Below are 63,582 nucleotides of genomic sequence, written 5' to 3'. Positions count from 1 at the left end.
ATGGAGAAAAACTAACCACATTTCATAATGATGCAATCAATCACATGGTATTTGAGAGAAACCTTGCGCCGTAAGGGGTGCATCATATCACACTATTTCATTCATCTCATTATGCTTCCTTTCCCACTTGTAACATAACAGGGTTACCTTGGGCGGTGTAGGAACGAAAGGTCCAAACACACTTTGGTAAGAAATTTGACCTAGATTGTAATTTCGGTTGTCTAATCAGTTCTACGTTATCACTTAATCAACTGAACACGGTTCAATATCATCGATTTTCATTTATGTTGGTAGCTACCATATAAGTGAAAACATCATCGATGGTAATCTCATTTCAATTCCATTAACTCATCCAAACCAGTATATTGGACCAAGAAATATTCCAAACCCAATTTAGAGATGGGCCAGGCCGAATCCCTGGTCGAATCCGGATCCGAGTCACATATATGGGCTTTGTTTTCTTTTTCTTTTTTTTTCCTTCTTCTTCTCCTCTGGCCAGCTATCGCTACAACCGCCAGTATTTATGAACTCCGACTAACTAGAACTTCACCAAACTTAGCCATATAATATACCAAAACGAAGATCAAGGAACGAGGATTTAAATTATACCCTTGGTTTCCTCGGCCAGAAAACAGCTTAAAACTGCCAGATCTTTTGCCGTAAAATTAGGGAACTTCATTCCATGCTGCTTCTTACGTCAAAATGTCACCAAAATTTACCATAACCGTACTATAAAACGTGATCTATGAAGGTTTCCTCACCTTGTCGGAAAAGTTGGTAACTTGTTGGAAAACATAAAGGTCATGGGTCCGGTTCAATGGTGGTGATGAAAATCGTCGATCTTGTCGGAGTGGGGTGGCATGTGGTGCTTTGGAGGTCCTTGGTGGACATTGTAGAGGAGAGAAATGGATAGAGTGAGGGAGTTCCGAGGGGATGAGAGAGAGCCAAGAGAGAAATGAGCAAGAGAGGGGTTTGAGAGTGTTAGGTGAGAAAGGTGAGGGTGTTTCCAGAAAATGGGGAAAAAGGGGTGACACGGGTGAGGGAGAGGAGTGGTGTGGGCCCCACTTGTCACACAACTCAAAGTCACCAATGAAGAAACATAAAAATATCTCATGTAACGTGAATTTACCAAAACACCCATCACGTTACTTAGTTTGTAAAATCTTTGTCGTAACTTCAAATTCAGTTCCGCTTGCACCTATGCATTTGTACCGTCGAGTAATTCAAGAATACGGTAAAATAATAGCTCATACGCGTCACGAATTAACGGTAAAAGAAAATCAATAATCTCTTCTAAGAGCAGTTCCACCCCTAAAGACTTTGCGCCAGCACCCAACGCATTTATCCACTCAAGTGAACAGTAATATACCACAATGAACAGTAATAGGACAAAACATCTCCACCCCTAAAAAAATTAGCCTAGTACATTTTATTAAAATATTATTATTTTTTATTATAAAATAATAATTTAATTTTTAATTTCTGACTTCTTCTTCCCTTCTTCTTCTTCTTCTCTTTGGACTCCCTTCTTTTTCTTCTTCCCACTTTCTTCCCTGATTTTCCAACTGTGCGGTCAAGCACAATTTCACCAATTCTTCTTCTTCTTCTATCTGGACTCCCTGTTTCTTATTCTTCTCTCTGGAACCCAACCCACACTTCGAATTGACGCAACCCATAGCTGAAACACCTCTCCATTTTGATTGAAGCTCCAAAGTTGAGTTACGAAGGTAAGTTTATGAGAGTTACGAAGGCCCACAGCTAGAAGAAGATAGCTTCTCGATTGAAGCTTAATTTCGATTGGAGTTTACTGGGGTGGTTCTGCTTTACAAACAGCCTCTCACCAACCTCGCCAAGAAATTCAGCGATTGCTTCCTTCTCCGCATGAGGCAGCGCAACCTTGTCGTCGTCTCCTTGCCCTAGCGCGCCAAGGAGGTGCTCTACACCTAGGGAGTCGAATTCGGGTCGAGGGAGGCATGACGGTATCACCTGGCGTCATGTAGGTCGAGCAAGGGCTCATCACATTCTGAGCCGGCCTAGAGACCAGCTTGGGCTGGGTGCCAGCCTATCTGCTCGGCTGGAGTGGATTGGCTGGGTGTCGGCCTAAAGGTTCCCCGGTGGAACTGCTCTAAGGGCATTTTGGTCAACTCACACTTTTTAAATTTATAAAATCGTAAAATTAGGGATGGGTTGTCTCATTTTGTGCTGGAAAATTTATTGTCCAATAAATTTCAATGAGATGACGAAAATATAGCATTCGTCACATAATATAAGCTAAGACCACATACGTACATGTGACGACAGCAATGCCTCACTTGTTTGTACTAAAGGTAGGAAAAGAAATAAAAAGTATTTATCAAAAACCTCCTAATCGTAAAAGTCATTTGTTCTTCTATCACCCAACCTCATCACTCTCATCCAACATCGCGTTCAGTTGTCCCATTGATTTCGACGACCGCCTCCTGATGAGTGCCACGACGGCTGTTTAAAAAGGAAAAAAAAAGTGCAAATCATAACATATTCCCTTTTAAACTTAAGGGCAAGTTGGAATGAAGATTTAAATTAGGGAAAATTAGAATCCCTTGTACTTTTCTAATACTCTTTAGATTAAACATTGGTTCTATTTTGAAATTTGATTAGGACGCCTAAACAATAGTCATGTTAGCATTTTTATATTTATTTAGATTACATGTAATTATTGTGTGTGTGTGTTTTTTTAAATTTAAAATGTTAATTATTAAATTTCATATATATCCTTTTAGGTTGATATGTTTTTGTACGTGACCTTTTTTTTAGGAAGTCAGTTTCTTCTCCCACGTTTGAGCGGTATGGTTTCTTCTCCCACATTAGAATTATGTGATCCTCATTTTATAAAGTAACGTACCAAATATGTTTTTTTAAAATAAATATAAACGTACCAAAATAATTTATAAATGTACCAAATACATACAAAAAAGAAATATGAACGTATCAAATACGTACCAAGAAGATATATAAATTAACGTACCAAATATGTACCAAGGAGAAATATATGTTTAATCAAGAGGAAATATATGTACCAATTTTTTTTTTAAATAAATGTAAACGTATCAAATACATACAACAAAGAAAACAAACATACCAAATATGTACCAAGAAGATATATTAAGTAATGTATCAAATATGTACCAAGAAGAAATATATGTTTCATGTGTAAATTGAAAGACTTTTTATTAAAATTGAATACTACAATATTTATCTACAATATTTTAGGAGTTTTGAGATATTATCTAAGAAAATTGAAAGGTATATTAAATATAATGGCAAGTCGCATTCATGGGTATTTTGAAAGACTTTTCATTGGAATTAAATTCTACAAGATTTTAGGAGTTTTGATGTATTATCTAGGAATTAAAAGGTATATTTATATAATGGCAAGTTGGGTAATTTAAATTATAAAAAATGGCTACTTCTAATCCATGTGGCATCTAAATTGTAGGAAGATGTTTAATCAAAACTCTAAAAAGCATAAATATTTAATCTCAAAATTTTAAGACCTAAGCATCTGTATCAAAACCCCCCTTTAAATTATTTATTTTTATCACACAAAAAGTGAAGTTTATCCTGGATGGTATATTAGTCAAAGGAGCTTAAATAAAAGGTTTTTTTTTTTTTTTTTTTTGGGGTTTTACCTAAAACTTGCTTAAGGAATTGAGTTTAAATCTAGCAATTTGATATGGGCCCCTGCTGGTGCCAGCAATCCAAGAGGAAAAAATTGTGCAGGCTGGTCTTCCAACCTTGTGCAGCTGTGCCATAATTCACATCAAAAGACTTGCGTGCCTCATACAAACAATGACCGGGCAATCATTCCATAAGATTCTTTCCACGTATGGACTTGATAGTTAATATGCAATTGATAGTTATTGACGCAACTAATGAGATTTTAACATGCACTTAATAGTTAATGACGCAACTAATGAGGTTTTAATATTCACTTGAATTGTTTTGAGAACTTGACTTTCGCATAAGATTCTTTCCACTTATGGACTCTATATATGTGAAAAACATGACTAGTAATAAGTAATAAGTTGATAAGTTCTAATTTTTCAAACGTATATATTTTTGATTCAGACTTTTAGTACCCACGTGTGAGAGTAATATATGTTTATAAAATATTAAGGGGTGATATCCTCTAGATAAACAATATAGTGTTTTGTATTATCATCATACTGTCAATTTGAACCGTTTTTTATAAATCATGTGACGCAAATGTTGATGATTGTATTATTAATTAATGATTGATTAACGAGCTTATTTATAGTGGTGGCACATCATGTGGTCTAAATATATGATCTCCTTAGCATTTTTCTTCATATATATATAAATATAATTTTACTTTATTTAGCTATCTAAATTAACAATCTTACAATATAAATATGAGAGAGAGAGTGTTAAAAATATTCTCCGTACAGCCAAATGATGTTGAAGTAATACAAAAATAGTCAAGACAGAAAATGTCACTTGTCACATTTCTCACGAAACCGTCCTAAGTCTCTCATTATTGTTTGCTTCACAAGATAATGTCGCCACATCCCCAGTTTCCCATTGTCAACTGGAACCGGATCCCCTCATGAGAATAGGGACTAGAGCCAGCTAAACAGTCCATCTAAGCTCTTGAAATTTGATCAAACGGTTACAAACAGTGGACTTCTCTAAAGGTTATAATAATTACAGTCATTGGATCAAATTTCAAGGCCCTATATGGGCTGCTCAGCAGGCTCCGATCCCCATGCTCAAGAGGAGATCCGATTCCTTATCAACTCGTATCCAGCTTGACGTCTGTAAAGTAACCATGCAGTACAAATTCTCCAATCCCAAGTTTTTCAAAAGGGTTATTTTGGTTCTGGTCCCTAATCAACCTAATTATTAGACTAAAATCTTGTTTATTTAAATATTTTGAACAAAGTCCTTAACATTATTTAAAAGATTTAACTCATGACTTTAGATATTTAATTTCCCACAAATTATGAAATTTAAACTAATAATAATATTTTTTTAAATATAATAAATACTTAAAAATAAATATTAGAGTAATATTGTTCTTCACAAACTTATAGCAAGAAAATAATGTACCCACATAATTATTAACAAATTTTTTAAAAAATAACTACTGCTATAGTTTAAAACATAAAATAAATACATATAATTAGCATGGGTACATTTAGCAAAATTAAAAATGGGTACAAATAAATTTTAAAAAATGGGTACAAATACAAATAAAACTTTAAAAAATATGGGCACAAAAAGAAATTAATATATTGGTACAAATTAAAGCTGAAAAGAAAATTGGTACAAATTAAAAAAGGGTTGCAAATTAAAAATGGGTATAAACTAAAAATAAAAATATATGGTAAAAAATTTAGCCATAAATATAAATATACCAAATGTAACATTTCTAACACTGATTATATTTACAAATAAAAAAGATTTTCAAAAGCATAGGTGGGCAGAGATGCCATACGCAACCATGCCTTTACGTATTTTTCTGGGCATTCAATAGTTTGTTTATTAGTAACTACATTATCTTTGTTTACTTGGAACTATTAATGTGTTATAAATAGGGTTTGCAAGATCGAGAAGATTAGCATGCTGAGAAAATATGGACATGCTCGAATTTAGACAAACACGCATTATTTGCTTCTCGTCATATTTTAGGTCTCTATTTACGTGTCTTGTTCAAACAGATTGTGACCCGTTAAAAAGCAAGCGACCTTTCTGGGGTGCTACCAATATTGAACTTATATATATGAATCACGTTTGTATGGTGGGCTTAAAATTTTGATTTTGATACTAATATATTGAACTCATAAGTTCAATATATTAAACTGATGAATGTGATAATAAATTTATGAGTGTGATATCAATATAATGAACTTACACTAGTTATAGCAGTAGTGTTATGAGTATCAAACTTAGGCCGCCCGATTCATATATATAAATTTCAGACTCACGCAAACTACTGTGGATTATTTGGATGGCCTAATCCCTAGCACTCAATATTCTTCATTTGTATGTTGTAAAACAATCAATTTGATGCATGATATGCAAATGAAATTCGAAGTCTACTTGATTGATAATTTGATAATTTAGTATGAGGAAATAAAGTGTTGTCTCATACTGAATAATTAAGGGACTTTGCATGTCCTTATAAGAGTTGGGTTATTCTATTGTCAATTAATTTTATAATGGTATCAAAGCATGTTGGCTCATGTAAATAAAATCCTAATGTGCCCCACTCGCGAGGATGCGGAATGTTGTTCCATACCGAAAAGGTAAGAGAATTTGCATGCTCTTATAAAGAGTTGAATTACTCCCCATATTACAAACTGAATTAGGTGAGAGAATAATTGTTAATATATTTTATGAACCAATGAATTATACTGCGTGGAATTTGGTGACCAGCTAGCTACCTCTTGAAAAGTATTGAATCGTAAATGTCAAACAAAGCTTTGACATTTTGAGTTAATCCAATCTATTTTATTGACTTTAAACGATAGCAACGGAAGGAAATGTAACATTTTCTTAATTATTTGATTGACATCTTCTCTAATGATCAGGAGAGGTCCAGCTAGCTAGCAATATTTGAGAACTATAAACTAAAATAACAAAGGTGGTTTCGGACGATCGATATTAGTGTAGATGTTAGACCTAATTTCAAGGGCAACCATTATTTGTGGTCATATAATTATACTAATAGATTGGTCAGATCAAAAGTCCAAATGCACTAATCATTTTAAACAAGTTATTTATGGTAAGTGCCAAAACCAACCTAATCGTTAGTATGTTTGGCACCGGCCGTCCAATATAAACCAACCAAAGTTGAGCATTTGGGAAGGAACAGGATTAAAAGGACCATTAACTCATTAACAATTAAATTTGGATTTCATGCCAATAGTTTATGCAAGTGATAGTGGCACTGAGTCGAAGTTGTTGAACATAGAATCTCTAGTGTATGATTCTCTCATAGACTTGTGTTTACATGTTCATGCTAAGTGTATATTTATGGTAGAAATATTATATTGCTTCGCATCTTCATGCATGTAGTTATCTTTCTATTATAAACTTTAAATTTTAAAATGGCGTTGTTAGTATAAACTCGATTTTCTTTTTATACAAGCAATAATGATATTCAGAAATGAAAAAAACGAATTGCTTAAGTCCTCAAGTACAACGACAAATACTCTTAGTCGGCTAAGCTATAAGCACCTTGCAATATAAACATAATATAGTACAGGAAAGTGTAAGTGATTAATCAGTTTTCTTTTCATATATAAAAGACAAATGCTTTAAAATGATAACTTATTGAAGTTCCAAAATAAGGATGGATCCATGATTATCAAGGAATTTACTAACTTTGAAATAAAACATAAAGCAATTTAGATAATTCTGCTAAATAATGTCTAGTGGAAGCATAACATCGATGACGATGGGCATTTGTTTCCTTCAATTTTTTTTTTACAAGAAAATTTTGTATTACTAACAATAACAGTTCAATAGACTTACAATTCATCCCGCTGGATCATGCTGGCTGAGCATGCATCTTCCTTCGAAAACGATCGGGTGTATTTTTAGCGTAGGACATCAAGTTAAGACATGTCACATATTTAGTTATTATCCATAAGTTTGAAGTATATATATCCACAAAAACTCTTCTGATCAGTGACCACTTTCATGCATGCTACCAATTAAGGGTGTGATAACGATAATCAATTATATATGTATCTTATTGTTCCGGTGGGATGTGTCATGTTCATTGATTTCCATGTCATGTCATAGTCATAGTCATATTTTTTTAGGAAAACTAATGAAAATAGTTTGAAAACCTTGAGTTTTAATGATAAGGAACAAAATAAAAGGTAAAATGAATAGTATCAGGATTGACTTTTTAGTGTAAAAATATAATTTTTCGTTAAAATGAATAATATCGAGAGCTTTTCATTAAAGTTCCCTACTTTTTTTGGAGGGGCTAACCTGTTAGGACATTTTGTTTGTAATATTGTTTTGCAATGTGATATATAAAATGTTATTTATGGTAAAACCGTGGATCTAATACTCGTCAAATTAGACGTCATAGTTAAGTTGAGAATAATATCATTGCAATTTTGTATTTAATTATAATTTCTGAGATTGATATAATTTTTCACTTTGGTCTTTGAGATTTAAAATCAATAGAAATTGTCCTTGAATTTGTCCACCGTTAATCATTTTGGTCATTCGGTAAAAATGTCCGTTAAATAAAGAAAAAATGACAAAAATATTCTCAAGTTTTGTCAAATCATTTTGGCCTATTGATTATTAATTTGAGTGTATTTTTGTTATTTTGGTCATTGTTTAACCATTGATGGTGTATAAATTTAGAAACCACTTCTACCAATTTTCAATCTCAATGACTAAAGTAAGGAGTTATGTCAATCTCATAGACCATTTGGACTAAAAAGCCTTACGGTAATTAAAGAGTGAGGATAGTATACTTATGCCTTTGTTTGGTATTGTGTTTTGTAAGAGTGTGTTTGTGAATACTTTTGGAAAGTTTAAGAACACTTTGTGACTGCATTTGACATAATATTAGTTAGACGTGTATATGGGTCATATAAGTGTTTTATGGAGATATAAGTGTTTTATGGAGAATTACATGTCAAATACTAAGAAATACTTCTGAGTAAATTTTCTATAAAACTTTTAATGTATTATATAACGCAAACACTTTTAGCAAAACACTTATGAACATAAATAATTCTTACACAATCAATTCCAACAATCTCCCAATCTTAAAAACTCAAAGAGTTCATCAAGACTTTCAGTTTGTACATGCTTATATGTAGCACTCAACTCTTATAAATTATTTGGTCTTGTCGAATGAGATGCCGTCAGCGGCTAGACTACATGACCCATGACTTTCATATATTCATGCCTCTGTTATTTGGTCCAAAGTTGAAAGGGAGCTTGAAAAAAGTAAAGCAAATTATAATTTTCATAGGAACTAAAAACTCAGTCCAATGTCAGCAATGATCAACTAGGAAACCCCTTGAATAATTCAGTTAAAAAAGCTCCAAAAACCTCAAACCATGTCAAGTTCTAAACGTCATCGATTATCCCATGTTACCAAAAATAGTCGAGTATCTAATAAGAGTTTAATTACTTGAACAAACACCCAACCTGTAAGAAAATATGATTAATTAAGATTCAAATTAGTGAGTAAGAATCTATTTTCTAACCAAATTGTATTACTTGTTCAACAAGCGTTATAATTTGACCAAATTAATAACGTCTCGTCGTCAGGTCATCTGACAATTTAGTTCGCATCAAAGTCCTAGCAAGGCAGCCAAGTCAGCAATGAGGAATCAGAGAACGTTAGTGAGTCTTTCTGGTTCACTTTTTTTGGTACGCTTTTTTGGAAAAGGATGCTCGTTAGATTCTTTTTCTGGGCATCATAACGATCTTGTGATTGTTATCGTTCATTTTATATCGTGCGATCAGAAATTATTTCAAAATTTAAAATTTAAAATTAAATATAAATAGTATCTAACGAAAACTAACCACACAATATACAATAAACGATCACGATTACGGAATCTCTATAATCCTCAAGAAAATTATTATTTTCCCGCTTTTTTGGACACTATTTTTTCTTCTGGTGGTGGGATTTTACAGAAGTCGACGAGATGTAAAGGACGTGGCGCACGGGCCTCGCATTTCCATGCACCATATTAGAAAGACAGCACCTTTGTCCTCTCACTCATGGAAATAAGCATATTCCTCAGAATGTACCATTTTTATGCCTTCTTTATTTATTTTTCAACAAGATATTAAAATATTCAAAGTGGCAAAACACTTTTTGTTCTTGTGAGTTTGTGAGGCGGAGCTTGATTCTTCAGTTGGAGCATTATTTGGAATATTAAACAAGTAATTAGATGCAAATGATTGGAGGTTTATGGTATAATATTATGCAAGGAAATGGCCAAATTGGAATGATCAAGTGAAACTAATTGTATAGTTAAAGATGTTACGGGCGGGGAATTATGTTTCGTTGCATAATTTGTTATAATTTATCATATGTACGTATTGTCAACAATATCAATTTTATTTCTGCACGTAAATTAATAAGCACAATGACGTACTCAGCGTGTAAAGCTATTCAAATCACATTTGTTGATTACATTATTAACTTACCTATTTGACGTCGCCTATCAATTTAGCCAACTTGTATAAAAGATATCCGTATCTAGAGAGTCAGAGACTATCGGCTTTGCAAGTGAGAGTTACATTATTTCCTTGTAGGTTTTTTTTTAATTCGTTCACGCTCATAAACATAAAAAAGACAAAAGTTTATACAAAGTTACAAATTTAACAAAAGAAATTTCAACGGCAGATTCTTCTTTGATATCTCATATGTGAATCATGTGATCATATCAATAATGGACTCAATAATTAAGATGTTCATAACAAAAAAGAAGAAGATAATTATATTTATTTAGAAAAAGAGAAAATTAAGGTTATTTTATGCGCCCTTTCCATAAGTGATGCCTAAATAAGAATGACGGCTCTCATAGGTGGCGCCCACTTTTTTCAATAATTTTTTTAGTGAAAGTATTTTTATTTATTTTCATATGATTTTAATCACCTAGATCCATGTCTTTTTTTTTTTTTTGTTCTTAATTAATTTTAAAAATAATTTAATCTCATTTTCGCTCTCTATAAATACATTTACCATGGGAAAGATACTTTGACGAAGCTAAACAGGTCACATGGTAACCATCCGTCAGTCAATTGGTTTAATTTTAGATAAGTAATAAATATTTATTGAACGTTAACATTACATAATAAGTATTATCGATCAATCAATTAATTGGTTTACTTTTAAAATAAGTGATAAACATATATTAAATCGGTTACGCCATTGAAACTACGCATTGAATGCAAGAGAAAATCGAGGTTACTTACCGCACGCGGCAGCTGATTTTAAAAACCCAGGCCTCGGCCAGGATTTGATGTAGTGCATTTGAATTCAATAAAATATCGAGCTTTTGTCTAAAAAAAAAAAAAAACTGAGGCTATAAAGAATATCCGATACGATCCCCAAAAGCCCCGACCTTCTCTCTCTATAAGAACGACGCTTCTCTCTCTCCCCGTCCGTTATTCTGCTCTTCGATAAGCTGACATGAAACTGGAGTTCAATAATCATCACCATCCAGAGGATCAAGAGACCGATAGCGATAGCGAGATGTGCAGAACTATCGAAGTCGTCGCTGGAAGCGGAGGCTTCCAGCTATCTCCGGCAAAGCGAACCCCCGAAGACGACGTCTGCGCCGACGACCTCTTCATTCCCCCGCTCAACTTCTCCTTGGTCGATAACGGCATTTTCAGGTCGGGTTTCCCGGAGTCCGCCAACTTCTCCTTTATCCAAACCCTAGGCCTCCGCTCCATCATGTAAGCAAATTCATTTCCTGCTGTATATATTACATATATATGCGTAAGTGTTTGATTAATTTCATTTCCCAAAAAAAGTGTGATTAATTTGAAGTGTTTGATATTTTATATTTAATGACTGTGTTTATGAAATTTAAACTCTGAATTTATTCGGATAAAGCGGAGTCCAACGTTTTAGACCGAATTTTTATATGCAATTTAAGTGTTTTGATATTTTCTTTATTTCATAACAATTTCGTTGAAATTTGAACGCTGAACTTACTCCAATAAAGCAGAGTCACCCCTCGACCAAATTTTCATGTCTTGTTATAGTGTTTAATTTTTTCTATCTGAATTATGTATTCCTAATGTGATTATGTACACATGTATGTAGATGTTTGTGTCCAGAGCCGTATCCAGAGGCGAATATGGACTTTCTAAAATCCAATGGGATTAAGATCTTCCAATTTGGGATTGATGGCTACAAGGTGTGTCTATTTTTCTGCTCAATTCGATTGGATTGGAGGTCGTCCCCTCAAGCTTAAATTTAATTTTCTGCTTATAATTTTTTATCTGTAATTTTCTGCTTATATTGATCATTATAAATTGACTGCCTTTAATCTAAACAATATCAATAATGTTTCGTAGGCTAGAATTCACACACACATTATATATTCATGAGTTACTGAATAAATCAATCAAGTAGTGCATATATCACAAATGTGGTCACTTGGCGACCAGGGATTCAAAATTTTATGTGTGGAAGTGTCTCTCACATATATAGGTAATTTGAATTCATAGCATGAGGGATTGAAGTAATTTTCATAAAAAGTGAAAGACCCTAAACCAATAGAAAGATCTAAAAATATTGCACAAATCCAAAAAGCCGAATATGAGGTAAAGGGTAAGCAAGAAATATTATTAAATATAAGTTAAAGCAAAAGAAAAATTAATAGAATAAGGAAGGGAAGTGAAGCATGCACCGCAATAAGAGAGATGGAGAGAAAAATGAGGCCTGGCCTGGAATGGAAAAGAATTTGATTTAGAACACACTTGAAAGAAGAAAAAAAGTTAGGATGGCCCCAGGGACCATTGGTCCATTAGTGGCTCCGCCACTGTTACAACCAAGGAATGCATGGTAACCAACTTTAAATTTGATATTAAGGATGGAAAAATTATGGATGTGCTTTTAATGTTTTAATTTCAACTCTTGGTTTTAATTTCAACTTTTGGTTTCAATTCCAACAGTAAGTAATCATAAATTCTTGATCACCAGGTGATTAATAGAACGAGACTTGTATGTATATTCATCATGTTTTACTAATACACGATTATCCTCATCAAGATGCTTTGTTGGTTGAGTCATAATGGCTCATTTATTATGGACGTCTTTCTTCTTCTTGTTTTTGTGTGACAAGTTCATTAATTATAAAATTTTGTGTGGGGTATTGTTTGTTGGTTTTGGTTTTGGATGGGATGACAGTTATTTTGTCTTGGCTAGAGGGCCACGAGTTTCTGTCACATATACTGAAACAATGTTTCATGGCTCCTGCCTTGTGTTTATGGGATGCCGCCCCATGATATGTTCAGCAGTTTGTGTCTCTTTACCAAAGTTATTACACCAAATCATGGGGCGGCATCTTATTTTTAATCTTTGCGACATGATGAAACAGATTTATGATTAGTTTTCCATCGACACATCCTTGTTTTACATCTTGAATTACTTTGATTGCTTGGATGTTGAATCAAGTTCCTCATTACCGTGAATTCATATCCAGCAAACTGACATCAATTGAATTGTGAATTCAGGAGCCTTTTGTAAATATCCCGGACGATACAATCCGTGAAGCACTAAAAGTTGTCCTTGGTACTGCACGAACTTAACAATATTTCACTTAGTTTCTTACTTAACCAGACCTGCAGCACTGCGGCTTACACTAGTTTACTTGTATGCAAATGCAGATGTAAGGAATCACCCTGTCTTAATTCATTGCAAACGAGGCAAGGTATGTACAATATACACTGTTGAATTCTTATATTCATTCCCTGATTTTGAGTAATCCATGGTATCGCCGGTTCCAGATGGTTGCTAACTCTGAGTGTATTTTTTCAGCATCGAACGGGTTGTCTGGTGGGGTGCTTGAGAAAATTGCAGAGATGGTGCCTCACGTCTGTTTTTGACGAATACCAGCGGTTTGCAGCTGCGAAAGCTAGAGTTGCGGATCAGAGGTTTATGGAGATGTTTGATGTTTCTAGCATGAAACATCTGCCGATAACGTTTTCTTGTTCCAAGAAGTAGAATCAGCCAGTATTATTGAATGGCTTTTGCTTCTTCATTTAGTCGAAGAAGAGAATCAATCGTAGGTCTTCTCCTAGCTACTTTGGAATAAATAAAATAGGGAAAGGTGATGAGTTCCTGGTATGCATTTCGGCGGAAAAGGAATTATTTCTTCTTTTTTCCTTGATTCATAATTTAAGCATCCTTATATAAAATATCACTTTGTGTTCTTTGAGACTCAACCTTCTCCTCATCTTTTCCTCTGCTGTGTCTTCTGGTATATTTATTCAACAACTATGGTGGCAGATGTATCCGGATTTCTTCTCGAAAATCTGTAGTTAGGTCGATTTATGTTTAGATAGATGACGAAAACATCTTGCCAATGCGTGTTCATGTTCAGTTATGCAGCTACTTACAATTGATTGATCCTTTGCTTTGAAGTTGTGATTAGTAAAAGCATTTGTAGAAATTACAGTACAGATGCTAATAATTTATCGATAGGATGTGCAAAGATGTATGTAATTCAAGTAGAGTAGTAACATCGACGATCCAAATAATGAAGTGACTCGGAGAATCAGAACATATATTTTGAAACAAATGACGAAGGAGCTGAAGAAGAACAAGAGAGGGAAGATATAATGATTTATGTGGTTGTTGATAGGAAAGAAATAAGTTGCAAAGAAAATCCAATCGGGCAGATAAAATTAACAAAAGATCTATAACCACGCTGATCTCGCCTCATTAGGCAGATCTGCAGCCAAACATGAGGCAGATCTTCAGCCAAACAGGTGACATCCACCACAAAAAATTAGTCAACCAACATATCTTATGAAACAATATGTTTTGAAACCTACGAGTAAGCTTTTGAATGTTATATACCAAGGTCATCAAGGTGCTCAAATAATAGGGGTGGTTTGTTCCGGTTCTAAAGGGCGTTGGGCTAGTTGAGCAGTGGGTAAGGGCCAAGAAGACTAGGCGGACGACTAGGCAGGGACTAGACGGTTTTTATTTTTAATTTTAATTAAATTTATTATATAACACACATATAAGTCTCTATTTAAAATTAAAAAAAATATACACACACATAATTGTATTGAGAAACATAAATTAAAAGAGAAATGATATATAAATTATAAAGTAATAGAACATGAGGAAAACATGGGCAACAATCACCATAATGAATGCAGTAATGCTCACCTAAGGTCCTCATCTTGAGGATATGTGAGGTCTTCTTTTATTTGAACCCTTAGATTAGTGTGACGACAGGTCAATTAGTAACCTTAAATTATCTTTGTTACACCCTAACAAAACAATAATCCCGATTAAAAGAGAAAAAAAACGTTAATGCGTGAAACCCTTCCATCTTCTTCCCCTACCCGTCTCTCTCTCTCTCTCTCTCTCTCTCTCTCTCTCTGTGTCCCCCTCCCTATGCTTCTGAACTTTTTCCATGAGCAGCAATGCAGCACACGTCCCCAAATTATAATTTGGGTTTGACAATGAGTATGAGAGGGCTTTCTAAGAAGAATTCTCCATCTCTCACATGTTTTAGATTTCGCACTACCATTGCTGATAGCATGGCAAAGCTACAAAGGAGCAAGGAGGGGTGCCTCCTCTCACCGGAAATAGCCGGTTCTAGTTATGCGACATGGCGCTGTGCTGTTGTACGTTATAATTATTTTTTAAAAGATACTAGGCCAAACAACGTCGTTTGGGCTTGGGATTTTAAAAAAAGTAATAAACAAAACGGCAAAGCTACAAAGGAGCAAGGAGGGGTGCCTCCTCTCACCGGAAATAGCCGGTTCTAGTTATGTGACATGGCGCTGTGCTGTTGTACGTTATAATTATTTTTTAAAAGATACTAGGCCAAACACGTCGTTTGGGCTTGGGATTTTAAAAAAAGTAATAAACAAAACGGCACAGTTTATGGGAGGGTGCGTTTCCAATTAGAGATTCATATGTGGGATTGGAAGGACCACCTGATGAAAATTTTAACGCGGAAAGAATTTGATATTGTTTTTTGCAGAAATGATTTGTATAGGAGGAGATTCTTACTTGTACATCAAGTATATACACTGTATAAATATAAGCCTTTGTGTTATGAATAAAATCATTTACAATATATTTTCTTTATTAGGGGTTACATGTGTTAATTAAAAGAGAAATTCTAAGCCGAGTTTTTAGGGTGAAGAAATTTAGTGGAAGCTAACAATGCATTACAAGATAGTTGTGGTGTCACGCCTAAAGATATATAATTAAGGGCTAATCACAACGATTTTTTACATGGGTACTATACCATGGTTGATCTTCATGACCTCGGACTTATGGTGACCTTAGATTTTTTACATAAGTACTATACCCTATTTTTCTGATATGAAACCTCGTCGCCAGCGATTGGAACTTATTTGTATTGATAAATTATGAACTATATTGATATAGTTTATTATGTAAAATGATTTGATTGTCTACAAATTTTACACTTTTAACTTTTAAATGTCCCCCCACTCCCTAACAAATCATGACTTTGCCACTAGCTGATGGGGTCCGAATGAATGGCGTTGTAGACATTTATCAAAATCCCTAAATTTGTTAGAACTAGGTTACCATTGAAAATTGTTGGAACTGCTATAACGGCATGTGCATGATTTCTTTTGAATCTTTGAATCTTGTTCTATTTTTGGTAGGTGTACTAATAATTTGAAAATCAATCAAAGTGAATTCTTTCTTTTTCGAAGTGTTTGTTCCTAACATCTAGGCAATTTCCCAAAATCTTGCTTTTGTTCCTCTGTCCTTTTTCATATACAAGAATGAAAAAAAAAAAAAAAAAAAACTCAGACTAGGACCGGGGGCGGGTTGGTTTTTTTTTGGGGGGGGGTGTTGTATTTTGTTAGGGTGTAACAAAAATAACTTAAGGTTATTGATTAATTCATCGTCAGATTAATTTAGGGGTTCAAATGAAAAAGGATCTCACAAGTCCTTATTTGAGGACCTTAAGTAAGTAACACTTATAAATGATAACGAATGTTCATTAATGTATTCGGCAAGTATCTTACAATCTATTGAAAACATAAAAATGCAAAATGGAAGAGTATTTTTGTTCTAAGTGAGAGATTGCAACCTATAACCGTTTTCTTAAATAAATAAAAGCAAAAATAGTCACAAAACCACCCAACCCGCCTAGCTCACTTATGCCAACTTAGACGTGCTAGGCCTAGGTGGGGCATAGGTGAGTCTACGTGGTCTTTCTTATTTTTTAAACACCTAGAAATTAATTAAAGTGGTAAGAGCCGTCTAGCACCTAAGTGGTTTTAGGCGATGCTTTTTTGAGCACTGGGTATGGTCCCATTAACAGCACCAAAAAGGACCTTTGAGTCTCCTTAAATGAATCCCCTTGAGTCTTCGTCTACAGTCTTAAGAACAATGATTATTTCAAGCCACTTATTTTGCAAAAACAAGTGAACGATCGAGTAAACTCTTGGAACTAGAAATTACTTTAATGTTATCGAAAGTGCTTTTAGATTGTCAAAACTATTATTTAAGTGTGAATGAAATAAATAAAATCGCTTTAATGTTGAAGGAAACTGAAAAGAAGGTCAAGTTGCTGTTATTTTTTAATGTTAAAGGTGCAAAAATCAAGTTTAATGACATAAATTAGCAAAAACTTTTACTTTGTATGAAAGTTTTGTGGTGTCGATCTTTCTTAGATTCTGAATGCTTTCAGGTTTCCAACCATGATTAATTTAAAACAATACTTTTTGAGGTTCTACCTTCTTCTTCTACTTGATACTTATTGGATTCTTGTTCCACTTGCACAAGTTGGAGCCTTGTTTGGATGTTCCAAATTACTATGTTCATAAAGGGACATTGTTGTGGACTACATCGTCATGATCTGGTTGAAAATATTTTATATTTTAAAATTCTCAAGAATGATACTTTGCTTGTTTCGAAAGTAGCTTCTCATTCGTTTGACTGTTGAAACGTATTGTTTCTATGATGTTTTTCTACAAACTGTTTGCTAGAGATAACGACAAGGATTGAATGTTAAGGACAATCGTTTATGTGCATGTATAAAAAAATAAACACGAAACATGATAAACTTAACAATTTTTCGTGTTTTAGAGTGTTCACATCATTAACTCATTAGGGAAAGGAGAATATCATGGAGCACCTTTTCTGTCCATGTCCCATAAAGTAGTTTGAGCTGCCATTCCCAGATTCGATTTAGCCGAAAGCACTTGATTTTAATTTGGCACATCCTGGAATCATCGACGCAAATGAAAAGGTCTTCATGGTGTTAATTAAACTAGATTAACCATAAACCAAATGTAAACCATGAATCCATGATACTTTTTCCCATCTTGAAAGCACCCTTTCTTGTTTACTCCTCTGGCTTATCTTTTTAATAATTAATCGTCCCTTATTTCTGCTTTTGCTCATCACCTGCTCAGCATGTCGGCATGGCATGCCTTGTGGCCTCAACTTCTTTCATCTCTCTATGTACAGATTTTGAAGTCATATTATTTACTTAGAAGTGATGACTTAGTTACTTTCTACAAATAAGTGATGACTTTAGTTTGTAAGGACACTTTTAGTGTTGAACTGGTCATGAATATATCTCTGTAACCCTTTATTCAATCAATGGAATATAGTGTTTTTTTTTTTCTTCTCAAAAAAATCTCATTAGGGTTAAAAAAACCAATTTTAAGTTCTATCCTCCCAGCTCCCACCATCTTCCATCATTTTCAATTCCTCATTTCTCCATATACTTTATGAAAACGACAAATGAAAAACAAAAGATTATAAAACTGGGCTCTAAAACGAGAAACCATTGTGGTAGACGTATTTACAATGATTGAATGCTAAACTATACATATGATAATATCGTATTTTACGGTGTTTGTGTCATATAAAATTATACTAAATTCAACTCCGAATTGTTAATATTTAAGAAGGATATCATTAGATGGAATGCAATTTCCCTCCATGTACCAAAATCTAGATAGAGCTGCAATTCCAGGCTTCAATTAAGTCAAAAGCACTTATTTTCCAATGGCACATCCTTATACCATTGTCACAAACGGAAAGGTCTTTACCCTAATCTAGTTCAACGATAAACCAAGTGTAAATCATGATACTTTTTCCCATCCTGAAAGCACCTGTATTGTTTTACATTTTTGCTTGTGATTTTAATGATCTCTTGTTCTTGCTTTAAATTAAAAACATTTATAGCTTGAGTTCACCATGTCGGCATGGCTGCTGCCTTATCCCCTCAGCCTCTTTTATCCCTATTCCCACTGAATGTAGAGTCCTTTTTCTACGGTCAAAACTTAAATTGATAAATTTATAGACTCTGCTGACAATTTAGTTAAGCACAGTTGGCTTTGAATGCTACTGCTGCTAATGGATCTGCACATCAGATCTAGATATACAGTCTTAAGTCTTAACTGCTTGTGTTCCCTTAAGCAGTACTGTTCTATATAAAGTTTCTTCTTCGGTGTGGCTAACTGTAAATTTTAAATCCCTTAAGCAGTACTGTTCTATATAAAGCTTATACTTGTCAATATGTTGTTGATACGTTCTCTACAAACGCTTATATTGTTGATGTTGGTTATATACAACTACACATGTTTATTTATTTACTAACAAAACAGGTAAAGAAACAGAAAAATAACAAATCTTCCAAGTCATATTATACATAATAAAATAGTGATCACATTGGTTACTTTCTGCATCGATTTCCGCATTAATAGTAAATAAAACCTTGAAATTTAGTTCAAGCAAAAAATTTGTTCACACGCCCATAATTACTTTAAGCAAACAACTCTTTTTCCAACAGCTTCTAGTAAAAGTACTTAATCACTCTCAAGCAGTACTTATAACTGGACCCAAACCAAAACTGGCCTTAATTTCCACTGCTTTCATGGCTTCAAATCTTGGTTCCTTGGGCTCGAACTTGACCCCAGCATAGAGCTTCATGTAGTCTTCGAACACGAACTTCGGGTACACTTGATTCTTCTCTTCTGCTTCTTTCTCCACTAGGGTTGGTGCTGGGTAGATCACCGCATCACTGCCTGGGTTGTAGAATGAAGCTATGGACATTCTGGTGCCATCTGTTTGGGCAATCACCCTGTGTTCCACACTCTTGTACTTTCCGTTGGTGATCACCTATAGGAGTTCAAAAAAAAATGTATGTTTGTATATGTAAGTATTCAAATTGGGGGTTAAGTAACATTAAGTTGGAATATGATTGGGTTATAATCAGTCCTTTTCTAGTGCGGTTAACTCTGAATAACCGTAAAATTGGAAAATTTTAAAAAGTGCAGTCAAGATCGAAGTTGTTGAGTTAATAGGGTTAAATTTTAATTACCTCAAGTTGGTCACCAAGATTGATAACAATGGAGTGGCGCATGGGAGGCACATCAACCCACTCTCCGTCCTTGAGGAGCTGGAGGCCACTGACCTTGTCATCCTGGAAGAGCAAGATGAGGCCGCCGGCATCGGTGTGGGCCCGGAGACCCTTGATCAGGTCTGGGTTAGGACATGGAGGGTAGTTGCTCACCTTGGTGCCGAAAGTTGGTCCCTTTGTTCCATAAAATGCCTTCTTAAGGTACCCTTGTTCCAGTCCAAGATTCTCACACAACAAGTCCAGCAGCTGCTCTGCTAATTTTTCCAATTTCAATGCAAACTCCTTCATCACATTCCTGCATACATAAGTTTTCATCACAATTCCGCGTCAGATATCACATAATATGCCTAAAACTCGAAAACCAACTATTTTCAGGTAATAATTTTCACACTCTTGTTTTCTCCTTCTGCAATAACCTTTTTGTTTCTGTCTCATTTGATTTATGCAATCATGAGACTAGAAAAATACGAAGAGTGCATGGGAGAAAAGGAGAGCGCAAAAATCACTTCTTTATGTTACTGTGCGATTGCCATACCTGTACTCATCCTTGAGATCTGGTACTTCAGAGATGTTCGATTGAGGAAGATGGCGCAAGTGGAAAGTGCTTTCCCAATCCATATCTTTGACTTCTGTCTGAACACCCTCAAGGCCTTTGCTGGCCACCAGCTCCTTGAACCTTTGCTCCAAACACTGCTTGTAGTGCTCTTTTGTCAGCCTCTCCACTGTGTCCAGAAACTCAGTTGGAATCCCATGACTCACCAGCTGCAATATTTATCAAAACCCAAAAGGTAATTATAATGTGAAATATTTAAGAGAGAGAAAGATGAACTGAACATAGAAATTAGGAAGATAATTAAGCATCTTAATTATAATCACCTCAAAGAAACCCCAGTTCTCACAGGCATCTTTGATCTTTTCCATTGTAGCTTTTCTTCCCTCACCATTGAGGCTCTCCAAGTTGATAACTGGGAAGTTCTCCATCTCTCTCTCTCTCTCTCTCTCTCAACTCTTTCTCTCTCTACAAGTGTTTGGCTAATTTGTTCTTGTGGAGTGGAGTTTGGTGCTTGTGCTATTTATAGAGATAGCAATGACCCGAAACGTAAAAAATAAAACTTCTTGTAGTTAAACATGCAAACTATTTGTACAGTAGTGAAGGGTAACTTGAGGAATTATAATAAAGAAATTAATATTCTAAAAGGAAAAAAACAAATCCAAATAGCATAATCATGTGGCCCCACTATCTACTATGTTTGGATCGATCCATGGGCTAAAATTAATTTGCATTGTTCTACTTAATATTCTCTTTGCACTACCTAAAATGAAAAAGAAAAAGAGAAAACCTTCTCTATATATCTTCTCGAGTCTTTGGTTGGTAATATGGACCACAACGGCACCATCCATGGTTGCTGGCTTGCTCAGATCTTTCCAATTTTTTAGCGCTTTGACCAAATAATTGGGGTTTGGCTTACCCCACGGTTCAATTTGCATGCATGCTGAGGACCCCGCACTATCACTTTCTATCTGTTTGGAGTGCCTTCAAAATGATTTGGAAGGAAGGTGCCTAGCTCTTGCTTTTGCATTTTTTCAAAATTATTTCAAGTTTGATTTATACAGTGGTGGAAATATATTGTGTCCTTGCATGATGGCGTGGGTTCGAACCCCATCAGTGGCTAATTTAACATTTAACTTATTAACGCTATCGTTTCACTAAAAAAAAAAAAAATTAAATAAAAAATAATAGTCATTTTGTTTTTTGTTTTCACTTTTTTAAAAATTGAAAACTGAAATTTTGTTTGGTAACTAATTTTAGCGTTCTGTATTTATAAAAAAATAAAAATAAAACTAAAAACTACTTTCTTGAGTTTTCAAAATCTGGTCTTGAGTTTATAGTATTTGGTTTTTGATTTTCCTTTTTTATTTGAAAACTAAAAATAGTTATAAAATAAGATTTTAGTCAGTTTAAAAATGAAAACCAAAAAGAAAAAACTAAAAACGAAATGGTTATCAAACAACCCCTTACTTATTAATACATGGATTTATTTATGTGTGTATTTGTGGATCAACTTTCAATGTATATCAGAACTCGGTTATGTAGCCTTATTACTTCACTTAAATAATAACATGCAAATTAGTTTTTTTATTTACTAATATACTTAGAAATATCACAAGTTAATTATATGTCGTATACAATGGCGGAATCACAAATTATTCAACAAATGGGCTAAGTTAAAATAATTAAAATTTCAAGCATGAACTCTTAAAATCCAAATAATAAACACGTAAACTCGCAGCTGTACAAATAACTAAAAATAAAGTGGCCAAGAACTTACTAATTGATAAGATTAATCAATAAACTTGCAGACTAAGAGTCAAAGATATATCTATGTCTGAGTGCCTCTTTGTATTTGGCAAGAGGTGTAGGCTATTGTTTTTTAGACTTCAAATGTCTAGTCAGGTCTGTAACTCTATATTGAATTAACAAACAGCTTTCATAAGTTATGAGTGAGTGTATTGAGTAGTGAAAGGTTAATTACAATATACAAACAGCCACGTATTGCAGTAATGACAATGAAGTTTTCAATTTAATACTATAAGTTTTTATTGTTGGTTAAAGTAGTTAGTTTTTAAGCATTTAAAATACTTTTATTATTTTATATTCTCTAAAAGAAAACTAATTAGGATTCAAACTTTACATTAGTTGCGTAGGTAAGAACCATAAAAAAATCAAATCATATAATAGCCGAACTAATTAGTATTTTTAAGGGAACTTTAATGAAAAACTCCTTACTTTAACGAAAAATCACATTTTTATACTAAAAAGTCAATCATGGTACTATTCACTTTACCATTTATTTTGTCTTTATCATTAAAACTTAAAGTTTTCAAACCGTTTTCATTAGTTTTCCTTATGTTTAATATTAAAAACCTCCCTAGCCATGTACATGGCTCCACTAGTGGTCGTATACTATTTTTTGTTGTCAAATTTAGAAAGAAAAAAATGCTTATAAAATAATGTTGTTTTATCATATACTCTTAGTATAATATGTGAAATTATGCATTGCGTGTCTTGTGCTCCTATTTAATTACCATTTTATCATTTGTCCTCAATTGGAGATATAATGGAGTTGTTAATAAAACAGAATGGACAATGAGATGTTTACAAATGATACATGTGGTTCTAAATCAAAGCCAAAGACTTCTCTACCCAAATTAACGAACAAGACTTAACTAATTAACCAAATCTACTGACGGACGTCATGCATGCACGTGGGCGGCTTCCATGCTTAATCTAGCATCAAAATCTAATACATTTTTCTTAGATTGTGTAATTAAATAAGAATAACAGTATGCCAGTCTAATATCCTGCACTAACTATGAAATATGCAGTATAATATCTTTCGGATAAGTTTAGGAAATAACTTAGGTTCATCCGCAGCCGCTCGTTGATGAGAAAATATATTAATGTTGAATTGTCGATTACGCCTTTCAGTTTGTTCTTAACTAGTAAACCACGACGTGATCGATGACTTGCTTTTTTGGACGAATCTTGCGGAGAAAACCACTAGATTTAGTTCACATTATTCGTCAATAGAATATTGACGTCGAAAGCTTTTGGCTCATCATTGAACTAAGAATATTGATGAGTTTGATGTAAAGATGAATCAAGGTGCAAATTAAACACCGATTCATTTTTGTTAGTAAAAGTGGCATAACTAGTGGCGAATTACAATTATCCATTCCTTTTGGGCGTAGAGGATAGTTGAGAATTGCATCCTATCCATGGCCACGATCAAGCAGATTCACAACTTAAAAGTATCAAACCTAGGACATCTCATTTTTTTCTTTTAGGAAGCTGTTATTCAAACTTCTCCACTGAACCATTTATTGTGGTTAAACACCGATTCTTTGAACCAACACTTATGTTTCCTTTGTAAAATTTAAGAGCTTTGCAAGATATAAAAAAAGGCAACATTAAATGCGATTCTATTGCACATGATCATGTTCTCATTTCACTCTTTTCCCCATAGATGCTAATAAAGTGAACTTCTTGCTCCAATCTAAATTAGAACTATATAAAAGTACTTGATTTAAGCACTATGACAATTGATGATAATGTTAGTGAAAAACACTTAAAAAAATTTAAAGATAAAGAAAACATTTCACCTGTCAATGATAGTTAAGTACAATAACAATTTAATTTAGGAGTTTTTTTTTTTTCTTCGGATCGGGAATTAAAGTAGATTCAATAAAAAACTTATTTGTATATAAATGGAAACAAAAAAAAAAAAAAAAAAAAAAAAAAAAAAAAACCTACTACATGATTAATTAAGACAACTGTATCTTTGTGCTTTCAATCATTATTTGGATAGAAACCAAACAAAGTAGATAATTTTGGTCCATGTTTGTGGGGGAATACACAATGTGAATAGTGAATACGAACAACTTTACTATACAAACTAAGAAAAGCCAATAAAAATATTCTCTCTCTACTTTCCATCTCTGTGGGTTACACTCAACAGAAGACTATCTTTTAATATCAAGCTAGGGCGAAAAAGGTTGAGTCAGCTCCCATATCTCCAATAATACTGTTCACCTGGTCTGACCTCTGCCCAATCAAATTCTGCCAAATTTGCATGAAATCGTTAAATAATTAACCCTTCAATTCGTCATATGTCAAATTTAACTTTGAGACTCTCCGTCAAACTGTAAATATACAAATGAGAAAATACTGAGGTGAGGATTTGAGACATCCTACTAACCATAATCTGGCCCTGAGGTAATTTTATATTCACGACGTCTTTTATGAAATGATGTCTAGGGTTTCTTTCAGTTGTTAAAACTATGAGTTTCTAAAGCAAACTTTGACACCGATTTTGGATATAAATTCCTTTTCTTTTGGTTTTTTCGTCACTTGATTTGTCTCTTATAGGATTTGTTTGTAAATATTTTTAAAATGGCTGAAAGCGTTTTGAGCGAAAATGTTTTTTTAATCAATTTTTAGTAGAAATGCAAGAGTGAAACCTAAAAAAAAAATTTGGAGTGTTTTCAACAAGAAACACATAACTGGTGTTTTTTAGAAAAAGCGCTTCAAGTGTTTTTGGAAATCAAAAATATTTTCTCTAAAAATGTTTTTGATCAATTTAAAAGTATTTCTAAACAAGATGTAACTTAGTAGTTAGGTATAGCTAGTGGAAGACAGATTGAGGGATCCTCTGGAAAGACCCTTTAATTAGGTTCCTTTCACAATCCAATTCACCCATGATACCATCCAAATATAATAATATCCCTTACTACTTTTATAAAGTATAAAGTAACCAAGATTATGGGAAGCACTCCTACCTGAATGGTCGGAAAATGCTGTGGCACTCGATGGGATAAAGTAATGTTTTGCGTCAAACACCACTCGGACACAAGAAAACAAACCCATTTGGAAAGCATTGCACATGCCATACACATTCATAATTGGTAGCAAGTGATACGATCAATTAAGTGATGAAAAATGTGGCTCCTACGCACCCACCGCATTGTTCGTGAGCTTTTTGTGCATCTCCTGCAGGTCCTGTCTATTCTGAAAATTAACACAAGAAGTTCTAGATAAGTACATGAATTTGCAAGCTCCTATAACTTGTGGAACAAGATTTTTCAATTTGTTGGATTTCTTTTAAATCATGTACAAATTGCGATAGGATTGGGACAGATCAAAGAGTTAAAACCAAAACGTGTACATGATATCGCATTTTGCTATTATGCCCTCACATGGGATTTATGTGAATTAATTTGGAATGTAGCTTTTGGACCATTCGATCATTTTAGTGGTTGCGAGGTGGATTAAGTTTAATATATATTGGACAGAGACCCTTCCTCTATCCAATAATTCTATGGATTAGGTATAAAATTGCAAGTTGTGGATGGCCTACATTAGAGATTTAAGGTGTTTTCGGTGTTGGTAAAAGCTTTCAATTAGCACTATTTCCGTATAATGTTGCAAGAAAAAAAATATTATTACTGTCACAACATAGTTACATTCACCTTATGTCATCTACATATCAATAATATATCAAAATAATATCGATACAGTGAAATTATTTGTTACGGTACATAATATGCTATTTGAGAAAAATGTGACAACAACAGTGGCATTTGAGAGAGAATTACACTGTGAGTAAAATTTTGGTACGAGTCATGTCATTAGTGGAAAAAGGAAAAAAGGGTAAGAAAGTAAAAAAGCAGAAGGAAAAAAAACCAAAATGGAGTTTTTTTGGGTGCATTCTTGATCAGGATGTTTATTGGAACTAAGGTGGTTTAGGACCATTTAGCGGCCAGAAAATATATATCTGAAGGTCTTTCACTATTCGTTCTTTAATTTGTTCCTATAAATTTGAGTTATTTTTTGTGGGTTTCAATTAGCTATCTAGTTATAAAGTAGACGTTTAAGACTTCTTTTTATTTTGAACAAATGATATTATCTATACAAATGGGGGAGGGGATGGGCTTGGCCTCATAATGGGCTAGCAATAATGTGCTTCAAATTCGTCTTTGACGAGAATCAAACCTAAGACATCTCACTTACAAGTGAATAGGAATACCACTAATTAAACTGTAATACTAATTGGCAGCAGACATTTAAGACTTGAGTTTGAAAGGTTGAACCTATTATTTCATTTGGAAATGGAGTAAGAAAGTTTGGGAATCTTATTCCTGGTTCAAAACTATGACTATTGACTATTGCTTGGAAAATTAATGTACCAAAAAACTCGATCCCCTTAGGTCACGCCATATCATACTCAATCACGTTAAACTCTTTCCCTAAACAGCAGTTTTGGTGGCAGCTCTTTGCTTGACTTAATTTGCCATTTCTCTATACAGTCACGTCGCCTCATCTTCTTCGTAAAGTTATCGGCACTTTTCTTTTCGGTGTTAGAAGATGTCTCAAGTTTTCAATCCCTTCTCAGTTTCAATTCTGTAAAGTCGCATATCTGGCTGTATCACTTGAGCTATGAAGTTATGAACATGATCACGTTGTGAAATTCCTACAAAGCTTGCGTGTTGCAAATGAAAAAGGTAATCAGCACTATTAGCATTTTTCACGACCACCTACGATAACATTTGTGACATCAACCAATGAAAATTCATTGTACAAGAACATTTTCTAATATGACGGGCTAGTTATATCATGCTTAGAAAATTCTAGGGTTTGTGAGAGCATGTGTTATCAATTATATCATCAATGTGATGAATGCGATATCAATAATAGTCAATGTTTGTATTTATTTTGTACTAATTACTTTATGCATGGGTGGGTGTTGACACATCTATGGCACCACTTCTTTTACATAATTTTTGACATACGTTTTTATGGAGCTCACTTCGCAATGTATTTTAGCAATCTGAATTGTTTATCTTTTAGAACATCATTCATATGTCACCTTTGCAAAAAATTAGACAAATCCAAACCATTCATTTGTATTGAAGAAAAAGAGACGAATCCGGTTTTACAAAGAAACCATAAGCTCTTAATCCAATAATCATATTGTTTCAGATTTTGGTGATTGTTGATAGACATAACATTTGAGGGAAGACCTAAAAGATAAACGGTTTAGATTATTAAAATACATTACAAAATAGATCCCATAAAAACGTATGTCAAAAAGTAAGTAAAAAATATGGTGCCACAAAAAGGAAAAGAAGGGGAATATTATTGGTGGCTTTGACTATTGAATTTTGATCAACAAGGACCATGACTTCACCAAATCGTGACATAGTAACTGATTTGATGTGGATTAATATTTTCCCTATTTTATGATAATAATATAGTAATCACATAGTGAATTAACTTTAAGAGACATGATTCCCGCAATTCATTTTCATTTACGAACGACCATCTATTTAGTTATGTCATTTAATTATTTTTTAATTTATTCAATTCAATCAGCTATAAAAAGAAAGAGAAGATCAAGAGAAACTTCCCTAACCCTAATCCCTCAACCAACAAAATGTAAGAAGCCAAATTCTACGGTATTCATTGAACTGATACAATATTGGGGAATATCCATGGAAATCCTTTCTGTGGCGAGGCTTCATTTTCCGAAGGCTCCAAGGCACACAGATTGGATTAGAGAGATTAATTCTGTCTAATAACAGAAAAAGAAATGGGAAGAGGATCCTCTTCAGATCCACTTTGTGGAGATCCTAGAGATCCCCATATCTTAGCTGTTCATCATACATCGTGCGGCTAATTTTCGTCAGATACTATTTATGTTTAATTTTAAATAAAAAAAATTAAATAATTTCTAACCATACGATACACGATGAATGACTAGGATCCACACAAAGTGGATCCGGATGGGATACAATTTCAAAGAAATGTGGTTGCCTGCTGCATCTGACCAATTCCTTCAATTCCAATTTGTAATTTCCACTAATTCACTTGGAGCCTTTCCTGCCAACTTCGTGTGAGATATTTATGTATTTGAATTGACGACTCCTGAGAGAGTCAAATAAAGCTATTGACTTTGACTCTTTTGGGGTCGTGGTTTTGATGTGTGACTAATGATCAAATAGTCACCGATCGTTTTATGGGGACAAAATAAGGTTCAATTGGCCCATGGGTGGCTTGTTAGATGAACAATATTTGATTTGTAATCCTTGATGAATTTTCTTCAAGACTAATCAAACATATGACTCGTAATGAGGTCTCGTTTTGCATGATCGTTTTGTAGGATAGAATATGTTCAATGCAATTCCAAAATCTTACAACGAATTCATATTTTTAGAGAAGCTAAGGGCTTATTTAAAAGTGCTTTTAAAATGGTTGAAATTATTTTTTATCAAAATGATTTTGGAACATTTTTTTAGTACAAATGCTAGTGAATCCTAAAATAGTATTTGAAGTGTTTCATACAAGAAGCAAATAAGAAAGCACTTCGAGTGAAGTATTTTCTCTAAAAACAATTTCAGTCATTTCAAAGACACTTGATATAACAAATGATTTTGTTATATTAGGATGTACTATAATCAGTCTTGTGTTTGATTTAGTAATTTTCTTCATGTAATAATTTACATCTGAAGTTATATTGTCTTTAAAAGAAAAACTACGCATTAATTTGATCTTGAAGTTATGTATGTACACATAAAATTGAATTTTGATTTAATATATGGATTTGTTTTGGTCTAAGAAAATCACAAGATAAATTAAAAAAACATAATCTTAGCCAGAACCTAATGGTAATAATTTGTTGTGGCGGCCGCAGCAAGCAACACTCACGAGAGCGAGACCTCGTCAATGAGAATCTCTCCCTCGCAAGTGTTCTCAGGCGGCCGCACCAAAGAACTTCTCATGAATGGGAGCCCATAAAAAATGAGCGAGCGTTACGTTAACCAAAACTCAATGGGCTGACTAGTTGGACCTTATTTTGCTCTATGCATCCTTTGCTATTGAAATTTTTGTTGAACAAAAAAATATGAATCATGAGAGAATGCTGGCCCGTATACTTCACTTCAAGCTATGCTCTACACATCTCCAAATGTCAAAAATTTCTGTTGGTAGTCTTCAAAAATCAAATCTTTGACACGGTTGCTCCGTGGCGTATCCTGCACAAGAAGAAGCTTAGAGTTATGGTTATGCCGCACGAAATAGTTCGAGGGAGACAAACAAGCAAACGACTATGCCAGGTTTACTGCTAGCAAAGACCTAAATCCATTATATTTCAGACTTGCTTTCACTTCTCAATCAGTGACATAGAAATAGTCGTGAACATGGAAGAGAGGGAGAAGGAGATTCTTACTAAGCACCGAATTTCCTCTTAATCGGCTAATGATGATTTTACCAGTGTTTGCGCTCTGTAAAAACTTGGTGAAAAAGAAGTGTGAATATGTTAGTTGTCAAAAGGGCATAAAAAGAAGCAAACAATCCCGGTAATATACAAATATAACTGCAGAGGAATGTATTGTAGCAGGAATTTGCAAAGAGATTACACAATGCAGGAAAATAGGCTTAACTTCAACGATGTTAAACAAATGGTGCTGGCTGTGTGCAAGTGTAATTGTGTTGCCTATCAGGAATCACTTACATATTTATGTTAACCCGAAGCAGGGGCCACTCCCAAAGTAAAAAGTGCGTTTGCCAAGAGACGGCTGAAAGAGTCAAATCAGATCATTTTGTTAGACTCATCTCCTTGCTGTAAAGCTGACAAACAAAAATTCATCATGACATGGAACTCGAATGAGCAACAATATACTATTTAGACAGTTTACCTCTTATGCTCTACTTATAGCCTACTTGTAGCATCAAATGACGATAGCTACGGCCACGCATAAAACACTGCCATTTATACTGTACAAATTTCGGGTAACTCATCTGCATCCTTTCTTGGACAAGCCTGAAATCAGATAACTGCATAACTAACCAGATAGAGCTTCATGATCATTTTCTAGTACCTTCAGTCCAAGAAAAATAGCTCACCATCTTACAATACACCGCTGAATGCCTCTAGATATGGGGCGAATGACGGATGGATCCCGTTGAGCATACAACAAACCAACCTAAGAAATGATAAGAAATGCACGATCTTAATATTAATATTGCAATGCATTTCTATCTGCAAATGAAAAAAATTGAAGAGATATCTATCTACCTCCACCAATGCAACAGCAGACGGATCGTCCATGATCTCAAGGCTACAATCAGCTAGATAATTAATCTGCACCCAAGTACATAGGAAAAAGTAAATAAAAAAGCATCCAGGAAGGAAAAGACAGATATAAGTTGATGCATTCTCCCACCCTAAGCTAAGAAAACGTATACTCTTTGTTTCTCCTGCCTGAATTGCAGAAAGAGTTCAAGGGGGCATACCATCAACCTCAAAGATATGAATATCTATCAAATGACCTATCAAGTCAGGGAAGGGAAAGTGCTTTAACGTTTCAACCAGCTACTTATGAGGCATAATTACTATTGTTATCAACGTTGTACAAAAGCATAGACTATAAAATATGTAAAAACAAATTTTTACTGAAATATTCAGCTTTATTCCAAGTGTAGAACTAGTAATTCTACCAAGTGTCAGAAACAAAAAAAGAAACCACAGACTACGTACTCCAAATTCTGTATTAATTAGAGACTGCACAAAATCCATCAGCTGAATCTTTGCCCATCCAAGGCACATGGTAGGATCATTTTTAGGTGGAGGATGTCTCCATGGTGCACCAAAGCGTAGTCTATCTTTTGAAAATTTTCCACTTCGTGCATCAGCAGCAAACTTTTGAAGGAGCCCCAGTGCTTTCTCCATGGCCGGATTCACTACAGTAATCTAAATGAATAGACTTGAATAGCAAGTAAGGCAGCACAAATTGCATAAAGAATTATAAAATTACGAAAGAGGCATAACCACGGTTGTTAACAGGCCAAGTTAGTCGGTAAGACTAATGTATATACATCTAGGAAATCAAATATACAATGAAGTGAACAGAAATTCCAAGAAGGTGAATTGCAAGTAATACATCATGAGATTTCTATACACTTATCAATGAACCAAAACTTAAATATGACAACAAAGGTTCACGAAATTACAAAGATAAATGAGTAAGATCATCATGCTCCAAAGAAACTTACTTGCAAGTAAGCTAAATATGAATCCACAATGTCTTCAAATGTGCTATCTTTGTTGTCTTCTAACCTTCAGATAAACAAAAAGGGTATTTATACAGCATTAAAACTATATACAAATAAAGTAGTCATAAACCATGTAGGATCAATTCTGGAAAAAATTAGGCACAGGTTGATTGGTGAAGAAGACACATGATATGAGACGAGATGGTAAAAAACAAAGATAAATATCACCCTTACAGTTGATAGTAATTGGCCTGTTTCAGTGCATAGAGCTCAAATAGGTGTCGTGGGTTTGGGCCAAATACCTCAGCAATCACCGACCACTGAATTTTGACAAAAATAAAGCTAAAGGTCACTAAAATATCCAGCAGTTCAGGACATAAAGAAAGAAAAAAGTGCAAGAAAATGAAGAATCATCAGGAAATCTGATGGACCTAATTTCAGGATTAGTAGGAAAACCGATCGATTTTTATTTCCCCCTGCCCAATTTTACTACACTGGAAAGTATGTTTATTCAAAATTAGAGAAGCGTATTACCTCTGAATTACTGAAATAATCAGTAACCATATGTAACTTAGCTTCCTGGGGACTCCAGCCAAAAGCCTGCAGAACAAACCAAGTATAAATCCATGATAACCTCCAGTATCCACACAATATTCGAAACATGAACACGACATTTTAGAACAGGCCCCGAAATGACATGTCAGTCTAAGTTGAGTCGTGGCTGGCAGGGGGCTCAACACTTTTAATGGGTTGTGCCAGGAACAGTCACATGATAAGCCATTCCAGGCAAGAACACATTATGGGTTCATACCAGGCACGACATGTAGCAAAAACAAATTAAAAAACAAAATCTCAAATCTACTGAACCACGTCGCAAAATATAGAATTGAGCACGATACAAGTCACGGAACAAATGTTCCCATGCTTCATGCTTCAAGCTTAAGGTATTAGTATCTGCACAGCAGAAAAGAATAACTAGTGTTTGTTCCTTTTGGTCAATGAAGTAAAGGCAAATGCAAACACATGTAATGATCTTGTATAACCATGCATCTTTAGAGTAATACGGTTTCAGAGTCTCAGTTTAGGTACCTCACGAGAGATGAATATGTCTGGAAATCCAAAATCCATGTAAGCTCGGTATGAATAGTAACTGTAACAAAGCAACAGGAATTAGAATTCAAACAAACAAGAAAATAAACTGAAAAGGAGGAAATACACCGAAAAGTAGGCCACTGCAGAAGTTTAAAAGGTTAATTATTAGCTTGTGACATATAAATGTATAAGTGATATGATGTTATAGAAACACAAATGGCTAGGAATGAATCTCACCTATCCGATGTCACGAGTACAACAGGAAAGCACCTCTCATTTGCACCTAAAGCAATTATTCTCCATATTAGACTGTCGTGATACATGGATCCGCAGACTGATGAATTCTCTTCCAACAGAATCGCATTCTTTAAAACTTCGACATTGTTAATAACCAGCTTAGGCTGCTCCATACAATAAGAAACATCACAATTAGAGATTCATAAAAACTCCACACACTAATCAAAACCACACAAAATTTCAGCAAATACTAAGAATGAGTATAAGCAACCAAAAATGCGAACTTTATTACCTGAAAATGATCAATTTCAGCTGCTTGTGACAACAACTCCATCAACAAACAAGGCCAATCAGTACACGAATTCGCTAAAGACCCCGAAAATCCCCCAGTCCGATTCAAATGAGCAATGGCATTAGCCCTCCAACTCTGCTGCTGCTTAATCACCTCCTTTGCCAATCTCAATGCCACAACGGCCTCCCTATAATACGAAGCCTCCTCCAACGGCACATTCTTCTTCTCAGTCAAACCCAAAATCCCATCAATCTCTTGGCCATTACATCGAGCACTTAGCGCGAACACTGCCCGATCCCACAAAACCGACCCGGAAACTTTCTCAGAAAGCGCGTTCTTGGAAGCCCCATTGCCGGCAATAACGCGGCGGAGCGCCGTGTTAAGACCATGCCATTTGCTGAGAATGGAGAAGATTTGATGGGAGCTGATGGAACCCAGCTGGACGCCCTTGTGAGCCATGGATTCGAGGCAGCTTTCGAGCTTGGTTCGGCAATTGGGTAAAGTGGTCGGCGGGCAATTGGACCAGGAAGCCCATGGAAACGATTGACTGAACTGCGGGTGGTGATCTTTGATGGACTCGGCGAAGTCGACGTAGCCAGTGAGGTGAGGGCCTTTGTTCCACTCCCCCAGCAGACCTGGAGAAAGACGAAGTGTTAGAATCTAGAGAGAGATATGGAGAGAGCGAAAGAGAGTAAAAGGGTGATTACGTTCGAGGATGACGGTGGTTTTGCCGGCGCCTCTGGGGCCGTGAAGGATCAGAGGCTGAGGCACGCGGTGGCGCTGGGCGTGGTTGTTGAGCACGGTTTCTAGCAATGGCCGTGGGATGATCTTCCATGGTTTGTACACCATTTTCTGAGATTTATGAAGCTTACTAACTGTGGGTGGGTCGTTTGTGGTGGAAGGAGAGAGGGGTATTAGAAGGGTTTTAGAGACCAAACGACGGTGACCCTCAGCAAGCTACCTGAATAAATGTTTGTTCTTGGCCAATTGCTTGCATTTTTTTGTTTTTGTTTTTTATGTGACCAGAATGTTTACACAACAGTCAATAATTATCACCCAGCACTACGGTTTAATGATATTTCTATTCACTTATAAATAAAAGATTTTAAGTTCGAATCTCATGAATGGTAAATTTGATACCAAATGAGATCTTAGGTTTGAATCTCGTGGATAACGAATTTGATACCAAATTAGGCTGCTCATTATATGGCTTAACCAAACTCTTCATCTCCTTAATGTAAAATATCGATATACTAAAAAAAAAAAAAATTACCGCCTACGTGGTGGACACGGGTTAAGTAAGATAATCATTATAGTTATCATGTTCGACTCTTTGTTCATCAATTTGAGTACTCATTTTTGGATTTGGATCCTCTCCTGAGCTAATGGAGAAGATCCTCCTGACCCATCATCGTGGGCCGTTGGATTTTTATTCAACGACTACAAAATAGAGAGTCCTTTTAAAATTAAAATAATTGTAGTCGTTAGATAAAAATCCAACGGTCCATGATAATGGGTCAAGAGGATCCTCTCCATTAGCTCAGGAGAGGATTCAAATCCCTCATTTTATATGTTGTAATAGTGACATATGTGAGCTAGTCTATATAATAACGATAATGTTTCTAGGTCATCTAACTCACTCGGGTTTGGTTTTAATAATACGAATCATTCACATAATAGAATAATTAACCACTAGATTTGATTATACGATTGATAAATTTTTTATTTACAATTATAATCGTTCATTTTCCGTACCATTGAAACAAAAAATCCAACTCACTCTCTCTGCTTATGGTTCAGCCCATACCCAATTTAGTGGTTGAATATTGGGATTTATTGGTCCACAGTCATATCCCAATGTATGGTTCTCATGGGCAATGCAGAATTGGGTTCTGGGTGGCCAGAACAATTCACACACTATATTATCAGTTCCATACTAGCCAAGCCCATCCAGAAGGAGAATTTTCTTAATTGTGATCTTTTACAAATGAATATTTTTTGTTTGAGAAATGCTAAAGGAGATTTTTTCAAAAGTTGGACTCTTCATGAATTCTGATGTTGGCACAATGTTTTACAATGTTAGCACGAAAATTGATATTGACAAAAATTTATAGATTCACACTTTCAGATAATCTCCGTAACATTTCTCTTTTTGTTTCGATAAATATTCACGTTACCAATCTCTGTCACTCTCCTTGTTATTATTATTGTTATTATAATTAATGTAATTATTATTATTGAATGGATAGTGCTGGCTAGTTGGCTAGTTGGCATTTATATGAAACAACAAACCATATTTAAGTCAATATTGAAGAATATAGTAGTTCAATCAATCATTCATTCATTTTTGGGGGAAAAAGCAAACGTCATTCATAAATAAACGATATGACTCAAAAGGATTTTAGATGATAAATTTAAGTATTTCTCCGCATCAACTTCTCCATAATTTTCGTCATTTAACGTGACAGTTACACCTTTATATGATATTATTAATTTTTTTTATATATAAAATGTGTATTTGTTATTAGTGTAATGTTCTATGTCGATAACGTTCAACATTATCATTTACCCATTTACACAACGTAAGTCATAGTATTCAATCAGGAGCTTAAGTATCAACATCCCAAAAATAGTGACAAACTGGAACAGGAAGACTCAGACTTATCAAGCATCTATACTATTAGGCAGAAGGCCTTATGGTTAAACATTCATATAAACCCAAAAACAAACTTTTCTTTATTAAACCAAAAAAAGTAACCAAATATTAAAAAATGATTATATTTTTGTGAGAGCACAAGAGTGTCTTACAAAATTTTGACAAATTAGACCGTCAAAACAGAATTAGACACTCAAATAATATGTACATGTTTTTGTATCCTATCAAGATAAAAATTTGTAGATTGCAAAGTAATCTAAATGAAACAGATGTGTAAGTTCATCGAGTGTTATTAAGAAAACACCTCGTGCACGCAAAAGCAAGTACAAAGAGACTAGTCGTAAATTACGTGAGTATTATCAACTTGTATAACTTAATTTTTCTTTTCTTGAAAAAAAAAAGACAATTGGTGGTAAGTCACGGTTATCCATTCATTTTGAAATTCGAGAAAACACATAAAGACATTACAACCTACATCTAGTCACAAATCTGACTTTAACACCAACAATGAGTTTCGAATCGAAAACATTCAATTTTTAATTTTAAGAAAATCTCGTAATCCGTCCGTTACAGTCCCCATCGATTCTGATAGTTAACCTCCACTCCAGTCGTTGCCCAAAATCCAGCAAAAAGAAAAAAGAAAAAAAATCTGCCTGTCACTTCCTTTTCAGTCTTTCTCTCTCTCTCTCTCTCTCTCTCTCTTCATTGTTCGCCATTGTTGCTCTCTTCCCCACACTCCTCTCGATCGCTTCGCTTCACTTTTCTCCATCCTCTCATTTTTCTTTACTTCCAAGCATTCTCTCTATTTCTCTCATGCATTGCTCAGCTGTGCCCGAGACAGACCCGAACCCGACCAGGTTCTAACCCGGACCACATCCCAAATGCATCGCGCCACCGCCGCCACAAACCCACTCCAAACCCTCCTCGACCTCATCAACTCCACCCTATCCCTCCTCCTCCGCTCCTCCCTCAGCGTCCACTCCTTCGTCGGCCGCTGGACCGCCCTCAACTCCAAGCTCGCATCCCTCCACTCCTCCGTTGCCGACATCTCCGACTCCCCCCACTGGGCCCAGAATCCCCTCCTCCACACCCTCCTCCCTCAACTCCTCTCCACTCTCCAGCGCCTCACCGCCCTCGCCGATCAATGTACCGACGCCGAGTTCGCCGGCGGGAAGCTCCTAATGCAGAGCGACCTCGATATGGCCGCCTCCTCGCTCTCCAATCAGCTTCGCGACCTCGACTTGTTGCTCAGATCTGGAGTGCTCCACCAGTCAAACGCAATTGTTTTGTCCCACCCGGGTCCCGGGTCGGATAAAGAGGATTTGGGCTTCTTTATCAGAGACCTCTTCACCCGGTTGCAAATCGGCGGCGTCGAGTTCAAGAAAAAGGCTCTTGAGTCGCTCCTTCAGCTCCTCAACGGCGGCGACGACAAGTCGCCCGGCCTCGTCGCCAGGGAAGGTAATGTCGCATATTTGATTCATTTGCTCGATTTCCACCAGCAGCCTTCCGTCCGTGAGCAGGCTATCTTCGCCGTCTGCCTCCTGGCCTCTGCGGACGACGAGTCCTCGCGCAAGGCAGTGTTCGAAGAAGGGGGTCTGGGTCCTCTGCTGAGAATACTCGAATCCGGGTCTACCCATTTGAAAGAGAAGGCCGCGATGGCGGTAGAGGCACTCACCGGCGACCCAGAAAACGCCTGGGCCGTCTCCGCCTACGGTGGCGTCTCGGTCCTCATTGAAGGCTGCCGATCTGGGTCTCCGGCGACCCAGACACATGCTGCCGGCGCCATTAGAAATATTGCCAATGTGGAAGAAATAAAAACTGCTTTGGGAGAAGAAGGGGCCGTGCCAGTACTAATCCAGTTACTTCTCTCCGGCACCATGACCGCCCAAGAAAAATCAGCCAATTGCATAGCGATTTTAGCCTCCTCTGACGAGTATTTCCGAGCTCTGATCATTCGAGAACGTGCGTTGCAGAGATTAATGCATTTGATCCAAGATTTACCGAGCTCGGACACATTGGAACACGTCCTCCGAGCCATCACATCGCTTTCAGCATCAGATTCCTGCTCTAAAATCCTGTCGTCTTCAACCCTTTTCCTGGTTCAACTCGCCGAGTTCATAAAGCAGGGCAACACAACGCTACAGCAAATCTCAGTCTCCTTACTCGCTCACTTATCGGTGCATGTGAGCGATGGGAATAAGCGAGCGTTGGGCAGCTGTATGGGGTCGTTGGTGAAGCTCATGGAGTCGCCGAAACCGGTGGGTCTACAAGAATCGGCAGCCCAATCGCTTTTGTCGCTGTTGACTGTCCGGTCGAACCGGAAAGAGCTGGTGAGAGATGAGAAGAGCGTGATGAGGCTGGTCCAGATGCTGGACCCAAAGAATCACGAGATGGCGAGCAGCAACTTTCCGGTGGCGGTGGTCGCGGCGGTGCTCAGCGGAGGGAGCGGTGGTTGCCGGAAAAGGCTGGTGGCCGCCGGAGCTTATCCACATATGCAGAGACTGGCGGAAATGGAGATCGCCGGAGCAAAGAAGGCGTTGCAGAGACTCACCGGCGGTAGACTAAAGACCATCTTCTCCTGGACTTGGAGGGGAATAGATCCTGGTAATTAACCTGCAGAGGAAAAAACCCGCCAAATGAAAGGTTAGTTTTGGAATTCCAGTTTTGTTTAAGGGTACGTGTCATCTTTCTATCCAACTCGCGTGTGCCATGTTAGCATGGCAACCTGGATTGATATGAAAATGACAATTCTACCCCTCACCGAAAAACTGTGAAAGATTGTAAATAGTGTGGTGGCCCACGGAGCCCGGTGGGTCCAGTCCTTTTTAATCTATCTAGAAGGGGCAACTTTTAACCGTTTGACTCGTGAACTCAGTGAATATTTGCGGTGGGATTTTAGCGGTAAACGGCAGAGTCGTAGCAATTGCTTTTGTTAGTTTTGTTGTTGGTGTCGGGCATTTTGGCTGACACAGATATTTTAAATTTTGTTCGTTGTGCAAAATACAGAGGAGGAAGGAGGAGTTTGTTTGGATTTTGTAACCGTCCGGGGAATGTGAAATGTGAAAGCTACGTGGCTTCGACAAAAGCAACAGATACACACACATCCTATACCTAATTATTTGTATCATATTATCTGTCGTTAAATTTAAATCAAGCACTAGTTATTTTAGATCGAGTGGCTCTGGGGGCCCACTCTTAACGACATCGTTCGCAACTTTATCATTTGCCTAATTCGTTGGATGTGAGGTTTTACCACAAAAGATCTCGATCAATTATAAGGTTTTACCACAAAAGGTATCGGTATGTTATATATTATATTTAATATTTTAGTAAAATATTGTATTGGTAAAGGAAGAAGAAAAAGCATGGATGCGGTTTTTAGGGAGCGTCCTCGTTTTGCTGTTTCCCTTTCCTTTTTGTAATTTTTTTTTTTCTTTTGGGTTGTGTTTTTAATTAACACCTACCTGGTTTTTGGTTTGAGAATGTACATTCTTTCTCTCGTTGTATTATTGGTACGAGATGTCACGGTGACAATGTACTCCAATGTAATGTGAGTTTTACTGTCGTTGCTCTCCTTGGTTCTATTTGTAATGGACATGAACTGAACATGGGTTTAGCGTTTTACTTAGAAAGAGTGCAACTCTTTTTGTTTGCTTGCTTTGGTCAATGGTGATGTTATCTGAGCCCTTCAATTCATTTTTGTGTGCCATGATTGTCATGATGAATGTTGATTGATGGATGTGGATGTGGATGTGGATGTGGATGTGGATGTGTAGAGCCAATAGCATTCAGCCAAAAGCCGAAAGCAAAAAGCCCAAAGCTTTTAGGACAAGTTAGATGTTTTTTTTTCTTTCATTTTCTTCTTGTATTGTATATCTGTCTTTCTTTTTGAGCAGATAATGGGCAATGATGAAAGTATTTCGTTTCTGTAAGACTGAGTTGAGTTGGCTCTCTCTCTCTCACTTTCTCTCTCAACAGATTTGTTGACAGAAGATGGGTCCTGACTCCTGGGTGGCACTCCCCTCCTGCTTGTTTTGCATTTAGTATGCATGATAAAAGCCCCTTCAATTTCATCCAGCTTTTTCTCTAGTACTTAAAAGTGATTTAGTACTGGTTTGGTACTAAAGTGCTTTTATAAAAAATGGGTATAAAAAAAAAGTTGAACTCAAAAATATGTTTGGTAAACACATAAAAATGTGTCCCGTACTGAGAGCATGAATTGCCTTCATCCCCCACATAAAGAAGTGCTTACCTACACCTTAGGATGCCACAGTGTAATTCCAAACAAAAAAAAATGACATGTTAAGTGTATTAACATTAACTTTCACCACACGATACTGCAGAATGTCACAGAAGCTTATTTTTAGGTTAAGTGTTTCGCCATTAAAAGAAACCTATTCACTTGCACCGCTAAGCCTAGAGCTAAATTTGAGGCTTGTGCTTCACAGTGATGAAAGAAAGCAAAAATTTGGGGGATATATGCATCATTCCGAACAGAGATTGAAGAGCAAAAAAGGTCATTTTATTGGGGTGGGGTTTCTTAGATTTTTGAGAATCTAGAAAAGGTAGAAAATTTGGGAAGAAGATGAAAAATGTCAAGAAAACTTAAGACTAGCTAAGAAGGAAGACACGGCATATAAATAGAATAGAATAGAATATTAGATGTAGGGAAGAGGGGAGACTAGAAGTCTAGATGTGATATATGAAGCCAACAAGTGCAATTGCAGGTGGTGCTATTGGTTGGGCCTGAAATAATGCTTTGGGTCGAGCCTAGAGTTATTCTCGGTCCAAAAAGGGATACTGGCAATATTCTGTCATGGGCTAAGCCTAGTAGAGTTCGGCCGAATCCTATAAGGAGATGGTTATATCTGGATAGGGGTTAGGTGATCAAATCCCAATACAATGAGGATTCTCGAAAATTAAGGATGCTTTGAGTCATAAAAGATGTTGAGAATCAAGGGATAAATCTGGGTGATTAAAGAGTTTGGTTCAAAGTCCTATAGGGATTAGGATTGTTCGAGACCTGATGAGATTGGGTTGAGGAATTATAATCCGAGTGGAGTTCTATCTCAGACATGGAGGAGATCATTACTATAAATAGAGAGGGGAGTGCATCATTCAAAGCCCTTCCAATTCAACACACAATTACTCTGCGCAAACCTCTCAAACACCTTGAGATTTTTATTTTATTCTTTCCCCACCAACACATCTTCAGTTTGGATAAACAGTAATGTGGAGGCAACTGGCAACATCTTCAGTTTGGATAAACAGCACTGAAGCTGTAGAATCAGCCGACCGAGTAGTACCTTCAGTTTGGATAAATAGCCTTCGAGACCAACTGATTATTTATCCAAGTCTAGGTTAATAAGGATTTCCGAGTCCTTGTTGGAAGATGTCATCCCATCAGCCTTCTTGGTGAAGTGAGGTGTTACCAGGTTACTACATTCGGCACATTGAAAGTCAAATTTGATATTGAACTTTGCAGAACTAGCAGCCTTGTCTTCAGGCTCTAGAACCTGAAGGCCGAGACGTGTTCCTTTCTCGGCCGCAATCGCGAGATCAAGAAGTCAACATCACACCCAACACCACAACAACATATTTTACTCATCGGCCGACGAGTTGGCATGCCCCGCATTCAATCAAATGATGTAGTTAGCTTATTAATTTCTTGACCCGCACGCCACGTAGGCTAGGTAGTTTTTAGGGTCAACAAGTATCCATGCACTATTTTTTATATTTATACACCTTTTATTAATTTATGTCTTACGATCTTTTTTAATTCATTCGATTCGAAAGCTGAACGTTGATAGACGTATAAATGTGTATGAAAGATAAAAAGAGGTATTTGGATACCACAACCCACATTAATTTGAACATCTATTATCATTTATATATGTTAACACTTAATTACAAAAATGACTTGTATAATATGAATACACTGGCATTGTAACTTTCATGGCGTGTTTACCAATCGAGGTTGGAATGAAATGAAAGGGAATCATTCCCGATTGAAAGGATTCCAGTGTTTACTAAAATTTTAGGAAATCAAAAACACATGGGGCCCATCTAAAATCCGGAATCACACTCCGAAAATTCTTGGATTTGGATTCTTAGGAGAGACCTGGTATTTGGATTCCTGGAGAAACTCTTCATCCGGATTCTAACTTTTGTACTGAAACGACCCTCATGATTTTTGGCTAATCCGAAAGTACCCCAACAACTTCACCTTTCCAACCGATCACAAAGTCTTGCAATTTCATCTTTATCAACTCACGGTGAGCTCCAACGGCGATGGTGGTGCAAACAAATACAAACCCACATACAATGATACAAATCAAAACAATCATGAGAATCAAGTTTCTAACAAAACCCAGAATGATAGAGAGATATGGGTTCCTTCGCACCTCTGTTTTGAGAACCAAAGAGGACGGAGAACATTTTTTTTCCCCTAAAGACGGAGACTGTCCTGTTTTGAGAACCAAAGAGGGCCTTGACCTCTTTTCTTCTTACTACTTATTGCAATTTATTTTTCTCTTTAATAAATTATTTTATGAAATGTTTTTTTTATTCTTAAAATCAAATAGAGATAGATGTGCTTCTACAGGGTACTAAAATGTAAAAATATTTGTTAAATGTTTGCCTTTTGATCTTAACTCCTAACTAAAATGTTATTAAAAATAAATTAAGGATAAAATAAAACAAAAAACAATAAGGGCATTTCAGTAATCTTATTGATTTATATTCTGATTCATCTGAATTAGTAAACAACTTATATGAACTAAAGTTCATTCATACTCCGATTCCAGAACATTTAGGTAAACAGCTTCAACAGTAATCCGATTCTGACTCCTCCTCAATTCAATTTCTCTTCAATCCAATTCCTCTATTTTGATTACGGTTATGTAAACGCGCCGTCAGTTCAATGTTAAGGATACAAAGTCATGGACAAGTTTTTGTCATGTGATATTGTAATATTTAGGGTTAATGATATATCATTAATATGGGATATCGCATATCATTAAAATGAGATGTCAAAATATCAGTATGTCTATGATGGTAAGTGTAATGTGTGGTCCATTTTCTCTTTCACAAGTTCACATGTTGCTTGCCTATGCCTCGCCTAAATTGCATTTGCATTTGCATCTGATGCCTGCAGAAGAAAAGTTCGTGACTTTTTTAATTTTATTTTGTGTTGGGGGAGGGAGAGGTCATATTTTCCCGTGAATCGTGAGATCTCTGTTTAAAGCAACTGTACAAAACTTAGCTGTAAAGCCTGTACACCTCTCCCTTTTGGTCATTGTGTGGTTCTTTTCACTGACATTTCCCCGCAACACTGCCACGGTTATAATTCATGACCCTTACGTTAACCACCACTTTTAACGTCCCATGTCTCCATACGTTTCATTCTTCTCTTCTCTAGCTTATGGAGCTTATGAAGCGTACTGGTGAATACTCTTAACCAAATCAATTACGTTTTTTTAGTACTCTTTAGGTCCCTCGGAAGATGAAATCTTTGGTTAGGTGACCTGATTACTATGTTGCGTACATAACCACTTTGTATCATCAAACGTATCGATTCGTTATCAACTATCGATCTGTCGTTCATATCGTGATACTACGGATACTAGAATACATAGCTGTCAATATGTTTGTAAATGAATAAGTAGACGGAAAGTAATTAATGACAACGTCACATCATCTCAATGGCTTCTCGGACCAGCCATTTTCCGGCAAATCGTAAGAAGTATTGACCATGTCAACATGCAAGCTAATTGGCTTGCTAAAGTGGGATGAACATGATTCATGGGCTCCTTTGTTTTTTTTTTTTTATGGGCGATGATTCAAGTCTGCATGATATCATGGCTGTGACCGTTCAAAACACCAGGGCCCTATTTGTTGGGCTCGAAGGTGCGTGTGAAGCATATGCTATAAACTCGCAGTTGCCGTTCAACTCTGCCAAAGAGAATGGATTAAAGTTTTCTGAATACAAGATAATTACATTTGATTTTATATAAATTTCGAGGTCCACCTCTACAGAATAATCTCAATTCAAAAGTCAAGACATATGTTTAGCAATAATCTTGTTTTGCTGTTCCAACCACAGTCTCTGTTGATGCAACAGACTATCTTGATTCATCGATTCGTTACACATAGGATCACTAGTACTTGTCACATCTGGTAACACTGCAAACGGGTCGTTTTCACTCTGCACACTGAATGTCGGCGCAGCTGCGAACTCATTAGCTTCGTCTGCATGAAATCTCGGAGCTACACTCTTGTTATCACGAGCCACCGCACGGAATGTCGGTGCCATTCCACTCTCGTTGGAGTTTTGGGCACAGAATGTTGCTACTGCCAACTCTTTCGGACTCTGAGCACAAAATGTTGTCGCAGTTGTGGGCTCATTCGTGCTCCGCGCGCAAAATGTCGGTGCCATTGTGCTCTCATTGGAATGTTGCGTCCACAATGTTGGTGAAATTGTGCCCCCTTTTGGGCTCGGCCCGCCAAGTGGTGGCGGTGTCATTGTGGTGTTATTTGGATTGTGGGCGGGAACTGTCGGTACTGTTGTTGTATTGTTTGTATTCTGCGTGGGGAATGTTGGCGCCAATTGTCCAACATTTGAATTATGTGCACAAAATGTTGGTGCCGCTGGTTGGGACGTACTAGGGGACCAAAGCAAATCGTCTCCGAAATTTCCAAAGCCATTGCTGGCGGTGGTTTTTGAACTCGAAGAGGTTGCAAAGCTCTCGATTGGAATTGTATCTTCGAGAAATGGATTGTATTGGTGTTGTGGGACTGAAGATTTCTGAAACAAACTGTCTAGGTTTGATGAATCAAACAGATTATTTACAGACGAAGGTGGTGGCGATGATCTTTGCAGCGGCGGTTCATTGTTTGTAGACTCGAACAACACAAGCTCCCATCCTTGTTTCGCACCTTCTTGATTTTCGACACCAAATAGTTGTTCAACTCCTTTTTCTTGTTGCTTTGTTTGATCTGGTCGTGGTGTCCAGTCGTCAAAAGAAACAAGATCAAACCCAACACTCGCCGGTTGAGGTTGATCGACCTCAGCCGGCAATGATTGGGTTGATCCATTCCCATTCGCCCTGTCTGATGGATTCATTCTCCGGTGTCTTATCCGGTTGTTCCTCTGAATTATAAAACTCTTGCTCCACCGACCAAGACGGACTCACATTCCCACTGTGGTCGGCGACACTCGTCAAATCCTCCAACGAAGTGCAAGCCGAACCGAAAGCAGAGCCTCTCTCTGACCCCTCGTATTGCTCAGAAGAAGCGATTTCATTCGGTTCAAAGCTCAACCCTTTATTCTTACCCTCCTTTCCCGCCATTTGATCCGAACCAATCTGCAAATGGGTTGGCGGCGACCGACCCGGAAACGAAGCCTGATCCTTCAGAAACTCCTGTAACGTCTCCAGAAGCTCGTCCGAAATTTTCTGCACGCTCGGATACTCCGAGGTCCTCCCAACTCCCAAGATCTTACAGAGCGCGTAGAACGACGCTAGCTCCTCAAATTGTTTTGAGGCTTTCACACAGGCGTGAAAGGCGTTCACGCACGACTGGTATTGCAGTTGGAAGAAGCTATCTAGAAGCAGAGCCAAACCGTCGGATATGTCCCGGTACAGATCGTACGTCTCTTGAACGATCGAATAGAGCGAGATCAATACCAAACGGTTTGTTTTGGCCGCCCCCGTTGGCGTCGTGGCGATCGCTCTGTCGAGCAGTTTCTGCCAGTAATGTATCCGATCGAGCAGAATCGCGGGCTTCATGTCGCGGATGACGGACCCGTTGGACCGGGAGCTTCTGCGGTTGTTGTTGAATTCCTGATCGCGCTGGTAGGTGAACCGCCGCTGGAGCTTCCCGGTGAGGAAGCAGTCCAGTCGCTCTTCGAGGTAGAGGGCGAAGGTGCGTACGAAGGCGGTGTAATCCCACGGGCAGGAGTTGGAATCGTCGCGGAAGTTGGATAGGTTGAGGATTTTGGCGCCGCCCTTCATGGCGTGGAGGACTTCGATCGGAAAATAGGGGTCGCCGTCTTGGAAGATGCGGAGGACGAGCATGAGGGATTTGAGCACGACGATCCAGTTGCGGGTTTTGCCGATGCGCTTGGCGATGGCTTGGGCGCAGGAGGAGGCGTACGATTTGTTGGACGTAATGAGCGCGAGAATTTCTTGGATGTATTTGTCGACGATGGGGACGACGTCGTGGGACGTGGCTTTGAGGACTGTGACTTCGAGGTTGGCCGAGTTGTTGTTGTTGGAAACCTTGGCTAGGCTTATACTCGTTTGGTCCTTCACAGCTCCAATTGCCTTCTTTAGCTTGCTTGGCATCTTTGTTGCTAGCGATTTAGACGATTCAACTACGATGAGATTTCTTGTTGTGACAAGCCGATATTCAAAACTGGTTTAATCTGAGTCAAAATTGGGCGTAAGGACGAAATGTAATCCACAATTGTTGACGATGATGAATTGGTGAAAGTAATAATGATGATAGAGATTTCTTTTTACAACACAATATTCTAATTCACTCTAATTTATACGCAAAGAAATTGAGTTCTGTACAAAGAAACGATTGAAATAATAACGTTGGGTCGTGAATTGAGGTTTTTTGCCATGTTCTGATGTAGAATTGTTTCTTCTTGTGTGGAAATTGGGATTGAAATTGTAATTAGTGGTACAAGCTTTTGGTTTTGAGAGGAAGGAGGAGAGGGTGGGGAGAGTTTGGAAATAATTTGGGTGGTGGAGAAGAGGGAAGGGCCTTTGTGGACGTGACCGAGACTCGCGCTTGTTTGGTTGACCAAGTCCTTCGCATGTTTTTGTTCCCTAATCAAATCTCAATTGAATTAATGAATTAAGTTGGGGTGTTGTATGTGGGAATGGGAATGAAATTTGGGTGCATAATCTTAACCCATTGGGAATGGGACGTAATGGGGTTCTAGTCCTTTGCTATTTTGATAACAAACGTGAAGTCAGTACCTTCCCATGGCGAGTTGATCATGGTGATCCATGCACTCGTTTATGGCCCGGTTTAGAAGGGTACGTACGTGCTACTTTTTAGAATGTCCTTAACACGTGTAATTTTGGGCGTTGCAGAGAAAGGATCAGGATCCTCTTCTGGTCTAAGAATGAGGATCCTCCTGATTAAGAAGTGTGAATCGTTGGATGAAAATCCAACAGCTACAAACAAAAGGTCTCTTTAAAGTTATAATAATTATAACCGTTGATTTTCATCCAATGGTCCATATTCTTTGGTTAGGAGGATCCTCATCCTTAGATCAGGAGAGGATCCTGATCCGCAGAGAAAAAGGGGGTCGTAATGGCTATGTTTTTGCATACCATTTGTCATTGTTTGGACTGGTTGAACTTTAGAAGCTAGAGTTGTACTGTTGTAGTTAGTAACCATGCAAACTTGTACCACGATCTGAGAATTAGTAATGCTAGAGAGACTAAATTAGCAAACCAAATGAGATGTATCAATAAAAAAAAATAAGCACGTTTATCAACAATTAAGTAATAATCTGATTACCAATTTTTATATCATTTAGTTTACAAAATTTAATCTACAAATTTAATCTCTTTCGTACGGCTGACTTATTTTTATGGCAGTTTTTAATTTGTGGTTGTCATCAAGTGTTTGATAGTCTTTTCGTTTCTCCTTCAATTGAAGGAGGATGATTCTCTACCCTTTTAATCTCTCTATCTTTTCATCTCCTTCTATTTAAATGGTTACGGTTAAACTACGTTAATATCTTATATTAATTTTTTTTATAAAAATAATAAAATAAAAAATAATATGTGCGAAGAGAAGATGAAAGGGAATGGAAATAGAAAAGTAAAAATCCTCCTCCTCAGTCGAATCTAAAACCTAAACTAGCTAGCCCACCCCTTCCCGACACCCTCACCACTAGGCTAGCCCTAGTGGCTGGCTTGCTTTGAGATACGATCGCAACAATATTCATTGCATGTGATCATGCAGAGTTTCCGCAGGAAATCATCATGATCAGCCCATCATCTATGAGACAAATTCAGATACGGATACAACTACTACCCACAGGCAAACTTAAACCCATTATAAAATGGATACTATTATAAAATGACAGTTTTAATCTAGCCGTTCAACTTTCATTGTGTGTTTTAGTATAAACTACTTCGTGTTTTAGTATAAACTAGAGTAGTAATATCGCACATGGTTAAAATAATTTAAAACTATTCAAAAGCGGTACATCACATTAAAACCCCAAATTATGAACAAATTCATGACTCCACCCGTATAAAAATGCCATGAAATGTTTTCGGACACCCTAACCTAAATATAAATTTTTTTTTTGGAAAAATACTAAAAACAAGACATTTTCTTAATCTTGGGTAAAGATAGGATTTTTTTGAATATGAACATGACATGCACAACAATAGGATAAAAATATAATTTTTTTTCTACACTAACTAAATTACCCTCGTATATAAGTAAGTTATTTTCTAATAATTCTCTCTCTCTCTCTCTCTCTCTCTCTCTCTCTCTCTCTCTCTAAATTGATATTTATTAGATTATGTTAGATTAGTGAAATATAATGGAAACTCCAGTTCGAAGATTTGATTTATTTATAGATTGTTTGTGTTTGCTGGTTGGTCCTTTTGGGAAATGAACACATTTCTATGTTTGCAGTAGCAGATTGGGGATTTCTTCCTCAAATCATTATCTTCTTCCCCAAATTTGAAAACACTGTTGGAAGATTTGATTTATTTGGAGATTGTTTGTGTTTGCTGATTGACCAGTTTGGGAAATGAACACATTTATGTGCTTGCTTCCCCAAATTAAAAATCCCATTCAAAACCAATTTGGGTCAAAACCAATCTACGGTACAAAAATATATCAGATGTCAAAGAAAATCCATTATGAAAAACTAAAGACACAATTTTTTTGCCCTTAATAATAAACACATAATTAAATTGAATTTTGAATCAATATATTCATATCCAAAATATTTATGTTGTTAGAGCTTTTCCCACGAGTATGACATGTGTTACTTCAGTGTTGTGGCGCCTGGTACTTGAACATTGAGTCGAGACATTTTCTATGGAAAGGGATCCTCTCCGGATCCTTTTCTCCTAATCCACCAAATCAGTGAATCCGTGCCATTGAAATTTGATCCAATGATTGAAGTTATTATAACTTTTAAAGTGAGCCTTGATTTATAACCGTTGAATCAAATTTTAATGACACAAATCCATTAATTTGATGAATTAAAAGGAAGGGATCCGAGGATCCCTTCCATTTTCTGTACCCCTTCTTATCCTGAAAAATCAGAGGCATCCTCCTTGAACCGATAACCATCTTTAATGATCAACTTGATGACTACATAATTAGTTACCTATGAAATGATATCTATAGTGTCCTTTTAAAAAAAATATATATATATAGTACAATATTTTATCTATGGAAATATTTATCTTCGTCTACTACAAAAGAGATATAAAACAAGGGTTGTACAGGTACGTATACAAATATCCGTTCCTAAAAGTTGTATAGATACATAAGACAATTATGTACTTTGCTTTTCATCGTCATGGAGGGAAAAAATGGTACAAAAAGAAATGAGAAATCGTGACCTTGCTAATCGACAAAGTCCTGTCCTTCACCTTATATTTTAAGAAATATTAACGAAAATTTTTCGATACTGTTCATTTTAAAGAAAAATTATATTTTTACATTAAAAAGTTAATTATAATACTATTCACTTTACTATTTCTTTTATCTTATTATTAAAACTTGTAGAAAAAGGTATGTAGGCTAAAAATTATATTTGTTATTGATACATGAATGTGGAAAAATGGAAGAGAATGCAAATGGAAGAGAATGCTTATGGAAGAGAATGCAAATGGAAGAGAATGCTTATTTTTTCATTATCTTTCTCTACAAGATTACAAGGATATATATACATGATACAAATGTGTAGGTAGGACAAGGTAGCCGTCCTAGTGTGTAGGTAGGACAAGGTAGGACGGCTGTAGAGGACAAGGTAGCCGTCCTAGTGTGTAGGTAGGACAAGGTATGACGGCTGTAGGACGGCTTGACGGCTGTAGGACGGCTAGTGTGTAGGTAGGACAAGGTAGGACGGCTGTAGGACGGCTGTAGGACGGCTTATTCTTCCAATAATAATATTATATACAATTACACAAGGACTCCAACCATATTCCTTATTTGTCTAACAAAACTCGAAGTTTTCAAATTATTTTCATTATTTTCCTCAATTTTTTTTATAAGTCTCTGACACATGTGATTAGTCTCCCTCACTTCCATACTTCCTAAAGGGTTTTCTATATAAAAAAGGCTTCTGTGACATGGTTTTTACATTTCGCTGCAAATCTCTTGCTTCAGTTGAGCAAAATATTTACTAGCCATATGGAGCAAAAGGAAGGAGATGCTGTGGCAATGCTGGAGCTGTACTATTGGTTGGTGAAGCGGAGAGTACAACTCCTGGGGAGGCAATGGAACTTCATGGACGTGGGGACTCTGGTTGTCGTTTTGGGTTTGCATTTCCTTGCCCTTTTAGCACCATTTCATTTCAATGGGAGTGCAGTTTGGTTGGCCATGGCACTGTACGTGATCACAGGTCTCGGTGTAACGCTGTCTTACCATAGAAATCTCTCCCACAAAAGTTTTAAGCTTCCGAAATGGCTTGAGTACTCTTTTGCCTACTGTGGGGTTCTGTCCCTTCAGGTTTGTGAAACAAAAATCGTTCTTAAGATACTTTAATTGCGGAGATTTTACAAGGAAATATTAAACATGAAGCATTTGTATGAAAAGAGAACATTACATGGATTTGACGTATCTTGTTTTAGCAGAAAAGTTTGTGAGAATGATCTACTTTTGGTTTGCAGGGAAGTCCACTTGAATGGGTGAGCACACACAGGAACCATCACCAGTTTACTGATACATGGAATGATGCTCACACCCCAATTAAGGGCTTTTGGTTTAGCCATATTGGTTGGCTCTTTGATTACGGTTCGCGGTTTGGTAGTGTATGTTTTCTTACTATTTCATTATACTTCTCAAAAGAAGAACAATTTTATGATATATGTCTGTCGTTATCGTAACATCTTGCACCATAAAGGTTCTTTTGAATATATTCAGATTGAAGGACGACTAAACAACGTTGGAGATCTGAAAAAGCAGCCGTACTATATATTTCTCCATTACACATACCCCTTTCACTCACTTGCTCTTGGAGTTCTGCTATATACCGTGGGAGGCCTACCCTTTCTAGTTTGGGGCTTGGTAAATTTGCTCTTAATTACTGTTTACTGTTTAATTAAGCCCTAGCCTAATTTCTCAAACGTTCTTCTTCCTTTTTTTGTTGGGTAATAATTAGTTGGTTTTTCATTCTTTACAGGGTGTGAGGACGATACTTTATCTCCACGTTACATTTGCCATAAACTCCATTTGCCACAAATGGGGAAAGCAAGTGTGGGATACTGGTGATTTGTCTAAAAACAATTGGTAAAATCTAACTTTATTTAGTTGATGGAACAAGGTTTCTAATTTCCATGGACAAGAGTAAATGTAATGAATTACTTCAATTGTTTTAGGTTGTTTGGATTGCTAGCACATGGAGAAGGTTGGCATAATAACCACCATGCTTTTGAGTACTCAGCTCGACAAGGCTTTGAATGGTGGCAAGTTGATCTTACTTGGTACGTAATAAGATTTCTTCAAGCTGTTGGTTTGGCAACTGACGTTAAACTCCCAACCGAGATTCAGAAGAAACGAAAGGCTTTAAGCAACAAAATAAGCAAGGAAAAGCTTGGAACAGTTAAAACCAATGGAAACTCCAAAGAATACTGAAAGTAGTAATTAACGGAGACCCAAATTTAAGCTATGAACGTTGTTATTGATTTGCCTTGTAATGTCTATTTTGTATTTTTCTATGCTATGCAATGAACTGATTCAGCTACTTTGAAGAAACGTTGCCTTCTTGTATGAAGAACGAGTGTTAGGATATGAGTAATTTTAAGGCGAACTTGAAAATGTCACGTGTTGTTATTCCTGCATTCTAATTAAAAAGGTGTATTTAATTTTTTTTTATACTCTAATAACGGGATATATCAATCTTGTTGTCGATTTATATTATCACACATGGAATATTAACACTACATGACATTGTTCTAAGTATATACATGCAAATATTTCTCATTGGATATTAGGCTATCTCTAACTTAAGGATCTAAAATCTCAAATCTAGCCCCGTGTTTAACTATTCACCTATATGTATGAGGTTATTCACCTATTCACCTATCTGTGACTAAATTTTAAGATTTTAGACCCTTAAGTTGGAGATAACCTTAAAATAGCTATATTTACTAAATATCCTATGATTTTTATTTAATCTATGGGTTGTGGGATTGGACTTCCACAATCTAAATGAAGTGATAATTTTACTTTGCAAAATGAATAAAGATCATAACCTTGGAACACTGTCGTGACGCAGTGTCAGCCAAAGACTTACGATGTCTAAGTAATTAGTAAACAAAAACTTAGGAATAAAGATGAGTTTCGTAACAACTCATCTACAGCTTTGGATGCTTTTCATCTTCCAAAACAAACTTCTATATGCTCCAAATACAGCTCAAGCAAACTCACCTACCAAATAAAAGTAGGAATGAGTTTTCTTTTTTTGATGGACTAGATACTAACATTCAAACTCAGGGCAAAAACAAGCGTCAAACAAATACAAAGAAAACCCAAACAGAGGACTAACAACATTTCAGAATCAAACATCTAACACAATAACTTAGTATTAGATAATTACTATTTCAATTGTTAATTGTTAGAAGCCTTGGGCATTAACTCAATAACTCAACCGTGCTTGCTACTTACTTTTTAGACATTACATAACACAAAATTAAATCACATAAGTGTTTGTGCCTCAAAGAATGAATTTGGGCCAAGAGGAAATAAACCAAAACGGAAGGCCGTGATTCTCAGCTCAATGGTGATTCTTCAGGCCGATGGCATTCTTAGCCTAGGAATGTAGTGCCAGCGGTTCGACCGAGTCCTAATGAATTTGGGATTACTAAAGGATCAAACTTAGGTGTGGCTCGGTAGAGTCCTGAATGAATTAAAATTGTTAAGAATCATCATGGGTTTTGATAAGATTTGAATCATTCCAAGAATCAAAACTTGCTGGATGATCAGATAAGGAATGAATTAAAGGGACCTATGTTCAGATCCTAGTTAAAGTCAAATAGGTTGAGACTAGATAGAGATAATGTTCCAATAGAAGAGGGGTTTGATGAGTATCCATGTGGGTGCCGAGGAGTCATAGTTCTAGTAGGACTCTACGTTAACAGGTTTGGCCATTACTAAATTCACCCTATAATAGAAATGGTTTTGCTATGTAGAATGACCTTCAACTAAATAAACAGTTAAACGCTCTATGCAAAACCCTTCTCACACCCTTGAGAAAATACTAACTATTTCACTTACCCCTTCGTCAATTCATATGCAATTGGATTAATATCACTATGTTGACAATGCGGCATATTTAGTTTGGATTAACATTACTGGAGCCGTAGAACTAGTCAATCAAAGTACATTTAGTTTGGATTAACAACATTACTTCTAATTTGGTTGCTTATCAATCCAAGTCTCAGTCGGCGAAGAATCTACGATTCTTTCGCCAAACGAGGTCAATTCTCAGCTTTCTCGATGAAGTGAGGTGATCTATAATTATTTACTCACAAGTGCACTTCAAAATTCGGCATTTAAACAGCTGAAAAATATTTACCATAATGACACTCATCTCTTTTGAGCATCTTTGTCCCTACAGCATAATACCGATTTGGTGTACTTATATTTTCACAATATAGTTGAAGCAGCCAAATCTTTGTAGAAGATCCTAAACTTAGTAGTATATTGCATAACCTTATCTTCAGGTTTTAAAACTCTAGGCCGAGAGTGTTCCTCCCTCAACCGAACTCGGTCCCAAGGTGGCATGCCTACATCAGCAAGAAAGATGTAATTATCTCAATGGTTGCTTGGCCTGCGCGCCGCGGTGTAAACTTTGTAATTTCCAGGATAAAAAATTGCCTAAGATCTTTCAGGGTGTTGCATATAAAAATGGCTTTAGGGCTAATGTGCTTCTGGCTCTCGACTAGTAAAATTGATTCATATATACTGAGAGTGTCAGAGATAGTAATCTTTTTTTAGCTAAAGTTTTGAGTGTAAATTCCATCTAGCAAAGTCGTCGAATTTAATTGAGAGTTAGACTAGAAAGTGATTTGAGTGAGATATTTTAATCTCCATCATATGATATCATTCATTGTGTGTGATCAAGTTGTGCGAGAAAGCTTATCCGCGACCAGAGTTGTGCGACCAAGAGGCGACGATGAGAAGCAAGTACGAAGACAGGGGCAAGGCAATCTCCATCATATAATACCATTCACTGTACTTGTTGGTTTTTCCTTAGTGGATTCTTTAATCGGTGCCTGTGAATTTTGTGCATTGAGTGTGGGGTTTTACACATAAAAGAAACTCATTGTGTTATTGTCACGTTATTTAATTTATTGAATTACGGTTGCATCGCAAGATTGAAACGCATGTGGGCTATTTTAGTTTGACTGTTTATCTGTTGGTTTGGATTCTTCGATCTATCTGTGTTTTCAAAATTTGACTTGGTTCATACACTTACGTGCTCATTTAGTATGTGGATTAGATTGGAATAGATAACTACCTAATTCCAAGTTATATATGTTGAATTGAGAAATGAAAACTACGACCAACAGGAGGGTAGAAGATAAATTACTTATGAAGAAAATTTATCTATTTATATAGTCCTCTCCAAAATGGTATAAGTAGAACGGATGAGTTTTCTTCATGTCTTATCATCTTCTATTCCTCTCCAAATGAAAGTTCGTTCACTTGGACCTTCAATATGCTTTAAAATTAAAAAATTATCCTTTCCAATCCAATCCAACATACCAAACTAATCCCAAATCTAATATTCATCCATTTCCAATGCGAGATTGGGAAATGATTCCCATTCCAATAACAAACGGGACCAATAAAGAATGCACATTTTAGCTGTGCATTTTGGTGTGTAAGGTGAGTAGACCAAAGCTAGGAAAATACTACGGTGCAATAGCGGCCCCGGCCGGTCGAGCAGTTCTTCGACTAAAAAATGGCCCCCCATTTCTTATCAAAAAAGTGTCGGTGGCAACTTCTCCTTCTCCTCCTAGCCTTCCTCCTTTTCCCCTCTATTCCCCCTTCTCATCCCAGATTTCCCTTGCCTCGCCATCCACCCCCTCTGTTTCTTTATGCCATCTTCCCCAACCCAGTCTTCTCAGCCCCTCACCTTCCTCTCTCCTCTCGCGTCATTCCCCCAACCTTTCTCTCCCACCATTTTGACTTAGCTTCAAGCCTCGCCCAAAACTGGATTATGCCTTGCTCAAGGCCTCTTCCCTGCCTTGGGGTATAACGCATGATCTGGGTTGGGAATTGCAGCTGTTGGTAAGTTGGAGCCACATTTCATCACTCTGCTTTGGTGTTGTGGACTTGTCGAAATCCATGCTCAAATTAGAGCTCAATGCCTCATTGATGATGCTGCTTTAGTTTGGGTATGCAAATCTGGAGGTGGCTATGTTTGGGCTTCTTGTCAATGGTCACATCTAGAACCTCTGTTGCCGACGGTTCATTGTTGCTGCTTCGCTGGATTTGTGGATGTGGTACTATTGACCCTAAAAACTACAAAGCCTATGTGGCGCACATGCCGAGTAACTAATGAGCTAACTACGTCATTTGGTTGATGCGGGGCGTGCCAACTCGTCGGCCAAGCTCAGCCGAGGAGTAAAATTTTTTGATGTTGCTTTGAGCGCGCTGCTGACTTCTTGATCTCACAACTGCGGCCAAGGAAAGAACAAGTCTCGGCCTTCGAGTTCTCGAGCCTAAAAACAAGGCTGCTAGTTCTGCGAAGTTCATGAATCGTCGGTGTTGGGTTCGGTGATGGTGATTATATTCGTAAGAGTATAAGCACGTCAAACCGGCTCCAGATTATACGGACATAAGTACTCAAAAGAGATGTATGTCTTGATGGTGAATGTGGTTCGGGCGTCAAAATGCCGAACTTTGAAACTCACTTGTGAGTATTTGATCATTCAATGTGCCGAATGTAGTAACTTGTAACACCTTACTTCGCCAAGAAGGCTAATAAGATGACCTTTGCCAATAAAGATTCGGAACTCGTTCTCGACCAAGACTTAGATAGGTAACCAGTCGGCCTCGACGTAGTGCTGTTTATCCAAACTGAATGTGCTCCTCGGTTGGCTAATTCTATGGCAACTAAAGATGTTCACCGATTGCCTTCACAGTGTTGTTTATCCAAACTGAAGGTGTGTTGGCGGAAAAAGAAAATAAAAAAATCTCAAGATGTTTGAGAGGTTTACGCAGGGCAGTTGTGTGTTAAATTCGAGAGGACTTGAATAGTGCACTCCGCTCTCTATTTATAGCAATAAATCTTCCTTACTATCGATTTAAAACCATACTCGGATTAAGACTTCTCATTCTGATCCAACCTCATCTCGACCAATCCTACTCTTATTAGGACTTTGAACTCAACCCATTTTTCAGGCCATATTCATTTATGGCCAAGAATCCTCATTGCATTAGGACCCCTTATCGTACTAGGACTTCGACCCATCCACTCTTATCCAAATCACTCATTCTTGCAATAGGACTCGACCGCCCTACCTAAACGGCTTAGGACCACCAGACAGCCTATAGTACATTCGAAAAAGCTTTGGGACGAACATAAACCTATGCTCAGCCCAATAATATTATTTTGGGCCTAAATAGGTACGTAGTCGGACCCGTCTTGTGCCATGGAACTGTCGTGGTCCTTACTTAAGGGTCTTATCCTTTAATCAGATTGTGTCAGTTGTGTGGTTCCCTTCTCGGATTAGTTTATTTTAGCCTAGTTTAATTTATTTTAGGTTAGTTTAGTTTTGAGCTAGTTTAGTCTAGCTCTATTCTCTCGCCTAGTGAGTGTTGGGGCCGCACTGCAACAATGGCTGTATTTGGTTTTAGCCTTGAGCGTTGTATTATGTGGTCTTGTCTACTAACGATGACTTTATGTGGCATCACCCCTACGATAACTTTATGTGGCCGTGCTATTTGGCGGCGACTGTTTGCAATCACCTAGACAAATCTGTTATATACCGTTTTTGTGACAGGTTTGTATGGGTGTTGTGGGAAGTTCTCGTACATGTGGTAGCTACTTATACCATCTTCAAAGGAGATGTCAAATCCTAGGTGGAATTCCATGTAATCAAATTTGAAGGTAGAAGTGAGCTCCAACCGATATGTCAATCCTATGTGGATTGACATATGAGAAAATGTGATGTCAATTTTTTTAATTATTTTATTATGTGGGTCCTATTAATGCACCAATTATAGATCTTGAAAAATGTATTTTAATTGATTTCTTTTTAAAATGAATCCTATAAATATCATTTATAACAAAGAAACATATCGGTTGGAAAAAAAGAAAATCTGACATTGTCACATCAGCCATCAAATTAACATTTGACATTTATCTTTTGACATCTCCTTTGGAGATGCACTATTAGGGGTTTACTATTGTTGTCTCATTTGTGCAAATTAACCTTTATATCATTTTATTAGTCACTAGAGCATTGTACCCAATTGATATTTATGTCTTGTTCTCGATTGATTAATGAAATACCAAATATTGTCAAAAAAAAAAAAACAAACAATAATGACAAGTCGCTTTTAAAATCTCTGACCAAATAGTATACATGCACCTCGAAGTGGAAATTGAAAGGGAAAGGGGAAGCAGTTGCATAAATTCTTGAAACTTTGAAACGAAAGAACATGAATAAATACACATAATACGGGAAGAGGATCCTCTCCTGAGTTCAAGATGGGAATCTTCCTAACCAACCCATCTGGACCGTTCAAACTTAATTCAACGGTTGCAATTATTATACCTTTTAGAGGGTCCTCCTGTTTAAAACCGTTGGATTAAATTTGAACGGATCAGATGAGCTGATTAGAAAGATCCCATCTTGAGCTCAGGAGATGATCCTCTTCCCATAATACGTACACGCTACTAACTAATTAGTCTGCAGAAATCAATGCAACATTCAATAGTACGCACATGGCACATGCAAGTGGTTCACTAAATGCATGCAGATCACGGAGGCTCTCAGCACAGCTTGCCGATCCAATTGCTACGTGCATGGCCCAACTTTTCACTAGGATATGGATATTGAAGACCACGTTTAACATACCTATATGAAATTTTAAATGGTTATTTTCATTGTGTGTACTTATATCAATGTTTTTTCTATAATTTTATTCGACGAGTTAAAAACTAATTAGATATCGAATTCAATATAAACATAATATGCCTTTACTATTCATGTAAGTCATTTGAGACTAACAAGACTATTTATTTATATCAATGTGAATCAACAACTAATTTATAAATCAATGTATGAAACGACATCTCTTCATTCTATCATTGTTAGGTTTCTTTAAATTTAAATTTTTAGAGCTTGCTAACAAAAATAAATAAGTTGAATCAACAACTAATTCATAAATCAAGACATGAAACAACGTATCTCTTCTTTAGAACATCTCCACGGAGATATCTAAATCTAAATTGTAAAAATCACATTATTTACACCTTATTTTGCATTTCCACAGATGTGAATGTAGATGTACATTCTACTCCTATGGAAGATATGTAAATTGGGTATCTCATTTATTTTTCTCTCTATAACTCATGCGGCACACACACACCTTCTAAAGATGAAAAATAAGATTATATTAGATTTGGAAAATTGATGTATATTTTACATCCTTCCCTTTAAGAGCATAATTTTCGGCCAACAAAAAAATTATAAAATTTCTATTTCATGGAATTTTGTTTTTTTTTTTTTGGTTTTTGGAGACGCTCTGAGTTGTTTTTCGTAGGTTTTTAAACTTTCCTAATTAGTCTTCTTGTGCTATATATATTTTTCTATTTGTTTTTTCATTGTTTCTAATATTCTTCTTTTATTAGGTAGAAATTAGTAGGTGGATTTTCTTTCTTTTTGGGGTTTGTGATATCTCATCTATTATTTTATTCGAGTCGGCTTATTTCTTGTTTCAAGTGAAGTTTGGAAGAATGATTTGGAAAAGTTGTTGACGAGGTGTGAATTTTTCCTTTTTCTTTTGTTTTCTCTGTGAAAGGTTCGTGCGTCGCTTCTTTTTATAGATAATTTTCAGGTTTGGATTTGAGATGAACCACTTTAGTATTTTGTTGTACTGATATTATATGTTGTGCTTTTTTTTTTTATTTTTTTTTTTTTTTTTTTATATTGAATGAAGTCGCTTTTCCAGTAATGCTATATTTCTACAAGCTAGAGTAGTTACTGTGGAAAAATTAATTTGGATTATGTCAAAATCATAATTAATACATATATGTATAGTGCACAAATATACAAGTATTGTCAAAATTTTAGAAAGACATATTAGCACCATACCATTAAACATATCATTACGGTCTTCAATTTCTATTTTATCACTTGCATGCATAACAAGTGGAAATTTTTAATACCATTTTCATATTTGTAATAAATATCATAGAAAATTTTCATGTAGGAACATACGGGAAAGCCTAAATACCACAGTATATGCACGCAGATATATACTCATATGCTAGATATAATGAAAATACAACTCCAACTCAATATCTTAATTAATTAGTATGCATAATGTTAGTGAATTGAGGAAAGTACAGTGAAAGTAATTAAACTCCAGCTTTATTAACAAGAATATATATCATTATTATATATTATATAGGCTGCATTTTAAATAGCTGAGATGAACTTCATAGCTGGATCGAGATTCAAGCTTCCATGATTTTCTTGTTCAAATCTTTCCGCCATTGATTTCTGTTTCAAGCTTTTCCTGGAGCTCCCTGGTTTGGTTGTTCATGTTGTTGCTTAATAAAGCTTTTCGTTTCTTCTGAGTCTCAGTAGGACGCTGTACTTCTGTTGCCAAACCAATAATTTCAAGAAATCTTATTACATACCACGTAACATCAATTTCCCACCATTCCAAGCCATGCCGAGCTGAGTGTTCAAATGCGTGGTGATTATTGTGCCAACCTTCTCCATGAGCCATCAATCCAATTAACCTACGTACGTACGTACAGAAATCAAAATTTGTAACATTGTTAGCTATTACCTCTATATACAACTTGGAGAAGATTTTCCATCACACATAGCTAAAATTACCAGTTGTTTCTAGACAGATCACCAGTATTCCATACTTGTTTTCCCCATGTGTGGCAAATCGAATTTATTCCAAAAGTAGCATGGAGAAAAATTACTGACCTTACACCCTACAAAAAAAAAAAAAAAAAACGCACTCACACTTCGAGAAGTTAATATGTATGTGTGTATGTGTATATATGTATAAGAATAACTGATATGTTCATATCCAAAAATAAAGGTACCATTATTTACCACAATCAAATGGTAAGTCACCATGAAGTAATATGGTTCTAATTACCTAAGTTACTTTTGCTTTGGGCTAATAAGGTAGTCTTTCACTTATAAAGTTAAGAAAAGAACCAATATTTAATTACCAGCCCCCAAACCAAATATGGTAGTCCTCCAACAGCATAGAGCAGCACTCCAAAACTTATTGCATGAAGGGGGTACGTATAATGAAGAAATCTGTAGAATGGATCTCTTTTCAAGTCTCCAACGTTCTTAAGTCGTGCTTCATACTGCAAAATTTCAAAGTTCAGAAAAATTATCATTGGTATGTCCATTTGCTTAGCTCGGTGTATCAAAGGGATTTTTCTCTTACAAATTGCTAATATACAATCATGTATCTATCTCTCATAATCTGACCTATTAAGGGATGCGAGCGATAGACACAAAGTCATATACATGTGATTGTATGCAAGAACTACTTGTGAGGGAGCTAAAGAGTTTCATACACTTCCAAACCGAGACCGAAAATCGAAGATCCAACCGATGTGACTATACCAAAATCCTCTAACGGGACTATGAGGGTCTTTCAATGTATCTGTAAATTGGTGGTGAGATCGGTGTATGCTCACCCATTCAAGCGGACTTCTCTGCGAACATCAAAAAGTACAATAACGAGTCTAACAAAAATTTCTCTGCAAACGTACATAAAAGTATATATACCTGAAACGAAAGGACTCCACAGTAAGCAAAGAAGTATTCAAGCCATTTGGGAAGCTTGAAACTCCGGTGGGAAAGTTGTCTGTGGTAAGAAAGATTTACACTCACTCCTACAACAAAATAGAGTGCAACTGCCACCCAAAATGCAGGCCAGGTGAAATGAAATGGAGCTAAAAGAGTAAGCAAATGCAAAGCCAAAACGACAACTACTGAGCCTATATCCACAAAGTTCCATTCCCTCCCCAAAAATTCTACCCGCCACTGCGTCACCCACTCTCCCATTTCGCTTGCCACAAAACCCTAATTCTCTTCTGCTTTCTTTTGCTTCTTAATTTATCAGTTGCTAATTTTGATAGTGCATGGTACAGAATGAATTTGCATATTATATAGAGTGAAGGGTACCCCTACCCTAGGCTTTTGTTGGACCATACTAATTATTACGCACCTTTTCTATATATTCTTATTATTTGTTTTTGATCAATTTATATATCTAAACTACATATTAAAACAACTTTCTTTATCAATCAACAGAGGTTGAAAAAAGTATTTAGTTTTTTATCATAACAAAAAAGTTAAGGGTAGTAACATAATTTTACAAAACAAAATTTTGCTTTTTTTTTTTGTTTAAGACTCATCTACAAGTAATTTTAATATCTCTAATTTTAAAAATAAAATAAATAAATAAACCTCTCTCCCTCACTCCCCCTCTCCTCACTCCCATGTTCTCTCTCATTCTCTTCCTCTCTACTACAATTTTGATTTAAAAAAAAAAAAAAAATTTACACACCTTAGTGCGTGGGCATATACCAATACTTATTAAGTAAGTTTTTTCAAGTACAATTGCTACAAGTGCTCACCAATTTCAAATCTATTCGGACCCCCACAGGAAAAGTCTTTAATTAATTTCTTTTAAATGTTTACTACTTTAAGTTATATTAAAATGAGGGGAATAAATATTTTATATCGAGACTTAGAAAGAGTGGTGCTACCATTTGTTAATTTTTGTCATTTGATGTTGTTCAATTTATTCAATCTGATAATTGAAAATTAAGAAAAGTATGTGAGAGATAAAAATAAATGTGTGAAAAACATCACCCAATATGAAAGTCATATTCAACATGACAATGTACCATATAATATTTTTATTTAATTTACAATGATGACATTGTTCATAATTATGTGATTACGAATTCACCCTCATCTCAAATCAAAGATTGAGATGAACACCAAGTTGCTACCAAATTTGAGCATCCCACTCGAATCCACTGGCGGAGGCACCATGAGATCAGGGCTGGTCCGGACCCATTTTGACTTCCAAGAAAAATTATATTAAGGAATAGGTAGTATTAAAGAGATCAAATTTTATAAACCAAATAATGTGATCATTGACAATTGAATTGTTACTTAACTATTGATTAACATGTTCATATTTTATAGGTAACACATCACTTAAAACTACTTTTTAAGTATCAAACATAACCCCACTGGGCCATTTCACAATTGAGTTTAATATTTTATTAATCTCCTGAAGCAATTTAATAGCATTTAAAATCAACACAATGTTTCACTTTTCCTCGAAGAGTAATCGTTCATTTTTAATTATAAAATTAAAAACATTCTTCTTTTCATAGTGCAGCCAAATTTCGGAGTGATTCCCTCTTTTTTTTAAAAAAAAATCGATCTCATGCGTTTTGTCATCCCAAATTTGAGACTATTTAACAAATAAGTCTCATTTTTTTTTAATTCTCTATTTTTTTCTTCTATATTCTACATCGTACATTAGAGTTAAGCTTTGTAAATTTTTTATTGATCTCATTGAGTTTAATAATATTGGTGACGGAATTATAATGCAACAATTTTAAAATATACAAACTTGTTGCCGACAATTATAATATTTGTGAATGTAAGATTATCCAGGCGTTTGATTTTTTGCACTTTTTATTGCTGATATATATATATATATATATGTATATATAATATTTTGAAGTTTTACAAATGCTATCCATTTTTTAAAATCTTTGTAAGATATCCTTCCTCGGTGAAAATTCTAACGTCATTATTCATATATCTGGCCAACTTGTGAAGAACGTATGTCGGGTGGTATGGAAACATCTCCGGTGCGTTATTAAGAATTACCTGTGTTTTTGGTGATCTTTCTATGCTGTTTTCAGTTTATATTAATGTTGAAATCGTCACCACTTGGACGATCACAAATATGAAACTGCACATTGTAAACAAGGGAATTATTATAAGCACTGAAAATCTCATTCTACATTTCTCACAAGTATATTTCTCTTTTTAATTTATAAAAAATTCAAAGTGCAAAATAAAAT

At 36.2% G+C, this 63,582-nt stretch overlaps 7 protein-coding genes across 11 annotated transcripts; 3 read left to right on the top strand and 4 right to left on the bottom strand.

Annotated features, from left to right (window-relative positions):
- The first annotated feature begins 11,168 nt into the window (after positions 1–11,168).
- On the top strand, positions 11,169–13,949 carry LOC103954991 (tyrosine-protein phosphatase DSP1). The gene is made up of 5 exons (XM_009366849.3): positions 11,169–11,463; positions 11,837–11,930; positions 13,252–13,309; positions 13,405–13,448; positions 13,556–13,949. The coding sequence occupies exons 1-5, from the start codon at positions 11,195–11,197 to the stop codon at positions 13,739–13,741; spliced, it is 651 nt and encodes a 216-aa protein (XP_009365124.1). The 5' UTR covers positions 11,169–11,194; the 3' UTR covers positions 13,742–13,949.
- A 5,436-nt stretch (positions 13,950–19,385) lies between these two features.
- On the bottom strand, positions 19,386–36,734 carry LOC103954990 (1-aminocyclopropane-1-carboxylate oxidase). Of its 2 annotated transcripts, XM_048578191.1 has the most exons (5): positions 36,687–36,734; positions 21,000–21,127; positions 20,659–20,885; positions 20,085–20,418; positions 19,386–19,882 (listed from the first exon to the last, which is right to left on the bottom strand). In XM_048578191.1, exons 1-5 carry the CDS (start codon positions 36,715–36,717, stop codon positions 19,580–19,582), a joined length of 1,023 nt encoding a protein of 340 aa, XP_048434148.1. In that variant the 5' UTR covers positions 36,718–36,734; the 3' UTR covers positions 19,386–19,579. The 2 variants fall into 2 exon arrangements, with proteins under 2 accessions (XP_048434148.1, XP_009365121.2); XM_009366846.3 differs by lacking the exon at positions 36,687–36,734 and having other exon boundaries at positions 21,000–21,179.
- LOC103954988 lies at positions 29,249–34,362 on the bottom strand. Of its 4 annotated transcripts, none has more exons than XM_048578189.1 (14): positions 34,063–34,362; positions 33,356–33,990; positions 33,064–33,227; positions 32,824–32,884; positions 32,269–32,334; positions 31,969–32,054; positions 31,735–31,798; positions 31,220–31,432; positions 30,758–30,823; positions 30,586–30,665; positions 30,378–30,502; positions 30,194–30,309; positions 29,909–29,972; positions 29,249–29,714 (listed from the first exon to the last, which is right to left on the bottom strand). In XM_048578189.1, the coding sequence occupies exons 1-11, from the start codon at positions 34,202–34,204 to the stop codon at positions 30,388–30,390; spliced, it is 1,692 nt and encodes a 563-aa protein (XP_048434146.1). In that variant the 5' UTR covers positions 34,205–34,362; the 3' UTR covers positions 29,249–29,714; positions 29,909–29,972; positions 30,194–30,309; positions 30,378–30,387. The 4 variants fall into 4 exon arrangements, with proteins under 4 accessions (XP_048434146.1, XP_048434147.1, XP_048434145.1 ...); XM_048578190.1 differs by having other exon boundaries at positions 29,909–29,963; XM_048578188.1 differs by having other exon boundaries at positions 29,909–29,963; positions 30,194–30,257.
- A 23-nt stretch (positions 36,735–36,757) lies between the features above and the next one.
- LOC103954987 (armadillo repeat-containing protein 3) lies at positions 36,758–39,678 on the top strand. The gene is made up of 2 exons (XM_009366844.3): positions 36,758–38,654; positions 39,018–39,678. Exon 1 carries the CDS (start codon positions 36,893–36,895, stop codon positions 38,621–38,623), a length of 1,731 nt encoding a protein of 576 aa, XP_009365119.2. The 5' UTR covers positions 36,758–36,892; the 3' UTR covers positions 38,624–38,654; positions 39,018–39,678.
- A 4,263-nt stretch (positions 39,679–43,941) lies between these two features.
- LOC103954986 (clathrin coat assembly protein AP180) lies at positions 43,942–46,652 on the bottom strand. The gene is given in 2 exon segments (XM_009366843.3): positions 43,942–45,123; positions 45,125–46,652. Coding segments are annotated over 2 exon segments (2,289 nt in total). The 5' UTR covers positions 46,358–46,652; the 3' UTR covers positions 43,942–44,067.
- Positions 46,653–50,384: 3,732 nt separating this feature from the next.
- LOC103954985 (palmitoyl-monogalactosyldiacylglycerol delta-7 desaturase, chloroplastic-like) lies at positions 50,385–52,044 on the top strand. Its single transcript, XM_009366842.3, has 5 exons — positions 50,385–50,744; positions 50,906–51,046; positions 51,159–51,302; positions 51,418–51,524; positions 51,614–52,044. Exons 1-5 carry the CDS (start codon positions 50,427–50,429, stop codon positions 51,867–51,869), a joined length of 966 nt encoding a protein of 321 aa, XP_009365117.1. The 5' UTR covers positions 50,385–50,426; the 3' UTR covers positions 51,870–52,044.
- A 7,872-nt stretch (positions 52,045–59,916) lies between these two features.
- Positions 59,917–61,531, bottom strand: LOC103954983 (palmitoyl-monogalactosyldiacylglycerol delta-7 desaturase, chloroplastic-like). The gene is made up of 5 exons (XM_009366841.3): positions 61,253–61,531; positions 61,039–61,179; positions 60,679–60,822; positions 60,326–60,432; positions 59,917–60,225 (listed from the first exon to the last, which is right to left on the bottom strand). Exons 1-5 carry the CDS (start codon positions 61,529–61,531, stop codon positions 59,958–59,960), a joined length of 939 nt encoding a protein of 312 aa, XP_009365116.1. The 3' UTR covers positions 59,917–59,957.
- Between the last annotated feature and the right edge of the window lie 2,051 nt (positions 61,532–63,582).

The sequence above is a fragment of a genome, unplaced genomic scaffold, assembly GCF_019419815.1.
Source record: "Pyrus x bretschneideri cultivar Hongxiangsu unplaced genomic scaffold, Pyrus_bretschneideri_v1 Contig12, whole genome shotgun sequence".
Lineage (NCBI taxonomy): Eukaryota > Viridiplantae > Streptophyta > Magnoliopsida > Rosales > Rosaceae > Pyrus > Pyrus x bretschneideri.
This window is presented reverse-complemented; position numbering and strand designations above follow the sequence as displayed.

Excerpts from the sequence above, each read along its gene's own strand:
- LOC103954991 (XM_009366849.3), top strand. The coding sequence starts at position 11,195 with ATGAAACTGGAGTTCAATAATCATCACCATCCAGAGGATCAAGAGACC. Across the intron at positions 11,464-11,836 it reads CTAGGCCTCCGCTCCATCAT|ATGTTTGTGTCCAGAGCCGT; the intron begins GTAAGCAAATTC and ends ACATGTATGTAG. Across the intron at positions 13,310-13,404 it reads AGCACTAAAAGTTGTCCTTG|ATGTAAGGAATCACCCTGTC; the intron begins GTACTGCACGAA and ends ATGCAAATGCAG.
- LOC103954988 (XM_048578189.1), bottom strand. The coding sequence starts at position 34,204 with ATGGTGTACAAACCATGGAAGATCATCCCACGGCCATTGCTAGAAACC. Across the intron at positions 32,885-33,063 it reads GTACTCGTGACATCGGATAG|TTACTATTCATACCGAGCTT; the intron begins GTGAGATTCATT and ends GCTTTGTTACAG. Across the intron at positions 30,824-31,219 it reads TAATTAATACAGAATTTGGA|ATTAATTATCTAGCTGATTG; the intron begins GTACGTAGTCTG and ends ACTTGGGTGCAG.
- LOC103954990 (XM_048578191.1), bottom strand. The coding sequence starts at position 36,717 with ATGAAGAGAGAGAGAGAGAGAGAGAGAGAGA. Across the intron at positions 20,886-20,999 it reads AGAACTGGGGTTTCTTTGAG|CTGGTGAGTCATGGGATTCC; the intron begins GTGATTATAATT and ends TAAATATTGCAG. Across the intron at positions 19,883-20,084 it reads ATCTTGGTGACCAACTTGAG|GTGATCACCAACGGAAAGTA; the intron begins GTAATTAAAATT and ends GAACTCCTATAG.
- LOC103954987 (XM_009366844.3), top strand. The coding sequence starts at position 36,893 with ATGCATCGCGCCACCGCCGCCACAAACCCACTCCAAACCCTCCTCGAC.
- LOC103954985 (XM_009366842.3), top strand. The coding sequence starts at position 50,427 with ATGGAGCAAAAGGAAGGAGATGCTGTGGCAATGCTGGAGCTGTACTAT. Across the intron at positions 50,745-50,905 it reads GTGGGGTTCTGTCCCTTCAG|GGAAGTCCACTTGAATGGGT; the intron begins GTTTGTGAAACA and ends TTTGGTTTGCAG. Across the intron at positions 51,303-51,417 it reads CCTTTCTAGTTTGGGGCTTG|GGTGTGAGGACGATACTTTA; the intron begins GTAAATTTGCTC and ends CATTCTTTACAG.
- LOC103954983 (XM_009366841.3), bottom strand. The coding sequence starts at position 61,531 with ATGGGAGAGTGGGTGACGCAGTGGCGGGTAGAATTTTTGGGGAGGGAA. Across the intron at positions 61,180-61,252 it reads GTGGAGTCCTTTCGTTTCAG|AGAAGTCCGCTTGAATGGGT; the intron begins GTATATATACTT and ends TGATGTTCGCAG. Across the intron at positions 60,823-61,038 it reads TTCGGTCTCGGTTTGGAAGT|TATGAAGCACGACTTAAGAA; the intron begins GTATGAAACTCT and ends GAAATTTTGCAG.